This window comes from Lithobates pipiens, unplaced genomic scaffold (assembly GCF_037356315.1).
Source record: "Lithobates pipiens isolate NorthernLeopardFrog02 unplaced genomic scaffold, aLitPip1_a1.2 Scaffold_19, whole genome shotgun sequence".
Classification (NCBI taxonomy): Eukaryota; Metazoa; Chordata; class Amphibia; order Anura; family Ranidae; genus Lithobates; species Lithobates pipiens.
Window position 1 is genome coordinate 398,496,284 of NW_027507764.1, and position 72,089 is coordinate 398,568,372.

Here is a 72,089-nt window from a genome sequence, read left to right on the forward strand (position 1 = left end):
CTGCAAAGTGCATCGCAAATAATGAATCCCATCGAAAATAAAAATAAAAAGGGTTTTTCTTTGTTTCTGTTTTGCAAATAAAAAATCTTTCTCCATAAATTTTTGCCAAAATAAAATTTTTGGGTGAAAATAACCCACATCAGCGTATATTATTAGTCTCAGTCTGTAAGAAAGTTATGGAGTACGCAGACTGTGGTATACAGTATACTGTATATATAGATACGAAAATCGATCAATCCTGATGTACTGATGGCTCTCTTATTTCTTGAGGCCGGAAAATGTCAGGATGTCTTTTTGGAAAGTAGACAGCCCAACTTAATTTAATAAGAGATATGGCAAGTTTTTTGAAGATATAATTTTTGAACAATTTTTGGGAAAATTAAGAAATATTTTTTTTAATGTTTCATTTTTTTTTACATGCTGTCGCCAGTACACTACAGCATCATCATATAACTGGTGTGATGGTGATCAGGGACACTGGCTGGTGACAATATGTAAAAAAATAGACTTTTTTTATTACATTCTGTTCTTTTTTCAAAAAATTTTTATAGTGACCAGGGCAATACAGTGTTACCATAGTAACACTGTACCACTCAGGGGAGGTGATCAGGATTTTGTTTTTACACAATATGATTGCTTATACATAAATTAATTTAGTTATAAGCAACCCTTTTTTTCTGAATGAAAACTTTCATTCAGTGTTTACTATTGTGATTAGGGATGGGCCAACGGTTCAGCCCAAGCATAAGTTTGGGCTGAACTTTCGGTGATCGGACATTCAACAAACAGCCAGACAAACGGGTCGTTCAACCATTTGTTTGGCCCCCGAAACAAACCACAATGCATTGCGGTGCTGAACAGTGCATTGCAAGCCCTGATTGGCTGAAGCAGTGAAAGCTTCAGCCAATCAGGCCACATACTACTGTCAGAGTCATGACTGGACACTGTCATCATGACTTTATCCAATCATGGTTCATTCCTGCCCCACAGTATAAAAGTATTCTTTCGATGGCAGCCATTTTCAGTGTGATTTTGGCGTGGAGAGAGATAGAACAGGGCTCTGTTTGGTGCTATTAGTTAGTTAGTGTGCTATACTGTGCTATTTTGCTTCAACTGTCAGTGTAGAATATTAGTTTAGTGTCAGTCTAGGGATAGTGTGAGTGTAGTGAGGAGGACCATCATTCAGCTTTGCATAATGTGCTGCTAGAGTAGAGGCAGCTCAGATTTCTGCCAGATAGTTACTGCCAGTTTAACCCCATATAGTTCTGTGTGCGTTACTGCCAGTTTAACGTCATATAGTTCTGTGTGCATTAATGCCAGTTTAATGCCATATAGTTCTGTGTGCATTACAGTAGGTGCCGCCGATATTGTGTTTCGACAGGCTTCTCTAACCAGCACGATATCCCATTGCGCTGGTTCTTGCACTGGCTGCAATAGGGAAATGTCATTTTCCTATAGTAGCGAGAGCGAGAGAGCGGCGATAATGTCGCCTCACTCATGAAGCCTGCATGCCTTCTCTGGGGCATACCAGGCCCTTAGGTCCGGTAGGGATTTTAAGGGGAATCCCCTACGCCCAAAAAAACGGTGTGCCCCCCCCCCCCAAAATCCATACCAGACCCCTATCCGAGCACACAGCCCGGCCGGTCAGGAAAGGGGGTGGGGAAAAGTGAGCGCCCCCCCCCCTCCTGAGCCGTACCAGGCCATGTGCCCTCAATAATGGGGGGTGCCTTGGGGAAGGGGGGCCACGCGGCCCCCCCACCCCAAAGCACCTTGTCCCCATGTTGATGAGGATAAGGGCCTCTTCCCAACAACCCTGGCCATTGGTTGTCGGGGTCTGCGGGCGGGGGGCTTATCAGAATCCGGGAGCCCCCTTTAATAAGGGGGCTCCCGGATAGCGGCCCCCCACCCTATGTGAATGAGTATGGGGTACAATGTACCCCTACCCATTCACCTGTGAAAAAAAAGTACAAAAAAACACAACACACAAGGGTTAAAATAGTTTATTGCACAGCTACGGGGGTCTTCCGTCTTCGGGGGTTTTCTCGCTGGACTCCTCCACTATCTTCTGCTAGCTCTTTTACTAGCGGAGGAGCCCGGCTTTCTTCTTCGTCGCCGCCCTCTTCTTCAGACTTCGGGGGTCTTGTCCCCCTATTCGGTTCTTCTTGCCGGGCCACCGCTTCTTCTTCCAGCTCTTTTACTAGTGGTGGCCCGGTCTTCTGTCGCCGCCATCTCCGCCGCCGCCGCCTTCCGTTCTTCTTAACATAAAAAGGTAAGTAGGACCAAAAAAGTTTATTTCTTCCTTTTTTTTTTTTTTTTTTTTTTTTTTTAGAATGTTTGATGATTTTACATTAATTTGCAGAGCTGCAGGATCATGAAAATTTTTGTGAAACTTATGCTTTTTTCACAATGATTCTCCTTCCATTGCCACCTTCTGGCTTCCTAAATCCATAATTTGCTTATACTGTACATGCATATTTCTGGGATTTCTAATACAATATTTACCAGTTACTCTGGTCCCAAGGATTGCATATGGGTTATGGAGCCGGGAGTATGCACAACCAGGAAGTGGATTGGTTTGAGATGTTTGATTTGGGAGATGCTTCAGTTGGCAGCACTGTAAGGGTATACAGGCACAATGTCAGCTTCCAGTTGTAGGTCCTAATTAAAGGAGCCTTAACTTGTTCTTTTGTAATTTACCTCAATTCATTTTTAGAAAGCACTTTTTAGGTCAGTGTCAACAAAACCCCAAAATAGTGAAGTAAAAATATAGAATAAACTAAGATAATTTTTTTGTTTCAAAATCCTTATGCTAGGTTTACATGCATCACTAAAATATGAGATTTCTCTCTTTCGTTTTTTAAATACTTTTAATATTTTTTATTGTGTTTTGCAAAAAACAAGGCATGAAACAATTGATGGAGATGGAGCGGAAAGCTTCCATATCAAATTTTTCCAGGTATAGGAGGGCTCTCAGCTCATTGTTAACATCTGAAATGCTTGGTCTGTCCTGCAAAGGAGGTCCATTTTTGGAGTATGGCACGGTGGACAACTAGTAAGCAGCTATGTATTCATTGTGAAAAACAAAGACTTGGGGGGCACACCCTAACTATGCATCACAAATAAAGATGGTGCTGATATAAGACTATACAAACAGAACAAAAGATTATAGCGCACACATACAAAAATGGTATTTAAATTCTACATGTATATTTAACCCCTCCCTGACCAACCACCGCAGTTGTACTTTGGCAGGTTGGCTCCCCTGGGCAAAACTACATTACCTTACGTCCCTTTGCCTTTTGGCCACTAGGGGGGTGATGACTGCCGGGCACCTGTGATCTCTCGTGAGAAAGCGAGAAACGGAATCTGTGTGTGAAAACACACAGATCCTGGTTTACTCAGGGGAGAGGAGACAGATTGTGTGTTCATACTATGTATGAACACCGATCTCTATCTCCTCCTAGTCCGTCCCACTCCCCTCCCACAGTTAGAACACACACTAGGGAACACAATTAACCCCTTGATCTAGTGTTAACCCCTTTCCTGCCAGTGACATTTATACAGTAATCAGTGCATGTTTATAGCACCGATCGCTATAAAATTGTCACTGGTCCCAAAAATGTGTCAAAAAATGTGTCAAAAAAGTGTTCGATGTGTCTGCCACAATATTGCAGTCCCGATAAAAGACTGATCACCACCATTACTAGTAAAAAAAAATAATAGTAATAAAAATGCCATAAATCTATCCCCTATTTTGTAGACACTATAACTTTTATGCAAACCAATCAATATACGCTTATTGCCAAAAATATGTAGCAGAATACATATCGGCCTAAACTGAGGCAAATATTTTTTTCTAAATTTGGGATATTTATTATAGCAAAAAGTAAAAGATATTGTGTTTTTTTCAAAATTGACGGTCTTCTTTTGTTTATAGTGCAAAAAAAACAAAAAACACAGAGGTGATCAAATACCACCCAAAGAAATCTGTATTTGTGGGAAAAAGGACGTAAATTTTGTTTGGGTACAATGTTGCATGACCGCGCAATTGTCAGTTATTGTCCGTATTGCAAAAAAAAAATGGCCTGGTCATTGAGCAGCCAAATCTTCTGGGGCTAAAGTGGTTAAAGCACCTGAACATAATAAGCTAATGAGAAAATATGGGGATTTGGTCACACCATATGGCCATACAGTGCTTAAGCCCACAACTGCGTCAAAGTACTAAATTTTCAGTGGGTCCTATACTATTCATAGAATGAAAGATCCCACTTTTCAACCATGGGAGAAATACACTCCTTTTTATGGGAGAACTAAAAGGACTCCTCCTATACTGTAACTCAGGTGGACACTGATTGGAAGTACTGGAGGGGGGATGATGTGGTGCTCTATCCCAAGGGGTCTGGTCAGGACCCATATAACAGACAAACAAAGATTTGGGGGCCACACCCTAACTATCATCACATTAAAGATGGCGCTGCTATAAGACCATACAAACAGAACAAAAGATTATAGCACACACATACAAAAATGTAATTCAAAACCTACAAGGCCATTTAAAGCACCTGAACATAATAACCAAATAAGCAAATATGGTCATACAGTGCTTAACCACTTCAGCCCCGGACCAATTGTCAGCCTATGGACCAGAGGTCTTTTTACAATTTCGCACTGCACTGCTTTAACTGGTAATTGCGCGGTCATGCAATGTTGTACCCAAACAAAATTTGCGTCCTTTTCTTTCCACAAATAGAGCTTTCTTTTGATGGTATTTGATTGCCTCTGCGATTTTTATTTTTTGCGATATAAATGGAAAAAGATATTTTCTACTTTTTGTTATAAGAAAAATCGAATAAACTAAATTTTAGTCATACATTTAGGGTAAAATGTATTCAGCCACATGTCTTTAGTAAAAAAAATGTCAATAAGCGTATATTTATTGGTTTACGCAAAAGTTATAGAGTCTACAAACTAGAGTACATTTTCTGGAATTTACACAGCTTTTAACCACTTTCAGACCGGACCATTTTGCTGGTAAATGACCAGAGGTCTTTTTACACTTTGGCACTGCGCTGCTTTAACTGGTAATTGCGCGGTCATGCAATGTTGTACCCAAACGAAATTTGCGTCCTTTTCTTCCCACAAATAGAGCTTTCTTTTAAAGGTATTTGACTGACTCTGCGATTTTTATTTTTTGCGATATAAACGTAAAAAGACCGCAAATTTTGAAAAAAAATGATATTTTCTACTTTTTGTTATTAGAAAAATCCAATAAACTCAATTTTAGTCATACATTTAGGCCAAAATGTATTCAGCCACATGTCTTTGGTAAAAAAAAAGTCAATAATTGTATATTTATTGGTTTGTGCAAAAGTTGTCACATCTACAAACTAAGGTACATTTTCTGGAATTTACGCAGCTTTTAGTTTATGACTGCCTATCTCATTTCTTGAGGTGCTAAAATGGCAGGGCAGTACAAAACCCCCCCAAATGACCCCATTTTGGAAAGTAGACACCCTAAGGAAATTGATAAGAGGCATGTTGAGCCCATTGAATATTTAATTTTTTTGCCGCAAGCGATTGAATAATGACAAAAAAATTTTTTTTTTTTTTTTTTACACAAAGTTGTCACTAAATTATATATTGCTCACACATGCCATGGTTATATGTGGAATTGTACCCCAAAATACATTCTACTGCTTCTCCTGAGTACGGGGATACCACATGTGGTCGACTTTTTGGAAGCCTAGCCGCGTACGGGGCCCCGAAAGCCAAGCACCGCCTTCAGGATTTCTAAGGGCATACATATGTCATTTTACTCCTCACTACCTATCACAGTTTTGAAGGCCATAAAATGTCAAGATGGCACAAAACCCCCACAAATGACCCCATTTTAGAAAGTAGACACCCCAAGCTATTTGCTGAGAGGCATGTTGAGTCCATGGAATATTTTATATTTTGCCACAAGTTGCGGGAAAATTACAAACTTTATAAATTTTTCACAAAGTTGTCACTAAATGATATATTGCTCACACATGCTATGGGCATATGTGAAATTACACCCCAAAATAAATTCTGCTGCTTCTCCTGAGTACAGGGATACCACATGTGTGGAATTTTTTGGGAGCCTAGCCGCTTACGGGGCCCCGAAAACCAAGCACCGCCTTCAGGCTTTCTAAGGGCGTAAATTTTTCATTTCACGCCTCACTACCTATTACAGTTTTGAAGGCCATAAAATGCCAAGATGGCACAAAACCCCCCCAAATGACCCCATTTTAGAAAGTAGACACCCCAAGCTATTTGCTGAGAGGCATGTTGGGCCATGGAATATTTTATATTTTGCCACAAGTTGCGGGAAAATTACAAACTTTTTTTTTTTTTTTTTTTTTTTTCACAAAGTTGTCACTAAATGATATATTGCTCACGCATGCCATGGGCATATGTAAAATGACACCCCAAAATAAATTCTGCTGCTTCTTCTGAGTACGGGGATACCACATGTGTGGGATTTTTTTGGAGCCTAGCTGCGTACGGGGCCCCGAAAGCCAAGAACCGCCTTCAGGCTTTCTAAGGGCGTAAATTTTTGATTTCACGCCTCACTACCTATTACAGTTTTGAAGGCCATAAAATGCCAAGATGGCACAAAACCCCCACAAATGACCCCATTTTAGAAAGTAGACACCCCAAGCTATTTGCTGAGAGGCATGTTGAGTCCATGGAATATTTTATATTTTGCCGCAAGTTGCGGGAAAATTACAAACTTTTGTTTTTTTATTTATTTTTTCACAAAGTTGTCACTAAATGATATATTGCTCACGCATGCCATGGGCATATGTAAAATGACACCCCAAAATAAATTCTGCTGCTTCTCCTGAGTACGGGGATACCACATGTGTGGGATTTTTTGGGAGCCTAGCTGCGTACGGGGCCCCGAAAGCCAAGAACCGCCTTCAGGCTTTCTAAGGGCGTACATTTTTGATTTCACGCCTCACTACCTATTACAGTTTTGAAGGCCATAAAATGCCAAGATGGCACAAAACCCCCACAAATGACCCCATTTTAGAAAGTAGACACCCCAAGCTATTTGCTGAGAGGCATGTTGAGTCCATGGAATATTTTATATTTTGCCACAAGTTGCGGGAAAATGACAAACTTTTTTTTTTTTTTTTTTTTTTTTTCACAAAGTTGTCACTAAATGATATATTGCTCACACATGCCAGGGGCATATGTGAAATGACACCCCAAAATAAATTCTGCTGCTTCTCCTGAGTATGGGGATATCACATGTGTGGGACTTTTTGGGAGCCTAGTCGCGTACAGGGCCCCGAAATCCAAGAACCGCCTTCAGGATTTCTAAGGGTGTAAATTTTTGATTTCACACCTCACTACCTATCACAGTTTTGAAGGCCATAAAATGCCAAAATAGCACAAAACCCCCCAAAATGACCCCATTTTGGAAAGTAGACACCCCAAGCTATTTGCCGAGAGGCATGGTGAGTATTTTGCCGCTCTCATTTGTTTTTGAAAATGAAGAAAAAAAAATAATGTATATTTTTTTTCTTTTTTTCAATTTTCAAAACTTTGTGACAAAAATGAAGGTCTGCAAAATACTAACCATACCTCTCGGCAAATAGCTTGGGGTGTCTCCTTTCCAAAATGGGGTCACTTGGGGGGATTTTGTGCTATCTGGGCATTCCATGGCCTCCGAAACTGTGATAGGCAGTGAGGAATGAAATCAAAAATTTACACCCTTAGAAATCCTGAAGGTGGTGCTTGGATTTTGGGGTACCGTACGCGGTTAGGCTCCCAAAAGGTCTCACACTTGTGGTATCCCCGTACTCAGGAGAAGCAACAGAATGTATTTTGGGGTGTAATTTTACATATAACCATGGCATGTTTGAGCAATATATCATTTAATGACAACTTTGTGCAAAATAAATAAATAAATAATAATAATGTATTTTTTCCACAACTTTTGTCAAAATATAAAATATTCCATGGACTCGACATGCCTCTCAGCAAATAGCTTGGGGTGTCTACTTTCTAAAATGGGGTCATTTGGGGAGGTTTTGAACTGTCCTGGCATTTTATGCACAACATTTAGAAGCTTATGTCACACATCACCCACTCTTCTAACCACTTGAAGAAAAAGCCCTTTCTGACACTTTTTGTTTACATGAAAAAATATTTTTTTTTGCAAGAAAATTACTTTGAACCCCCAAACATGAAGTGTTTTTTTAAAGCAAAAGCCCTACCGATTAAAATGGGGGGTGTTTCATTTTTTTTTTCACACGGTATTTGCGCAGCGATTTTTCAAACGCATTTTTTGGGGAAAAAACACACTTTTTTTTATTTTAATGCACTAAAAATCACTATATTGCCCAAATGTTTGATGAAATAAAAAATATGATCTTAGGCCGAGTACATGGATACCAAACATGACATGCTTTAAAATTGCGCAGAAACGTGCAGCGGCGACAAACTACGTACATTTTTAAAAGCTTTTAAATGCCTTTACAGGTGACCACTTTAGATTTACGGAGGAGGTCTACTTCTAAAATTAGTACCCTCGATCTGACCTTCGTGGTGATACCTCACATGCATGGTGCAATTGCTGTTTACATATGACACCAGACCAACGCTTGCGTTCCACGTTGCGCCTTAGCAGGGGGGGACAGGGGTGTTTTTTTTTATTTTATTTTTTTTTATTATTTATTTTGCTTTTTTATTTTATTTTTAAACTGTTCCTTTCATTTATATATATTTTTTTATGATTTTTATTGTTATCTCAGGGAATGTAAATATCCCCTATGATTGCAATAGGTAGTGACAGGTACTCTTTTTAAAAAAAATTAGGGTCTATCAGACCCTAGATCTCTCCTCTGTCCTCAAAGCATCTGACCACACCAAGATCGGTGTGATAAAATGCTTTCCCAATTTCCCAATGGCGCTGTTTACATCCCGCAAAATCTAAGTCATGAAATGCTCGTAGCTTCCGGTGTCTTAGGCCATAGAGATGATTGGAGCCATTCTGGTCTCTGATCAGCTCTATGGTCAGCTGGCGGAACCACCGGCTGCATTCTCAGGTTCCCTGTTGGGACAGGAGAGCCTGAGAAAACCATGGAAGATGGTGCGGGGGGGGGGACATTCCCTCCCACTGCTTGTAAAAGTAGTCTAGAGGCTAATTAGCCACTAGGATTGCTTTTACATAAAAGCCGACCGCTGGCTGAAAAGAATGATACCAAGATGATACCTAAACCTGCAGGCATCATTCTGGTATAAGCACTTAAAGTCCCGCAACATACCAGTATGTTGCTGGAACTGGTTGGGCATATATTGTAATTTTTTTTTCATGCAGCCTGTGGGCTGAACGAAAAAAAAATATTGATCGGTGGGTATGCCCACCATTAGATACCACCCTTCATCCACCCACTTTTAATGGTGGGCATACATGCACCATTTATATATGCCGAAGCATGGGGGCAACCTCCCGCAAAAGGTAGGAGCAGATCGCTCCTCCACCCCGTATGCCCCCATGCTTCGGCATATATGCTCTTTTTTAACTGTGGTGGTGAAATCACCCCCGACAGTGCTGGAGTCGCGGCTTTATGTATCATGGGAGCAAACGCTGTTGCTGTCAAGATAAATAAATCCGTGCTGCAACTGAATGGCGTACCTGCTAAGCAAATGATGGTTAACAATAAAACAAAGTAACATTACAGTATAACAGTAAGACGTACCATACCTGCAAAGCAAATACAAAAAAAAAAATAGCAAAAAATAACACATTTAACACAATCTGTGCCTAAAATATATATATGCCGAAGCATGGGGGCATCCTCCCGCAAAAAAGTTATGCCGCGTACATACATTCAAACTTTTCCACGGGCAAGCCCTCCGTCGGAATTTTGACTGTATGTACGCGGCATTAGGAGCAAAATCGCTCCTCCACCCCTTATGCCCCCATGCTTCGGCATATATGCTCTTTTTTAACTGTGGTGGTGAAATCACCTCCGACAGCGCTGGAGTCGTGGCTTTACATATCGTGGGAGCAAACGCTGTTGCTGTCAAGATAAATAAATCCACGCTACAGCTGAATGGCGTACCTGAAAACAAAAAATGGTTAACAATAAAACATTGCAGAATAGAATACAGTACAAAGGAGCAGAACAATAGAGAGAGAATAGAGAGAGAGAGAGAACAATAAAACGACAACTATTTTTGTTTTTTTTATTTTATATTTTTTTTGGTTTTTTTACTTTTTTTTTTTTTTTAAACACTTTTTTATGTAACTTTAACACTTCTGTTGTAACGGTTCCAGCGGTTTGGGTCTCTCAAAATGCGATGGCATCTTGGGAGACCCTGTGAACGTGTGCCTAGCCTGTGCAATGCTGTACCCTACGCTAATACTCAACTAGTGTGTGGTAGCGTTCAAAACACTCACCCTGACAAAGACCAGGATTGCCAGGACAGCGTGGACAATAAGAACGGGTGTCACGCCTATATCCGCGCTTTCTGCAGACACGACATTTTCTTTGGGGGGCTCGTTGGGTAGGGGTACTCGGGAGGACATAAGAATAATGCCTCTCATGCAGCCGGCTTACTGCATCTGGTAGGGGAAGGTGAGGTGGAGCACCGTCTGGATACAGAAGGGCTCTGACGATATCCTCCTGGAATTTGAGGAAGGATCCAGTCCGTCCTGAAGCTTTGTGTAGTACATAAGCATTCAGTATAGCCAATTGGAATAAATAAACAGACACTTTTTTGTACCAGCGTCTGGCCTTACGGGCAACTAGATACGGCGCCAACAACTGGTCATTGAGGTCCACCCCTCCCATGTTAAGGTTATATTTGTGGACACAGAGGGGTTTCTCCACAATACCAGTCGCCGTAGGAATTTGGACCGTCGTGTCTGCATGAAGGGAGGTAAGAACGAAAACATTCTTATTATCCCTCCACTTCATAGCGAGCAAATTATTACTGCGCAAGCAGGCTCTCTCCCCCAGCCTAAGACGGGACTCTACAAGCCGCTGGGGAAAGCCCCGGCGATTAGGTCGCACGGTGCCACATGCTCCAATCTGCTGATCAAACAAGTGACTAAACAGTGGCACGCTTGTGTAATAATTGTCCACGTACAAGTGGTACCCCTTTCCGAATAAGGGTGACACCATGTCCCACACTATCTTGCCAGCGCTTCCTATGTAGTCAGGGCAGTTCTCCGGCTCTACGTGGCTATCTTTACCCTCATAAACCATGAAACTACGTGTATAGCCTGTGGCCCTGTCACAGAGCTTATACATCTTGACCCCGTATCTGGAACGCTTGTTGGGGACGTATTGTTTGAATGACAAGCGACCAGAAAACTTAATCAGGGACTCATCAACGCAGATAACTTGATCGGGAGTAAACAAGTCTGCAAAACGTTGGTTGAAGTGGTTTATGAGGGGCCGAATTTTGTAGAGCCGATCGTATTCAGGGTCTCCACGAGGACGACAGAGTTAATTGTCGCTGAAGTGCATGAACCGCAAAATCATCTCGTATCGTGCCCTGGACATGGAAGCAGAGAACACGCGCATATGGTGAATTGGGTCAGTGGACCAATATGACCGCAACTCACTCTTTTTGGTTATGCCCATGTTGAGGGAGAGGCCCAGAAAGATTTTAAATTTGGAAACCGTAACTGGTTTCCATTGTCTGGCAAGGGCGGACTGGGGAATAGTGGCGATGTGTTGACCAGCGTACAAATTGGTTTGGTCCACAATAGATCTATAGAGATCTTCGGTGAAAAACAGTGAGTAAAAGTCAAGTGTCGTAAAATCAACTGTTTCCACGTTAATGCCAGGTTGGCCAGTGAATGGGGGAAGTACGGGTTCTGCAGAAGATGTGGGCACCCAAATAGGATTGGCGAATTCTGCAGGAAGGGCACTATGGGTACGACGGGCCTGTCTTTGTCTTCTTCTTGGTGGCAGCGGGACACTACTTGTGCTTGCCACCTCGCCAGCTTGAACTGCACTCATGGGACTCGCCACGTCACCACGTGTTACTGCAGTGCTGGATGTAGGTCCAGGGTGTACTAGGCCACTGGTGCTTGCCAGTTCACCAGAAGGATGAGCGGCTCTAGTACGTCTCTGCTCCATACGAGTGACCTGCGGTTCCTGCACCTGAACAACAGAATACATTCGGGATTGGGCACACCTGTTCTTAACAGCGGCCTCATCTCCGTCGTCAGAGCTATCTGTCATGGAGCCACTGTCATCTACAGGATCGTATTCTGAGCCTGAATCTGACAGATGAGTGACGTCCTCTTCACTATCTGTCATGCTCAGAAACGTGTAGGCCTCTTCACTAGTGTACCTTTGCTTTGCCATTTTGGGCTCTAAATTTAGGGGTACACTAGTGAGGCCGCGTACACACGCGCGGACTGTTCGCCCAACCTTGTTCGGCAAACAGTTTGTCAAACAGTCCGCTCAAAATTTGCATGAGCGGACTTGCCCACACACGAGCGGACTGTTTGACGAACAAGGTTGGGCAAACAGTTCGCTCAACTTTTGAAATGAACGGACTCGCCCACGTAAGGAGGAGGCAAATCCGCCCATTTCGAGCGCGTGTACAGGTAGGCGGGGCCCGCGAAGGAGACGTCGCGGGCTCCGCCGCCTGGAATGGGCTTAAAGGGGAACCCCAACGCTGAAAAAAATCGGCGTGGGGGTTCCCCCCAAGTCCACACCAGACCCTTGTCCGAGCACGCTACCCGGCCGGCCAGGAAAGGGGGGCGAGCGAGCGCGCCCCCCCTCCTGAGCCGTACCAGGCCGCGTGCCCTCAACATGGGGGGGGTGCCTTGGGGAAGGGGGGGCCGCGCGGCCCCCCCACCCCAAAGCACCTTGTCCCCATGTTGATGAGGACAAGGGCCTCTTCCCGACAACCCTGGCCGTTGGTTGTCGGGGTCTGCGGGCGGGGGGCTTATCGGAATCCGGGAGCCCCCTTTAAGAAGGGGGCCCCCGGATACCGGCCCCCCACCCTATGTGAATGAGTATGGGGTACAATGTACCCCTACCCATTCACCAGTGAAATAAAGTAAATAAAAACACAACACAGGGGAAAAAAATATTTTATTGCACAGCCGGGGGTCTTCCGTCTTCGGGGGTCTTCTCGCCGGACTCCTCCGCTATGTGTGTGTAGCTCTTTTGCCAGCGGAGGAGTCCGGCTTTCTTCCTCCCCGCCGCCGGCCTCTTCTCCCGACTTCGGGGGTCTTGTCCCCCTCTTCGGTTCTTCTGCCGGGCCACCGCGCCTGGTCCGGTGGCCCGGTCTTCTGTCGCCGTCTTCCGTTCTTCGGTCGCCGCCTTCGGTTCTTCTGCCGGGCCACCGCGCCTTCTTGTAGCTCTTTTACAGGCGGTGGCCCGGTCTTCTGTCGCCGCTGTCGCCGCTGGTGGCCCGGTCTTCCGTTCGTGTTCTTCTTCTTGTTCTTCTCCAGGAGATGTTGACACGTCGCTCCCTCCGGCCGGAATGCCAGAGCCGCCCTGCGCTGTCACTTTTATAGTGACAATGGGGCGGTGTCACATGGTATATGTCACATGGGTTGGTCACATGGGTTGATGTCACATGGGGACTATGACATCGTAAGGGGCGGGGTCACCATGTGACCAACCCATGTGACATATACCATGTGACCCCGCCCCATTGTCACTATAAAAGTGACAGCGCAGCGCGGCTCTGGCATTCCGGCCGGAGGGAGCGACGTGTCAACATCTCCTGGAGAAGAACAAGAAGAAGAACACGAACGGAAGACCGGGCCACCAGCGGCGACAGCGGCGACAGAAGACCGGGCCACCGCCTGTAAAAGAGCTACAAGAAGGCGCGGTGGCCCGGCAGAAGAACCGAAGGCGGCGACCGAAGAACGGAAGACGGCGACAGAAGACCGGGCCACCGGACCAGGCGCGGTGGCCCGGCAGAAGAACCGAAGAGGGGGACAAGACCCCCGAAGTCGGGAGAAGAGGCCGGCGGCGGGGAGGAAGAAAGCCGGACTCCTCCGCTGGCAAAAGAGCTACACACACATAGCGGAGGAGTCCGGCGAGAAGACCCCCGAAGACGGAAGACCCCCGGCTGTGCAATAAAATATTTTTTTCCCCTGTGTTGTGTTTTTATTTACTTTATTTCACAGGTGAATGGGTAGGGGTACATTGTACCCCATACTCATTCACATAGGGTGGGGGGCCGGTATCCGGGGGCCCCCTTCTTAAAGGGGGCTCCCGGATTCCGATAAGCCCCCCGCCCGCAGACCCCGACAACCAACGGCCAGGGTTGTCGGGAAGAGGCCCTTGTCCTCATCAACATGGGGACAAGGTGCTTTGGGGTGGGGGGGCCGCGCGGCCCCCCCTTCCCCAAGGCACCCCCCATGTTGAGGGCACGCGGCCTGGTACGGCTCAGGAGGGGGGGCGCGCTCGCACGCCCCCCTTTCCTGGCCGGCCGGGTAGCGTGCTCGGACAAGGGTCTGGTGTGGACTTGGGGGGAACCCCCACGCCGATTTTTTCCGGCGTTGGGATTCCCCTTTAAGCCCATTCCAGGCGGCGGAGCCCGCGACGTCTCCTTCGCGGGCCCCGCCTACCTGTACACGCGCTCGAAATGGGCGGGCTTTCCGAGCGGGAACAGTCTGCTCATTTCGAAAGTACAGCGGACAGGCCCACACACGGGCGGACTGTTCGCTCAAACACAGTTTCAGCGGACAGTTTTTCGGAATTTCCGAAAGACTTTGTCCGTCCAACTGTCCGCTGAAACTGTCCGCTGAAAGCCCACACACGAGCGGACTGTCCGCCCAAACACTGTTCAGCGGACAAGGTTGGGCGAACAGTCCGCCCGTGTGTACGCGGCCTGAGACTCACAGGTAAAAAAGCACCTAGCCTGTCAGCGACTGTTTCAAAACGCTACAAAAAAAACTGTTAGCGATCGCAGGGATCAAGCCTGACTCTGCGAACGCTGCAGTTATGTGTGTTGTGTTTTGTAAGTGACAGTGATCGATCGATACTGCACTTGGGTGGGCTGGGCTGGGCTTGGCGGAGGGGCTAAACGCAGGTGCTAGCAGGTATCTGGGCTGATCCCGCTAACAATGCGTTTTGGGAAACCTAAAATGCTGGCAACGCTAATATAGATCTGATCAGATACTATATTACTAAGGGAGGTGTATGCTTTGCGCGTGGGTGTTAGCGGTACTGGCACTAACCTGACGCTGGGGCGACGCAGACCTTATCTGACCCTCAAACTTATATCACCCGCCGGGTGATCAGGGGGTTAAACCTTTATTAGGTGATAAATGGCGGGTGCCCTGAAACAAAAAAAAAAAACTAACCAATCAGCGTCACCTGTAACAGTTATATGGTGATCACTGGTGAAAGGGTTAACTGGGGGGCAATCAGGGGGCTATGCGGTAGTATATGGGGGTCCCTGACGCTATAAAAAGCTGCGGCGAACCTAAATACTTACCTGCCTAACTAGCGTCACCTGTGACACTAATACAGCGATCAGAAAAACGATCGCTTATTAGTGACACTGGCGACGGGGGGTGATCACGGGGTTAAACCTTTATTGGGGGGGTTAGGGGGGCACCCTAGAGCTAAAGGGGGCTAACCCTAACTGCCCTAACAGTTATTACAGTCACAAATGACACCAATGCAAAAAAAAAAATGCTATTGGTGTTACTGTGACTGGGGGGGGCAGGGGTGATTGGGGGGTGATTGGGGGGTGATCAGGGGGGTGAAAAGTGTGCCTGGCGTGTTCTACTGTAAGTGTAGTGTTGGGTGCAACTCACGATCCTCTCTCCTCGGTGCCGGAACGAAAAAGACCGACACGAGGAGAGATTACTTCACTTCCTCTGCCTGTGTTTACATTACAGGAGAGGAAGTGATGTCACCGAGCATTTCTATTCGTCGGGAGTGATCGCGAGGGGGTGGCCATGAATGAATGGCCGCCCCCTCATCCGGGATCGCTCCCGAACGAATACCGACCGCCGCAGGCACCGGGCGGGGGCCCGATCGGGCCCCCGACCCGCGGGCAGGCAAGGACGTACATGTAAGCCCTTATGCCTGCCCGTGCCATTCTGTCGACGTACATCGTCGTGCGGCGGTCGGGAAGTGGTTAATTTATGACTGCCTATCTCATTTCTTGAGGTGCTAAAATGGCAGGGCAGTACAAACCCCCCCCCCCCCAAATGACCCCATTTTGGAAAGTAGACACCCCAAGGAAATTGCTGAGGGGCATGTTGAGCCCATTGAATTTTTTTTTGTCCCAAGTGATTGAATAATGACAAAAAAAAAAGTTTACAAAAATTTGTCACTAAATGATATATTGCTCACACATGCCATAGTTATATGTGGAATTGCACCCCAAAATATATTCTGCCTCTTCTCATGAGTACAGGGATACTACATATGTGGGACTTTTTGGGAGTCTAGCCGCGTTCGGGACACCGAAAACCAATTGCTGCCTTCAGGATTTCTAAGGGTGCAAATTTTTGATTTCACTACCTATCACAGTTTCGAAGGCCATAAAATGCCAAAATAGCACAACCCCCCCCCCAATGACCCCATTTTGGAAAGTAGACACCCCAAGCTATATACTGAGAGGCATGTTGAGTCCATGAAATATTTTATATTTTGCCACAAGTTGCAAGAATATAAAAATTTTTTTTTTTTTGCACAAAGTTGTCACTAAATGATATATTGCTCACACATGCTATGAACATAAGTGAAATTACACCCCAAAATAAATTCTGCTGCTTCTCCCGAGTACGGGGATACCACATGTGGGGGACTTTTTGGGAGCCTAGCCACGTACGGGACCCCCAAAAACCAAGCACTGCCTTCAGGATTTATGTATAAAACGCTACCAAAAAAACTGTTAGCGATCGCAGGGATCAGGCCTGAATCTGCGAACGCTGCAGTTATGTGTTTAGTGTTTTGTAAGTGACAGTGATCGATCGATACTGCACTTGGGTGGGCTGGGCGGAGGGGCAAAACGCAGGTGCCAGCAGGTATCTGGGCTGATCCCGCTAACAATGCGTTTTTTTGGAACCCTAAACTGCTGGGGACTCTAGTATAGATCTGATCAGATCAGATATTGATCTGTTCAGATTCTATACCACTACGAGAGGTTTATGCTTTGCGCGTGGGTGTTAGCGGTACTGGCACTAACCTAGCACTGCCTGGGGCGACGCATACCCTGACCCTAAAACCTAATTGATATCACCCGCCGGGTGATCAGGGGGTTAAAACTTTATTGGGTAATAAATGGTGGGTGCCCTGATGCTATAAAAAGAAAACTAACTAACCAGAGTCACCCGTAACACTTATACGGTGATCACTGGTGAAAGGGTTAACTAGGGGCAATCAGGGGTTAAAATCTTTATTAGGTAGTATATGGGGGTCCCTGGCGCTATATAAAAACCTGACGGGGAACCTAAATAACTAACTGGCTAACCAGAGTCACCAGTGGCACTTATACAGTGATTGCTGGTGAAAGGGTTAACTAGGGGCAATCAGGGGGTTAAAACCATTATTGGGTAGTATATGGGGGTACCTAGCGCTATAAAAACCTGGCGGTGAACCTAAAAAAATAACTAGCTACCTAGCGGCACCAGTGACACTAATGCAGCGATCAGAAAAACGATCGCTTAGTGACACTGGCAAAAGGGGGTGAAAGGGTTAACTCTAGGGGCAATCAGGGGGTTAAACCTTTATGGGGGGGTAGGGGGCTACCCTGGACCTAACACTAACTGCCCTGACAGTTTTTACTGTCACAACTGACACTAAATGCAGTGATCAGTAAATAAATGATCACTGCAATCAGTGACACTGTGACTGGGAGGGGGGGCGGGGGGCGATTGGGGGGGCATTGGGGTGGGATTTGTGTGCCTATGTGTACCTGCATGTCAGTGTAGTGTTTGGTGCACTTACTTTCTGTGTTCTCCTCGCAGTCCGGTCAAAAAGACAGCCCTGAGGAGAATGACATCACTTCCTCCCTGCCTGTGTTTACAATACACAGCGGGGGAAGCTTCTCATTCGTCAGGAGCGATCGAGAGGGGATGGCCAGAAACCAAGGGCCATCCCCTCATCCCGGATCGCTCCTGAAGCGAAATGGACTGCCGCATCTAGCGGGAGGGGGTCCGATCGGACCCCCCACCCGCTGGAAGGCAAGCACGTACATGTACGTGCTTGTGCCTGTCGGTGCCATTGTGCCGACGTACATTGCCATGCGGCGGTCCTTAAGTGGTTAAGCCCACTACTGTGTCAAAGTACTCTGTTTTCAGTGGGTCCTACAATATTCATAGAATGAAAAATCCCACTTCTCAACCATTAATGAATGTATTTAATGTGGACTACCAGTAGGTCTGTCCAGTTGAGACATAGTGTTCTGACTTGCCAGGAAACCATATATTACAAAATTAGAAAAGGGTCTTTGGGAATGCTGCATTGCGTGACATTGTGTGGCCCTGTGAATGAAACTAGCTACTTGGTCTCAGTATACAGAATTGTGCAGCAAGACCAAAGACGGTGCTTGAGTGAAGGTTATCTTGGATGAGAGAAACAGAATGTAAGTTCAATGGATAATCTTGATTTCAGTCTCTCCCCATGTCTCAGTTACCAGATTCAGGATCCTGTTATAGCCACTCAGCAATTTTACGGTGAGCATACGATCTTTGAAAGCTTTGCCCCATTAAAATTTAAGTAACACGTGGATCATTTTGGAAAGTTATGGGATGGATAAATGTCTAAGATAGAATAGGCTTGATTCTGAATCAGGAGGTCTATCGGGTAGGTCTGGAATTTCTTACTTTTTCCATGGAGCAAGATTGTATATAGCTCACACACTGTAGGTAGTAGAAGATATGGTGATTAGGCTCAGTAGAGGTGGAGAGCTCTTCAAAGGCGTTCAGGTTACCAGAAAAAAAAATCTGAAGAGAACTGTAATAGGCCACTGTCTTTCCAGATTGTAAAGGGCTCGTATTGCATGCTTTGTTTTCACATTACAGGTTAGCAGGAATAAATAATGAAGAGAACTGTAATAGGTCACTGTCTTTCCAGATTGCAAAGGGCTTGTATTGCATGCTTTGGTGTAACACTGGTTGCCATGAATGGGTAGGGATTTGGCTATAAAGGGGAAGAGTCACAGCTTCTTTTGGATTTCCCTCTATGCAATTACTGTGTCCTTAAGTAGGAAGTTGTGCTGAAGATCAGAAGGTAGAAGCCTAAGTTTGCTATACACAAGGGCCTCCATGGAATATGGGCTTACCATTTCTGATTCTATTAATAAGTTGGAGTAACATGAAGATTGGAATACCCAGTCCAGTCCAATGCACAGCAAACAAGGCAAATTATACATCCTGATGTTGGGAAAGTTCACCCCACTTCGCTTCTGGGAAGATATAGCTTTGTTAGAATGATGCATGATTTTTTGTTTCACCATAGGAATGAGGAGATTGCTTTTTTAAATATTTGTAAATCTTTATATTTCAGAGAGGAATGATCTGAAGTGGGTACAATAGACTGACAAAACTTACCATCTTGAACAGAAGCGAGATGGGAAGGTTTATCTGCACTTCAAGCTCACCCACAATTTTTGAGATTACAGGAGGATAGTGTAAGGAGTTGTTTTCTTTGCTGTTTTGAGACCTAGATATAGGATGTTGTTTCTGGCCACAGAGAAATGGTAGGCTGTAGTCCATTGGAAGAATTTGGTGGTGCTTATGGCTTTCACTTTTATTGACATCTATTTGGAGACCTGAGCACGAGCAGAAGTCTTTAAAAATGTGTTTAATAGTGTGTTAGTCAGAGCTAGGTTGATTAAGTACATTGAGAGAAGTTCTAGAGCCAGATTAAAGAGGAGGTGTGAGAGCAGACAGCCCTGACTGGTTCCCCTGAACAGCTTCATGGCATTGGATAAATGGCCTGTGACCACCAACCTGGCAGATGGCAAAGCATACAAAGCAAACATGCTCTCTATGAAGTATAAAAATGATCAGAGAAGCCCAGCTTGCAGAGGGCTAGAGAGAGCCTGTCATAATCTTTGGAGGGTTTGATTTCAAATATTCTAGAAGCACCAGGACCTTCTGTATGTTGGTGGAGGCGGTCCTGCCTTTGACAAAACCTGATTGTTGTGGGGTAGATCAGTGTTGACACAATGTTAATGAGATGGAAGGTAATAATTTTAAAGAGATTTTGCCGTCAAGGTTTAGGAATGAGATGGGTTGATAGGCTTCTGGTTTTGTGGGGCCTTTGATTTTTCTGTCTAGAAGTTTAACCACTTCCCGACCAGCGCACGACGATGTACGTCGACAGAATGGCACGGGCAGGCATATTGGCGTACAGGTACGTCCAATATTCGATGCCGCCCTGCCATCGGGAGCACGCCGGCGGCGGCGCGCTCCCGCGCTGGTCGGGACCCCCGTGAGTCCGGTCGCGGGACCCGTGGACTCGATCGCCGCGGGCATCCCCGCGATCGTCTCACGGAGCGGCCGAATGGAGGAAATGCTGTGTAAACAACATTTTTCCATTCTGCCTAGCAACTAGTGACGCTGATCTCTGCTCCATGTGATTGGAGCAGAGATCAGTGTACACTAAATGAAAGCCCAACCCCCCCACAGTTAGTAACACACCCCTAGGAACACTTAACCCCTACACTGCCACCCACTGGTTAACCCTTTCACTGCCAGTGTCATTTACACAGGAATCACTGCATTTATATAGCAGTGATTACTGTATAAATGACAATGGTCCCAAAAATGTGTCAAAAATGTCCGATGGGTCCCCCACAATGTCGCAGTCACAATAAAAATCGCAGATCGCCGCCATTACTAGTAAAAAAAAAAAATAATAAAAAATTATTAATAAAAATGCTATAAAACTATCCCTATTTTGTAAACGCTATAACTTTTGCGCAAACCAATCAATAATCGCTTATTGCGATTTTTTTACCAAAAATATGTAGAAGAATACATATCGGCCTAAACTGAGGGAAAAAAATGTTTTTTTATATATTTTTGGGGGATATTTATTATAACAAAAAGTAAAAAATAATGCGTTTTTTTCAAAATTGTCGCTCTATTTTTGTTTATAGCGCAAAAAATAAAAACCGCAGGGGTGATCAAATACCACCAAAAGAAAGCTCTATTTGTGGGAAAAAAAGGACGTCAATTTTGTTTGGAAGCCACGTCGCACGACCGCGCAATTGTCAATTAAAGCGACGCAGTGCCGAATCGCAAAAAGTGGTCTGGTCTTTGACCAGCAAATTGGTCCGGTCTGAAAGTGGTTAAGATAACCCTTCCCATGGGTAAATAGGGATTGCCAGACCGCAGGTCATTATACAGCTTTAACAAAGTTGTTTGGAGTTATTCGTTCAACATTTTAATAAATTCAGAGGAGTACCCATCAGGGAAAGGGGCTTTGTTGTTTGCTAACTTTCAAATCACCTGGGAATTGTTGTCTTGTGATATGGGTGCATTTAAGGCCTTAGTGCCGGTTCACACTAGTGCGATTCCAGACATAGCATGTAATTCTCAGCGCACTGCTTGTGTGTTCACGTCCAAACTGTCAGTTCGCAGTGCGATATGCAAGCAGAAATGGGGGTGTCGTTAACATATAATGACACTCCCCCGCAGTTCGCATATGGCAGTGTGAACTGCCGTGCTTGTCGAGTGCGATGCGGGAACCCGCAGTTGATTCGCAGGGTTCTCGCATCGCACTAGTGTGAACCTGCACTCAGGTTGGAATAGTAAGATTGCATAGAGGTAAATTGTTCCTAAAATTTTTGATGCTCACTATGGGGTCTTGGTGCATAATGAGGTGTAGAAGGATTCCATTATTCTATTGATTTCTTTAGTGCCAGACCTAGAGATGCAATTCTTTGCATGCAATACTAGAGATGCAATTCTTTGCTCAGTCCAGCTTGTAATTTCCTGGCTTTGTTGCCATATTTGTGTAGTAATAAATCCAAGTATGAGTTTTTAAAGTACTCGAGTTGATCTGTGTAAAGAACAGAGTCATGCTAGTAATAGTGCTTAAACATACTAGATAATTAAAATGAAAACATTAAAATACACATAAAGTCCGAAGAACTATTGAATAAATGAGATTTCCGAATGGGTGATATAACAGAAAAACAAAGTTAAGCTCAAAGGCACTATGCTGCTCGTGATTCCCAATCAAGATATTGTGCAGTATACATATATCCCCATGTGCAGCTGACCAGAGACACCGCTACCTTAAATGAAAAAAAAACTGCCTGCTTACCAGCAGTACTGGACCTCTTTTTTACAAAAGGCCAGTAACACTCTTGGCTGATTATCCTGCCAGGGCATTTAAGTGATGTAGACTCTCATTGGGCCATAAGAGGAATCATCCAACTGGAGTGTCCATGCAGTCAAGCTCAAACATAAGGATGAGCCAAACACCCCCCTGTTCGGTTCGCACCAGAACCTGCGAACAGATCTAAACTTCGTGTGAACTTTAGAACCCTATTAAAGTCTATGGGACTCCAACGTTCACAATCTAAAGTGCTAATTTTAAAGGCTAATATGCAAGTTACTGTCCTAAAAAGTGTTTGGGGACCCGGGTCCTGCCCCAGGGGACATGGATCAATGCAAAAAAAAGTTTTAAAAACGGCCGTTTTTTCAGGAGCAGTGATTTTAATAATGATTAAAGTGAAACAATAAAAGTGTAATATTCCTTTAAATTTCGTACCTGGGGGGTGTCTATCGTATGCCTGTGAAGGGGCGCATGTTTCCCGTGCTTAGAACTGTCCCTGCTCAAAGTGTCATTTCGCAAGGAAAAAAAAGTCTTTTAAAATCACTTTCCATTGTCGGCTCCCATAATACAGAGAACACTGAATGAGAGTTCTCTGTATTAGCCGACAATTCATTCATTGATAAAAAAAAAAAAAGCGTGGGGGTTACCCTAAATTCAATTACCAGGCCCTTCAGGTCTGGTATGGATATTAAGGGGAACCCCGTGTCAAATAAAAAAAAATTGTTGTGGGGGTCCCCCTAAAAATCCATACCAGACCCTTTATCCGAGCACGCAACCTGGCAGGCCGCAAGAAAAGAGGGGGAGACATTGGGAGGATGCTTTGGGGGTCTGTGACCCCTCAAAGCACTATGTGGACAAGGGCCTCATCCCCACAACCCTGGCCTGTGGTTGTGGGGGTCTGCGGGCGGGGGGCTTATCAGAATCTTGAAGCCCCCTTTAACAAGGGGACCCCCAGATCCCGACCCCCCCTGTTTGAAATGGTAAGGGGGTACAAAAGTACCCTTACCATTTCACAAAGAAAGTGTAAAAATGGTTAAATAAGATAAACACACTTTTGAAAAAAAAATGTAAAAAAGATTCCAGCAGTGGTAATTCACTCTTGCTATACAGCGACGGATGATCATCTCTCCGGCGTCCAGCGATAGCTGATCTGATCCAGCAACGGGTGATTTTCAGTCCAGCGCTGTCCATACATGCATCCGTCTTCTGTCTCCACTGCGGAGACACTGCAGGGATCCCAGCGCTTATGTTTCTTATATTAGGAGGACGGGGCCACCCGTCACCTGACCCCGCCCCCTCTGACGCTGGTGAGGGAAGCCATGGGGTTTCCCAGTGATGTATGGATGACCCCGCCCCCTTGCGTTACATCAACACTGGGGTCAACACTGTCGTGAGCTAGGTGAGTGCGCTTATCGGTCACGGTCCCCCCTGCTGCTCTGAACGTCCTTTCGGACAGGACACTTGACGAGGGGCAAGCCAACAATTCCATTGCAAATTGGGCAAGCTCTGGCCAGAGGTCAAGCCTGCCCACCCATTAGTCCAGGGGTTCATTACTCCTCAGAGCGTCCACATCGGCCGTTAACCCGATGTAGTCAGATAGTCAGACACCTGTCGGTCTAGGCGTTCCCTGATGCTGGATCCGGATGAGACCTGTCGATGGGTCGGCTGAAAGAATGACCTCATATCAGAAGTCATCAACACATCTTTAAACCGCCCTCTTCTTGCAGGTGCTGTTGGATTGGTACCCGCAACTCTTTCTCTGGGAGTGGGAATTCCTCCTCTGCCAGTGCACGCAAAAGCAGAATACAGCATTTCTCGAAGCAAGGCCTGGAAGTGCTCCATTCTGACAGCCCTATGTGACAGTGGTAACATTTCCACCATTTTGTGATTGTACCGGGGGTCTAAGTACGTTGCCACCCAGTACTGGTCCTTGACCCTTATGCTTTTTATACGGGGGTCCCTGTTAAAACATCTGAGCATGAAGGCCCTCATTTGTACTAAAGTGGAAGCGGTGTGGTGGACTGGCTCCTGTTCATCATCCAGGATAATGTCGTCCTCCTCGTTCTCCTCTCCCCATCCACGCACAACAACAGGGTTCCCAGGAAGGTATAAAGCATACTCTTCTTGCTCCTCCTCATCCGCCCCGGCACCATCCTCCTCTGACTCCTCTTCAGACTCCTGTTGTTGACATGTCTCAGATAGAGTTGGGAATTCATCCAGCATTGCGACTTCCTCATCTTCCTGCTCCTGCTCCTCCATGGCTTGATCAATGACACGATGCAATGCCCGCTCCATAAAGAAGGCATAAGGTACCATGTCACTGATGGCGCCATGGCTGCAACTGACCAGTTTGGTGATCTCATCAAGTGGCCGCAGAAGTCTGCATGTGTCGCGCATGAGCAGCCACTAGAGCGGTGAAAAAAAAACCAAGCTCCCCAGAACCTGTTCTGCCGCAGAGTTCGTACAGGTAGTCATTAACTGCACATTTATGCTGGAGCAGCCTATCAAGCATATAGAAGGTTGAGTTCCATCGTGTCAGGCAATCGCAAATAAGACGTCTGACCGGCAGATTGTTTTGCCACTGAATGTCAGCAAGGTGAGCCATGTTTAAGATGTGTGCCATGCATGGGACATGTGGAATTTTGCCCTGTTTCAATGCGCTAAGCAGATTGGCACCATTGTCACACACCACATTACCAACTGTCAAATTGAGAGGTGTTAGCCACTAATCTGCCTGTGAACACAAAGCTGAAAGTAGTACAGGGCCAGTGTGGCTCTTGGCTTCCAGGCACAACAGACGCAGCACAGCATGGCAACGTCTCACCTGGCATGTCGAATAGGTTCTGAGGATCTTGGGTGGCGCAGCGGAAGAGACGCTAGCAGCAGAAAAGGAGGAGTCAGCCGAGGAAAAGAGGGAGGAGAATGGAGTAGGAGGAGAAGAAGAAGAGGCAGGCCTGCATGCAATCCGTGGTGGTAAAACCAAATCTACACGGGTGCCACGGGTTACATGCTTGACGGCCGTCAGAAGGTTCACCCAGTGGGCAGTAAAAGTTATATACCTTCCCTGCCCGTATTTGTTAGACCACGTGTCTGTTGTCATATGTATCTTGGCACCGACACTGTGTGCCAGAGATACATTCACTTGCCGCTGAACATGGCCATATAGCTCTGGGATGCCCTTCTGTGAAAAATACTTCCTTCCTGGGACCTTCCATTGTGGTGTTCCAATGGCCACACATTTTCGAAAGGCCTCCGAGTCCACCAGTTTATATGGCAGTAGTTGATGGGCTATCAGTTCTGACAAGCCAGCGGTCAATAGTTGGGCAAGAGGGTTATCCGGTGTCATCATTTTTTTACACTCGAACATTTGGCCCAGGGATGTCTGCCTTTTTGCAGAAAAACATGAGAATGGCATGATGGAAGGTGGAGTGGAGGACAATTGTGAGGAGAGAGGAGAAGGAGAAGTAGAAGACGAGGCAGGACGGTGAGAGCCTGGACTGTGGCTTTGTGAGTTCTGTTGCTCTCACTGGGCTCGGTGATGGCAGCTAATGTGCCTTCTTAAGGCAGTCATCCCCAGGTGAGTGTTGGGATTACCGCGACGTATGAGTTGACTGCAAAGATTGCAGATGGCAACACTATTGTCAGCAGCGGACACGTTAAAAAAAGCCCACACTGCAGAGCCATGTGCCAGCATCCTAGAAGTACCAGATGTGACCGTACATGGTTGATGCCTCGCTCCTGATACATTAGCAGTCTGCTTTGTCCCTCCTGGGCAATCTAAATTCCGCCTGCTTCTCCTCCCTATCTGCTGGTCCATATCTCCCTCTTAACTCCCCTCCTCTTCCTCTCTTGTGGGCACCCACGTGACATCATTAGACACGTCATCATCGATGTCACCTTCCCCACCGATATAATTAGAGATCACGGAGTAGGCCATAACAGCAGGGACCAACCTCCTTGGGCTGATCTGGGTACTATCGTCAGACTGCTGAGTGGCAGTTGTTGCTACCTCCTCTTCCTGATCCAATGCCAATAATGGCTGCGCATCGGAAATGTCTTGTGATGGATCTGATAATAATTCCTGTGACTCAAGCGGAAGGTATATGGTGGTGGTGGTGTTGGTGGTAGTGTCTTTGGGGGTGCACACAGCAGAGAGTGAAGAGGGTGCAGATCGAGAGGATGAGGAGGGTACAGAAGAGTAAGGCCGCGTACACACGGGCGGATTGTCTGCCCAACTAAGTTTGTCAGACAATCCGACAGACAGTCCGTTCAAATTTTGAATGAACGGACTTGACCACACACGATGAACAGACAGTCCGCTGAAAACTTGCGCGATGACGTGTACAGCACGTACGACGGGACTAGAAAAACGACATCCAATACACTGCAATGCAACCTTCGGCCGTGTAAATCCTTTCTGAGCATGCGCCATACTTAGTCCGTCCAACTTGCCTACACACGAGCGGACTGTCCGCTGAAACCAAGTTTGGACGGACAAAACCAAGTTTCAGCGGACAAAATTACGGAAATTCCGAAAGACAAAGTCCGTCAGACTGTCCGCTGAAAAAGTCCGCTGAAGCCCACACACGAGCGGATTGTCCGCTGAAACACGGTTCAGCAGACTAAGTTGGGCAGACAATCCGCCCGTGTGTACGCAGCCTAAGGCTGAGCGAGCCACTCAACCAAGTCTGGTGCGTCCTTTGACGTAATCGCACTCACCTTCTGAAATTTGCCACTTTGGCTCAAGTCTGTTGCTCCTGCTCTACCCCTACCACCCCTGCAGAAGGACCTGCCTCTTCCTCTGCCTGTCATTTTTTAAATGACCCTGTGACAAAAGTCTCTAGAGAAGTGCAGTATGTATGTGGAAGAAGGTATATAACACCCCGCTTCAATCTGTCGTTTTTGGGGGCCACTGGTCTATCACACCAGTTATAATACTTTTTTTTTAATTGCGTTTGTCACTCTTTGTAGTATCACTGCAGAACCGCTCAGCAGTCACAATGCTGCACAGTGGAAATGCACTATACTATGCTTTCTATATGTGCAAGTATTTTATACGTGTATTACACCCCTATATACTGCACACCAAATAGTACACCTATACCAGTCCTTAAAAAGACCTTTGTAGACCTAGTAGCTAGTGATTTGCAGACTGTCCCTCAGTCCCTATACTGATAAAAGACAGCTGCAGAATCGGTCAGCAGTCAAGTATAATAGGCTTTCTATATTTGAAAGAAAGTATATTATACATGTAGAACCCTATATACTGTACACCTATACCAGTCCTTAAAAGGACCTTTGTGGACCTAGTAGCTAGTGATTTGCAGACTGTCCCTCAGTCCCTACACTGATCAAAGACAGCTGCAGAGTCGGTCAGCAGTCAAGTTGAAAGAAAGTATATTATACGTGTTGAACCCTATATACTCTACACATATACCAGTCCTTAAAAGGACCTTTGTGGACCTAGTAACTAGTGATTTGCAGACTGTCCCTCAGTCCCTACACTGATAAAAGACAGATGCAGAATCGGTCAGCAGTCAAGTATAATAGGCTTTCTATATTTGAAAGAAAGTATATTATACGTGTACAACCCTATATACTGTACACCTATACCAATCCTTAAAAGGATCTTTGTGGACCTAATATTAATAGCTAGTGATTAAACTGGCTGTCCCTGCTCCACACAGAGTCCTGTCCCTACACTGACAAAAGACAGCTGCAGAATCAGTCAGCAGTGCACTCAGCAATCAGCAGCACAGCAGTCAGCAGTAGTGCACCAGAACCCTATATACTGTACACATATACCAGTCCTTAAAAGGACTTTTGTGGACCTAATAGCTAGTGATTCGTGTCACTAGAGTCTGTCCCTGCTCCACAGAGAAACCTCTCCCTACACTGACAAAAGACAGAATGTATAATGGCCGCCAGATCAGGTCTATTTATAAGGTAGGGGGAATGTCCAATTGTCCATGTGCTGAAATGTCTCAATTGGCTGTCCTGCACCCCATGATGGATGTGTCATCATGGGTCAAAGTTCTTTCACAATGTAAACGCATATGTCCACCGCGCGAAGAGCGCCAGAAGTCCGCCGGTTTGGCGAATCGCGAACATGCAAAATTTGCCGCGAACCGACCGCCAGGCGAACCGCAAGGCCATCCCTAATCAGTATGTCTACATATTATATATCTCTTATAACACATTATTCAGGCATGTAAAGCTATAGCAGTAAGTCCTATTATAGATATAAGAAGTCCACAAAACCATTGTCCCTAGCAACTACACAGGAAAAACACCACGAGTGGTGAAGATAAATGCCATAATCCAAATTCTACAGGACAAGTGCTTAAGGGCAATAGATTAAATTGTGATACCTTGGTGGATTGTAAAAGGAACACAATAACCCAAATTATTCCACTATAAGACCAAATTTATCTTGTTAAAACAGTTCAGTTTATTGTAAATTAGGAAAACATTATCGGTAAATGGTCTTCAGTATAAATAAATCAAATCATTCATCTGAGGGGGGAATTGATAACAAAGTTTAGAGATGTCATGGTAGCATGCCATGAGTGCTGTTAAAAAGCAGCCACTGTTGGGATGATTAAACTCCACAAGATATTGAGGTGGGGAATCGAGCACCCAGGCTGTACTAAGATACCTTTCATTTTTCCGGGTCCATCCTGTGAGTCGGCTTGTCACCTGAAGTGAAGTGCCGGATGTTATGTCATTAACCTTCAGAAGGAATTCTCCTGCCCAGAACAGGGCAGAGGTGTAAAGCAGGCTGAACAACAAACAGGATATGGGGTTATGCTGTCCCCATGACAATGCGTTTTGGGAGTGCCTTTTTTCAAGTCACGGGGCCGAGACAGCACTAAGGAAATAACTAGGGGGTCGGCTGGGACATATTGTTTTCTTAAAGGCACTTGTGGGCAAAAAAATGGCAGTATGCAGTTAAGAAGTCCCAGGTGGCCCTCTATTTTCTTTCTTAGTGCTGTCTGAAAAATGCCCGAAATGCATTATAATGGAGACAGCCTAACACCCCATCCTGCTTGCGGTTCAGCCTGCATTAGACCTCTGCCCTGTTCTGGCCAGTGAAATTCTTCCCAAAAGTTGATGACATCATGTCTGGCACATCACTCCCGGTGATGAGCCAACAGAGTGGACCCATAAAAACTAGTGATATCTAAGCACAGCTTGGGCGCTGATACGCTACCGTGACATCTTTGGGTTATGTAAGCAGATCCCTCTCAGGATATATATATATATATATATATATATATATATATATATATATATATATATATATATATATATTGTATTATGTTTTTACCAAACTTTATTGATATCCAGCTTAGACGGATGGTTTAGTTTTTTTATGCTGAAGACCATTGCGGATAGTGTTTTATTAATTTACAATAAACTGAACTGTTTTAACAAGATACAGCTGAATTAAATCTATTGCCCTAAAGTGCTTGTCATTTGGATTTTTGGAATATGAGACACAACATATCCCCCTGCATTCATTTAATTATCATTAAAACAACGTATTTTATCTCTACTTACCAAAGTAGAAATATATTATTAATTCCTGGAAATATTTCATGCGGTACTAATGTTTTGATATATATATATATATATATATATATATATATATATATATATATATATATATATATATATATATATATATATATATATATATATATATATATATACAGTATCTCACAAAAGTCAGTACACCCCTCACACTTTTGTAAATAAATATTTTATTATATATTTGCATGTGACAACACTGAAAAATTGACCCTTTGCTACAATGAAAAAAATTTCTGTCCCCTCAAAATAACTCAACACAACAGCCATTAATGTCTAATCCACTGGCAACAAAAGTGAATACATCCCTAAGTGAAAATGTCCAAAATGGGCCCAAAGTGTCAATATTTTGTGTGGTCACCATTATTTTCCAGCACTGCCTTAACCCTCTTGGGCATGGAGTTCATCAGAGCTTTGTAAGTTGCCACTGGAGTCATCTTCCACTCCTCCATGATGACATCACAGAGCTGGTGGATGTTAGAGACCTTGCGCTCCTCCACCTGCCATTTGAGAATGCCTCACAGATGCTCAATAGGGTTTAGGTCTGGAGACATGCTTGGCCAGTCCATCGCCTTTACCCTTAGCTTCTTTAACAAGGGTCATCTTGGAGGTGTGTTTGGGGTCATTATCATGTTGGAATACTGCCTTGTTGCCCAGTCTCCAAAGGGAGGGGATCATGCTCTGCTTCAGCATGTCACAGTACATGTTGCCAATTCATGGTCCCCTCAATGAACTGTACCTTACTGAATTCCCCATTGCCAGCAGCACTCATGCAGCCCCAGACCATGACACTCCCACCACCATGCTTGACTGTAGGCAAGACACACCTGTCTTTGTACTCCTCACCTGGTTGCCACCACACACGCTTGACACCATCTGAACCAAATAAGTTTATCTTGGTCTCATCAGACCAGAAGACATGGTTCCAGTAATCCATGTCCTTAGTCTGCTTGTTTTCAGTAAACTGTTTGTGGGCTTTCTCGTGCATCATTTTTAGAAGAGGCTTCCTTCTGGGATAACAGCCATGCAGACCAATTTGATGCAGTGTGCGTCATATGGTCTCAGAACTGACAGGCTTACCCCCCACCCCTTCAACCTCTGCAGTAATGCTGGCAGCACTCATATGTCTATTTCCCAAAGACAACCTCTGGATATGGTGCTGAGCACGTGCACTCAGCTTCTTTGGTCGACCATGACAAGGCCTGTTCTGAGTGAAACCTGTCCTGTTAAACTGCTGTATGGTCTTGGCCATCGTACTGCAGCTCAGTTTCAGGGTCTTGGCAATCTTCTTATAGCCTAGGCCAACTTTATGTAGAGCAAAAATTCTTTTTTTCAGATCCTCAGAGAGTTCTTTGCCATGAGGTGCAATGTTGAACTTCCAGTGACCAGTAAGAGAGAGTGAGATCGATAACATCAAATTTAACACACCTGCTCTCCATTCACACCTTGTAACACTAATGAGTCACCGTCATGTGGAGGGAAAATGGCTAATTGGGCCCAATTTGGACATTTTCACTTAGGGTTGTACTCACGTTTTTTTTTTTTGCCAGCGGTTTAGGTATTAATGGCTGTGTTAAGTTATTTTGCGGGGACAGCAAATTTATACTATTATACAAGCTGTACACTCACTACTTTACATTGTAGCAAAGTGTCATTCATTTCTTCAGTGTTGTCACATGAAAAGATAGAATAAAATATTTACAAAAATGTGAGGCATGTAATCACCTTTGTGAGATACTTTATATATATATATATATATATATATATATATATCTTCTATATATACACTCACCAGCCACTTTATTTTATTAGGTACGCCTGTTCAATTGCTTGGTAACACAAATTGCTAATCAGCCAACCACATGGCAGCAGCTCAATGCATTTAGGCACCTAGACAGCTTGCTGAAGTTTAAACTGAGCATCAGAATGAGAAAGAAGGGGGATTTAAGTGACATTGAACGTGGCATGGTTGTTGGTGCCAGATGGGCTGGTCTGAGTATTTCACAAACTGCTGATCTTCTGATATTTTCACTCACAACCATCTCTAGGGTTTACAGAGAATGGGCCGAAAAATAGAAAATATCCAGTGAGCAGCAGTTGGGTGGATGAAAATGCCTCGTTGACGTCAGAGATTAGAGGAGAATGGGGGGACTGGTTTGAGATGATAGAAAGGCAATAGTAACTCAAATAAGCATTTGTTACAATCAAGGTATGCAGAATACCATCTCTGAATGCACAACACATAAAACCTTGAAGCAGATGGGCTAGGGAAAATGGTCTCTTGATTGCTACAGATCTCAGAGCTGTAAATTTGGCCATGAGGTCATCTCTGCCAGACAATGCTCCACCAGCTCCAGCAGATAACCTCTTGCCTACTGTTACACAAATCTACAACTACCACCAATTTACCCTATAAAAATAACAGCATAGGTGGCAAGTAAACCATACACATGATTCTGCCTTGGATATATATATATATATATATATATATATATATATATATATATATATATATATATACATAATTTAATATATTACATGTGCATTGTAAACAATAAGGAATGTCAAATGTCAGTCACATATGTGTTGATGTTGGGGCAGTGGAATATGCTTTTGCTGATAAAAAATATGTTGCTTTCACCAAGTAATATTCCTCTCAATGAAGTGTGCTACCATTATAGTCCAGCCTTAGAATACCCATGATTATCCAAGTAAAAAAGAGCAGGAAAAAGCAGAAAACAACAGCATAATTAATGAGTTAAATCAATCTGAAATAAGAAAGAGGTGATTGAATTATCAGCAAGGCAAAATGACCTTGCTATAACCTAGGTAAAAATTCTGTCAGTAAAGAAAACGTGATTTGTTTGTATTTCTGTTCTTTTTCTACAGATCATTAGAAGGACTCACCTAAGTGCCATAATTTGAAGGGTCTAAATATAAGGTTATAGCATTTTATAAAACTATAAGTACCAATGTATACATTATTGCTCATCTGATTGATATTTCCAAGAAAACTCTTAAACCTGAGCTGAGTTTCCATTAGATTTATCAAAATAATGAACAGTTAAGATTTTTTATGTATAAACAAGATAGGCAGCATTATATGTGTAAGCATATTGTATACTGTACCCAGCGCTCCGTATAATTAAGGAAGAGGTTTGGGTTTATCATTATCATTTTTTGAGGAAAATCCTGTGAGTTTAAAATTTGTCTATCTCCCAGCTCTGAGAACTTGTCAAAAGTTATCAGACTGAAGATAGCAGGACAAAGCTACAGTACACAGTGCTTTGAAGAAAGATAACAAAACACTGCATATATATATATATATATATATATATATATATATATATATGTCCAGCTCAAATTTCATGAATTGGTTTTACATCCACTTTAACTTATTCCCCCCCCCCAACCTATCCCAGATTGAGTTTAAACAATTTCATCAGGTGACCACGGCTGTCAAACAAACCATAGCAAAAGCTTGGAAGACTAACTCCCTTAAAGTGGTTGTAAACTCTCCCCCACAACTTTGTCCCATGTAAATCAGCATAAAAACCCTAATGAACACTGCTTTAGATATCGCCTTACTTGCTTAGTATTGTTGTAATCCTTTTTGTTCTTTAGAATGACATCACTGAGCATGCCCAGATCTCCCCTGATTTACGGCACACTCTCTATGTGCTTGTCTAACTGTTATCAGGACTTCCTACGGCACACCCCTGATATCCCAGGAGGCTGCAGAATCATTCAGAGCTCCTACACACCATGTGACCATGTGACATGACATACAATGTAAACCTGGCAATTACTGCAGTCTTATCAGCTGAAGCTGATAAGACTGACAAAGGGAAACATTAGACATTGGCACAAGTAAATACTATGAAATAAAACAAATCAGCTATGAACAGGGAAGCAGGGTTGCCATAGAAACGTTGGATTGAGAAGGAGGCTTGGTTAACAGTACAGGAAGTACTCAATGTAAGGGTGGAAATGCATTACACTGTGGACTCAGAAAACAATACTTAAGATGGCGCTGCCTAACCCCTGGAAACAAGTTTTTTAAAGTTTCTTTAAACAGTAAGTAATATGTGATTTGGGCAAAAATATGTAGAAGAATACATATTGGCCTAAACTGAGAAAGAAATTATTTATTTTTAATTTTTTTGGGATATTTATTATAGCAAAAAGTAAAAAATTTTTATTTTTTTTCAAAATGTTCCCTCTTTTTTTGTTTATAGCACAAAAAATAAAAACTGCAGAGGTGATCAAATACCACCAAAAGAAAGCTCTATTTGTGGGGAAAAAAAGGACAATTTTATTAGGGTACAATGTCACACGACTGCACAATTGTTAGTTAAAGCGACACAGTGCCATATCACAAAAAAAGGGCTTGGTCAGGAAGGGAGTAAATCCTTTCGGGACTAAAGTGGTTAATGTCAAAATTTATGCAACGCTCCAAGATAGGGTTGAACACTATACAAATTCTTCTTCTGTAATATGTCCGCTTTCTCATAACCCTTCCCTTATCCCCTCAGTTTGCCCCCAGGTTCTTCACCCCCCCACCCTCCCCCCTGGTGTTTCCCCCTCTCTTATTGCTCTTTGCATAACACATAATTTTTTTTTTTATTTAAAGGTTGTATGACCACCTCCGCCTTTTCCTTGCTCTCCTTACATAGCTGCCTTGACTGTACACTAATATTTTACCAATTCAGAAGCCTGTTCTCTATTAACCAACCGACCATACATTTGGTATTGCCCTGTTATATACTTGTTTTGTATACTGAGATTTTCTTATCATTGTTATTTGTACCATGAGTACCTTGTCTCACAACGTGTTAAAACAATATAAATATTGAACAAGAAAATAAAAAATGGCAACTGCTGTGTGAATATAGCAGCTCTAGCACTTGCTGCTTTCAAAAAGGCCATCTAAAACAGTGATTATTGAAATTGTTTAGATGTAAAATGGAGAAATATCAGTTAGCATTATTACTTTGTATCTACACTGTTTTATTCATTTGCAGATCAAAGGGATTCATTTTAATCTGAAGATGAAATGCTTTTGTAAACAAGGCATTTCCCCGTTCTGACTAGTGACATGACAGAGATCACTGCTCCCTGTCATCAGGAGCAGTGATCGCTTTCATGTGAGTAGTAGCCCACCCCCCCCCCCCCCACAGTTAGACTCACTCCCTAGGACACACTTAACCCCTTGATCACCCCCTAGTGTTTAACCCCCTCCCTGCCAGTGTCATTTACACAGTAATCAGTGCATTTTTATAGCACTGATCGCTCTATAAATGCCAGTGGTCCACAAATAGTGGTGTCAAAAGTGTCCGATGTGTCCGCCATAATGTTGCAGTAAAAATCGCAGATCACTGCCATTACTAATAAAAAAATAATAAAAATGCCATAAAACTATCCTCTATTTTGTAGACGCTATAACTTTTGCGCAAACCTATCACTATACCAATCAATTGTCACTTTTTTTGTTTATAGCAAAAAAAAATGCAGAGGTGATAAAATACCACCAAAAGAAAGCTCTATTTATGGGGAAAAATGGACGTCAATTTTGTTTGGGTGCAACATTGTGTGACCGTGCCATTGTCAGTTAAAGCGGCACAGTGCCGAATCACAAAAAGTGCTCTGGTCAGGAAGGGGTCAAAAAGACCACAGATCTCATATTTACACAAAAATGCAATAAAAAAAATCTTTTTTTTTTGCAACAAAAAAAATTTCTCCTTTAAGACCGGAGGGCAGAAGTGACATGTTATGTCACTTCCACCCTCCAATGTTATGGAGCAGAGCAGGGGCCATCTTTCCCTCACTCGGCATCCAGCCTTTGAGGGAAAAGGACCCGATCATCTCTGCTGCTACCAATGCCTCCAGTAAGCGGAGGAGATGACTGGAGGGCACCTCTCCCACCCCAATAAAAGTAATATAACTGTGAATCTGCTGCTGAGACCACTTATATCTGAAAGAGGACCGTCCACTCTCGAAGAGGATACTGGGGTTATGGCAGATAGCTGCTGCTATAACAACAGTATTCCTCTTCAAGCAGCCAAACCTTTTCTATGTTGTTACAAATTGTTACAGTGGGCGGGTTATCCTCTTCCTGCACCCAACGTCTCAATTCAAAAACAGTGTGACTGTGCTGGGCTCCGCCCACATGGCTGCATCATTCATTCATTCACAGTTTGCTGTGAATGAAAGAACTACAAGTACCATCTGTGATTGCAGAAGACAGCTCATAGTTCTCAATGAACTGCAAGCAAGGGCACTGACGAGTGCTCTAATAGTTCATTGATTCTTCCTGCAGTGCAGTAACTGTTTGCCCTTACAGTAGATACAGGCAGACAGCTATTCTGAGAGTCTGCAGGATACTGGCATTGCACTCATGATCTGCTAATCGTAGGCGCATGGCTTTACAGGCTGCAGGGTAAAAAATAATAAATGCACATTTTACCTGCAAAAATATTTGCATTTATTTGTTTATTTATTTTATTTTTTTATAAAAGTTTAATTTACCCTTAGATATTTAGCTTATGCCATCCATTTCAAGGGAGTTATGAGTCAGTGGTGGTTTCCCAGCATGTAAAACCAAAGAGCCTCTAATGCCCCGTACACACGAGCGGACTTTTCGACATCCAAAGTCCGACGGGCTGAGTCCGTCAGACTATCCGATCGTGTGTGGGCTGCAACGGACTTTAGCGAAGCTAAAGTCTGACGGACTTTAGAAATGAAGCATGCTTTAAATTTTCCCGACGGAACTCCGCCGGACCCGGTCCCCTTCGAAAAATCCGCTCGTGTGTGTGCTACTCCGACGGACTAAAACCGACGCTAGGGCAGCTATTGGCTACTGTCTAGGAACTTCCTACGTCGAATCCAGTCGTACGTCATCACGTTCGACTCCGTCGGAGTTTGGTGTGATGGTGTGTGGTCAAGTCCGTTCGGTCGAAAAGTCCGCCAGAACTCCGGCGGAACTCCGCTAGAACTCCGTCGGAAGTCTGTCAGACTTAATCCCTCTCGTGTGTACGGGGCATAAGGCCCACTTAAGGGTCAAACAATTAAGCTCCACAATACTGTAATTCTTTTCTGCAGGGGTCAGTGTTCGACTCAAATAGATCACTGGGTGTTCTTCTTTACCTATCACTTTGTTGAAGTCTGGGGATACCAGCACTGGTTGTCTACATAGAGCCCGCTTTAGACTCTGAAAAGCTTCTTAAGTCTTGGGATTTCTGTTAATCATTACAGAGGAGCTCTTGCCCTTGGTCGTGTCAGTTAAGGGTTTTACCATCATGGCAATGTTTGAGATAAACCTAAACTATGGCTAAGAAGGTTCTCACTTGTTCCTTGTATACAAACACCCCAAGTGCTTTTTTACAGTTTTACTTGTTTACTATTGGCAGGAATGGGCCAACTAGGTCCTGCCCAATGGAGTATCTTAGGTACCAGGCCTCTTTCAGCCCTATGGCACACTTTGGGTTTGGTGTTAAGCCTGCTCTTCTAATGGGATTTAGGGCGGCCTGCACTTTAGGTAGGTGACTTTCCCAGTCTGTGCTCCAAATAACCACATCATCTAGATAGGCTACTTAATAGCTGTGATGTGGGCTGAGAATTTCATCCATCATCTGCTGGAATGTAGTGGGAGCCTCATTAAGCCCAAAGGGCATCTAGACATACTGCCACAATCTCTCTGGATTCGCAAAGGCTGTCTTTTCTTTTGTTTTGTCTGTCAGGGGGACCTGCTAATATCTCCTAATGAGATCAAGGGTGGTAATATACCTGGCAGGACCCAACCTATTAACTAGTTTATCAACCCGGGGCATGGTGTAAGTGTCAAACGTTGATGCTTTATTCACTTTCCAAAAGCTCCATTACAAGACCTTAAGAAACCATCTTGTTTGGAAACTAAAACTATAGGACTACACCATTCATAAACTTTTCTATAACCACAAAGTCTAACAACCTCTGTACTTCTTCAGTTACTACTTGCCTGAGTGCCTCTGGAATACAATAAGGCTTAAGCTGCACTTGGACTTTGGGGTCAGTGACAATATCATGTTTTATTATATTTGTACAGCCTAGCAACTCTAAAAGAAAAAAAATATATATATTGTTATAGAAACTCTCTCACCTCATGTTATGATGCAGTCATGGACTCAGGTATCTGAACCTTGCTTATGCATTCCTCTTTCCTCAGGGGCTTATTTCCCAGGGATAGGAGGGTTACCCTACCTTTCCAGGCTTTGATTGAATTTACATAATAGATCTGTTCCTTCTTCCACTTGTCTAATTGGTACACCTTATAGTTTATCTCTCCAATCTTTTTCAGTATTTCATTTCTTGCTTTCCATCGTGGGGACTAAAGCAAGTATACAATTTCCCCAGTAGAATGTTCAAGCCTTCGCTGATCTATTGTACACTTGACTCTGTGCTCCCTGTGCTTGCTGCATGTGTTCTTGGACCATGGGCATTACCAAGCTAATTCAGGGCTTCAGGGCTGAAATATGCTCTATGACAGCTGGCATGGAGTAAATTCAGTCTCCCAGGTTTCTTTCACAATATCTTCCAACCCTTGAGATGTCTCCCATACAGAAGCTCAATGACTGAAACCCCTGTGTCAGACTAAGGTACCTTCCTAATGGCAAACAACAAATAAAGCAGAAGACAATTCCAGTCTCTCCCATCACTATCCATCACCTTTTTTTAGCATACTGTTGAGGGTTTTGTTAAACTGTTCTATCAAACCATCATTCTGAGGGTGGTAAACAGAAGTATGCAAGTGCTCAATATCCCACAATTTGCACAGCTCTTTTATTACCTTTGAAGTGTGGTTTTCAGAGAAAAATTGTGTGAAGGACATTTGAATTGTTTGTGTAGAATCTGTGAAAGTGAGAAGAGAATCACCACGAAAAAACATTTTTGGGGGTGTGATAGTGTAGGGGCTTAAAGAGGAAGTAAACCCTGATGGGTTTACTTCCTCTTTGATTCCCTGCAAAGGTAAAGCATAATGGACTACTATGCATCGCATAGTAGTCCATTATGTGTCACTTACCTGACACAGGAGCCAGCAAAGTCACCGCTGTCCCCTGTAGTTTCGAGCGTCCATCTTCTTGGTGGGTCTTCGTGGGTCTCGCTGCTCCGGCGCTGTGATTCGCCGAAGCAGCGATGACGTCACTCCCGCACATGCGCACGTAAGCCGACACTCGCGGCATATCGCCGCGATCTGCGGCTTACCCAGTGCACCTGCATGCCGCTGTCTTACGGCGCATGCGCCGTAGACAGCGGTGGCTGTTTTCAGGTAAATATGTCCTAAACTGTATAGGTTTAAGAGATATTTCTTTCCTAGATTAAGGCTTACCTGTAGGTGAAAGTGGTTTGTAAGGGTTTACAACCACTTTAATGTAGATTATAAGAGGTAATCCCATGCAACAGTACATTTAAAAAAATGCATGAAGACACCTCAAAATCTGTACCAGATTTTTATCTGAGCATGCAGTTTGGCTAGACAAGTAAAGGTGGGGCATGCATTCTTTCTCCCCTCACTTAACAATACCAGAAGAGTATCTTGCCAAAGGAGACCCCCCAAAATATCTTGTCTTCATGTTGATGAGGACAAGGGACACTTTCATGTTAATTAAAGTTAGGCACCTCCAGATATCGCCCCCCCCCCACATGACAACAGGAACATTGTCCGCCCTCACCTACTACTGCACATTAATGACAGATTCCTGAGCTATCATCTAGAATGTAAGCAAAGGGATGGGGATGGTGGATGAAATCATTAACTAAATGTGCCCATTACTATAATTGGTCAGTTTCATTGAGGAAGAAGAAGCTGTAAAAAAAATTCTACACTAGACCTTTATCCTAGATAGGGGTTAGGTATGGATTTTAAGAAGTAACCCCTTGCAAAAAATGAGGGAAAAATGCACCACACTCAAAACACATACTAGATCCTAATCTGAGCATGCAGCCTGGCATGGTCAGGAAAAGGAAGGGGGGGGGGGTGTGAGCATACACTACCCGAACCATAATAGGCCACATGTTCTTAACATGGTAAGGGTACCTTGCCAGGGGGTATGCCCCTAGTAAAGCGCCTTTTACCCATGTTGGTGAGGACAAAGTTCCCCACCTATTTCCCCGCAACCCTGGTTCGGTGGTTGTGGGGGTCTGCAAGGGGGGACTTATCATAATTTAGAAGTCCCCTTTCATCATAAATCACATCATCCAGCATTGTACATCCACATAAATCAGGAAGAACAGTGCCGCTGTTATGGTTCTAACAAAATTTCCATGGTGAGCTCCCAGTTCCCAGCTGATGTCACTGACCAAATATTAATTGACCCTGACTGATGACATCATTGGGGACTCCCTGACAATTTGTTTACAATCAGCTGTAGGGCCAGGCAATTTAGGGTCCATCAATTAAAAAAAAATCTTTGTAAATGTCACTTTTGCTATAGTACATCCTAAAGATGCACCACATCACAGACAGGATTAAGGCATTCCCCCAAGTATGTTATTTAACCACATGCTGACCAGTGCACAAAGATATACGTCAGCACAATGGCACAGCTGGGCAAATGGACGTACAGGTATGTCCCCTTTAAATCACGGCATTGTGGGCGCGTTCACGCAACCGGCGGGGCAAGATGGGGGACTTTGTAAACAAGGCATTTCCCTGTTCTGCCTAGCAACATGACAAAGATCTACTGTTCACTGTCATCAGGAGCAGTGATCTCTGTCATGTTCTAGTGAGAAAATCCCCCCCACAGTTTGAATCACTACCTACCAGTGTAATTTACACAATAATCAGTGCATTTTTATAGCACTGTATAAATGACAATGGTCCCAAAATAGTGTCAAAAGTGTCCAATGTGTCCACCATAATGTTGTAGTCACAATAAAACTTGCAGATCACTTAAAAAAAAAAAAAATTCATAAATCTATCCCCTATTTTGTAGATGCTATAACTTTTGCGCAAACCAATCAATATACGCTTATTGCCATTTTTTACCAAAAATATGTAGAAGAATAAATATCAGCTTAAACTGAGAAAGATTTTATATATATATATATATATATATATATATATATATATATATATATTTTTTTTTTTTTTTTTTTTTTAGGGGGGTATTTATTATAGCAAAAAGTTAAAAATATTGCTTTTTTTCAAAATGATCGCTCTTTTTTTGTTTATAGCGCAAAAAATGAAAACCACAGAGGTGATCAAATACCACCAAAAGAAAGCTCTATTTGTGGGGAAAAAAAAGGATGTCAATTTTGTTTTGGTGCAACATTGCACGACCGCACAATTGTCATTTAAAGTGACACGTATCGCAAAAAGTACTCTGGTCAGGAAAGGGATAAATCCTTCCGTGGCTGAAATGGTTAAAGGAGGTATGCATTTTAGTAATGTTTCTCTTTAACCCTTATTAAAAGGAGCTGGTAACTGCCAACAGATTCACTCATCACTACTAATCACATATAGAGAAAATTAAAGTATTTAAATTAGTTTCAGTTCCTGAAGGATATTTCAGTCTAATGCATTTTTCACTGTCAAACACAAAACCACATGAAAAATATATATTTTTGCATACGAACCTTTGGTATGAACCAATCCTCAGGCCATATCATTTGAAAAGACACATTGTTTAGATCTATCTATCTATCTATCTATCTATCTATCTATCTATCTATCTATCTATCTATCTATCTATCTATCTATCTATCTATCTTTGTATCCCTATTGATTATCTGTCAGAAATGTCATAAATACTAAATATTCACTGAACACACTTCACTAAACAGGTTGCATCTGATGTTTTCTGTATGTAGAATGTGTCACTATACATTTAAAAAAGTACAAATCTGGTGTCTCTTATTTTGGCATACATAAAATATTTTTGCTAGATGAGTTTTAAAATCAGCCAACAATATGTTCTAAATTTTAATTTCAGATCTGTTTTTGAGTTCCACTTGTGTTGAACCCCTGGGGATGTTTAATTTACACTTCAAGCACTTTCAGCTCATCTTAGGGGTGTTTTCTAAAGCTGTGATTTATACTCAACACAATAGATTCACCCTTGCAAGATCTTTTTTCTTAAAAAACTGTCTTTTATTAGAATATAGTACACAAATAATTTTAGTAATGGTGCTCACTTTCGCATTTTTTGCCTATTTGTATTTAAAGATAATCAACATACTGTACATGATTGTTACAACGTTCTGTTATATTTACATTGGAAAACACGTACTGTATGTCTATGGGCATATTGCAGTCTCTACAAATTTAGCTGAAACCATAACCTGAAACCATGTTTATGTTTATGGATATATATTTTGTACCACCATATCTGTGGCTAGCCTAAATCAAAGCAGATACAGTGCCTTGAAAATGTATTCATACCCCTTAACATTTTGTCATATTACAATCAAAAATGTTATTGTATCTTATTGGGATTTTATGTTATAGACCAACACAAAGTGGCACATAATTGTGAAGTGGAAGGAAAATGATTTCCTAATTTTTTTTTTTACAAACAAATAGCTGAAAAGTGTGGCATGCATTTGTATTCAGCCTCCCTGAGTCAATAATTTGTAGAACCCCCTTTCGCTGCAATTACAGCTGCAAGTCTTTTTGGGGATGTCTCTACCAGCTTGGCACATCAAGAGGGAAATCATTGCCCAATATTCTTTGCAAAATAGCTCAAGCTCTGTCAAATCAGATAGAGAGCATCTGTGAACAGCAATTTTCAAGTCTTGCCATAGATTCTCAATTGGATTTAGGTCTGGACTTTGACTGGGACATTCTAACACATGAATATGCTTTGATCTAAACCATTCCATTGTAGATCTGGCTGTATGTTTAGGGTTGTTGTCCTACTGGAAGGTGAACCTCTGCCCAAGTCTTTTGCAGACTCTAAAAGTTTTTCTTCTAATGCCGCCTACACACGACCGGACCTTCTGGCAGTAAAGGTCTCACGGTCTTCCTGACGGACTTTTGATATACTTCCGAACGAACTGACTTTCCCACACGAACGGACTAAAATCCATTCGAAAGTCTGTTCGTTTTGAATGTGATGATGTATGATGGGACTAAAAAAGGAAGTTCAATAGCCAGTAGCCAATAGCTGCCCTTGTGTCATATTTGGTCTGTCGGACCCGCATACGGACTAATGGTTTTCCCGATAGGAATTGAGTCCGTCTGACAGATTTGAAGCATGTTCTATTTCTAGGTCCGTCTGAATTTTTTAAAGAAAAATGATCGAACTATCCCACACACGATCGGACTATCCAATGGAATGATTTCATCTGACCTATTCTTCCAGAAAGTCTGGTCGTGTGTACGTGGCATAAGAATGCCCTGTATTTGGCTCTATCCATTTTCCTATCAACTCTGACCAGCTTCCCTGTGCCTGCTGAAAAAAAGCATCCCTACAACATGATGCTGCCACCATCATGTTTCATGGTGTGGATAGTGTGTTCAGGGTGATGTGCAGTGTTAGTTTTCCACCACACATAGCATCTTGCTTTTAGGTCAAAAAGTTAAATTTTGGTCTCATCTGACCAGAGCACCTTCTTCCACATTTTTCTGTGTCCCCAACATGGCTTCTCGCAAACTGCAAATGATACTTCTTAAGGCTTTCTTTCTACAATGGGTTTCTTCTTGACACTTTTCCATAAAGGCCAGATTTGTAGAGTGTACGACTAATAGTTGTCCTGTGGACAGATTCTCCCACCTGAGCTGTGGCTCTCTGCAGCTCCTACAGAGTTACCATTTTTCTGTTTTGGTAGGTTTGCAGTTGTACCATACTCTTTACATTTCAGATGATGGATTAAACAATGCTCCATGAGATGTTCAAAACTTGGGATTTTTTTTATGATCTAACCCTGCTTTAAACTTCTCCACAACTTTATCCCTGACCTGTCTGATGTGTCCCTTGGCCTTCTTGATGCTGTTCTGTGAAGTCCCAAGAGGTTTGATGCAAACTTCTCGGGATTTCACAGAACAGTTGTATTTATACTAAGATTAAATTACACACAGGTGGAGCCTATTTACTAATTAGGTGACTTCTGAAGGCAATTGGTTCCACTAGATTTTAGTTAGGGATATCAGAGTAAAGGGGGCTAAATACAAATACCACACTTTTCACATATTTATTTGTAAAAAATGTTGAAAACTACTTATTGTTTCCCTTCCACTTCACATTTATGTGGCCCTTTGTGTTGGTCTATCACATAAAATTCCAATAAAATGCTTTTATGTTTTTGGTTGTAACATGACAAAATGTGTAAAATTTCAAGGGGTATGAATACGTTTTCAAGGCACTGTAGGTAAAACATATTAACAAAGTGATATATTAAATAGATAGCTAAAAAAATGTTAAAGAAAATAATTATTACCACAACTTAAAAAAAATGCTTAATCACCCAGGGGGTTAAGTCCATGTAACACTTCCTGTCCAGATCTATGCAGCTGTAGCTCCACTCCAGACTGCAGTCCAGTTTATGGGCATTTCTATAGGAAACTACCACACAGTACTGCCAAAAAATAGGAGAGTTGGCAGCTTTGGTGCATGAAGAGAAGTATAATTTAATTGGTATTGCTGAATCTTGGCTTCGTTCTTCACATGACTGGGCTATTAATATTCCTGGATATGCTTTCTTTTGGAGAGAGAGGATAAAACATAAAGGTGGCAATGTCTGTGTGAGAAGTGATCCCAAGGTGAGTGTGAATGATGATCTATTCGATAGAGAGTGTGATGAGGCTGAAACATTGATGGTGGAACTGCATATGGATGTGTGCAGTTCAAAGTAAATCATTGGAGTTTTTTTTTTTTTTTTTACAGACCACCCAGTGTTAATGAGGTGGTGGAGACTCAGCTCCTTGCACAAATGAAAAGTACTAAAAGGGCTGGAACAGTGATAATAATGGGGAATTTTAACTAGCCTGATATTGATTGGAGTAATGGCACTGCTGGGTAAAAATGTATAAATCTATTACAAGACAATTTTATGATACAGTTCATAGTGGCTCCAACTACAAATAATGCTCTGCTGGACCTGGTAATATTAAACCATGCAGAGATGATTACTAATGTTCATATAAAGAACATCTGTGTAGCAATGACCATAACATAATTTAATTTAATGTAAGCTGTAAGCAACAAAATCTGAACTTAAACCATTTTTAAGGCCTGCACTCCGGCATCTATGCCCCCCATTTTGTGTGTTCCACTGAGAGTGCTGGTCAGGCTAGTAGTCTGCCTGGATTTGCTCCTTCTAATCCACAGAACAAATATAGAAAAATCTCAGCCACCGCACACCATACAAGCCCAGCGTTTAATACATGATGAATGACATTTTCCAAAGGTAAGAGCTGCTCAGCAAGACTTATGCCTCGTACACACAATTGTTGTTTCCGCCAACAAAACAATGAAATTCTGTCCGATGGTTGTTGGCTCAAACTTTCTTGCATACACACGGTCACACAAATATTGGCCAACAATTACGAACGTAGTGACATACTAGACATATTACGTGTTTTTTCAGCTCTTTAGCACCACCCTTTGGGCTCCTTATGCTAATTTTGTGTTAGTAGAAGTTTGGTGAGTGTTTATTCGCGCTTTTCTTTTCATGTTTGTCATTTTGTGCTTTTCAGTTCATTTCTGAACAACGTTCTTCAACCAGACATGTTGCAGAATCGGAGCACATAAAGTGTTATTTATTACTGGCCTTGGAGTTATTGCTTTGACTTTTTTTTTTTGGTTGAATAATTATTTTATTTGTTATATTTTCTATAATTTTGGATGCATAGAATGCATTTTTTGGTTAAGTTCTATTGGCAGATAGCATGTCTAATTTTTTTTTTTTTTATGCACAATAAAAAATTGTGGAAAATAATATTTGTCTATGTGTTTTACTTCAAATTACAGTTTGGGAGTAGGCAGTTACATTAAAAAAATACAATGTAAAATTGGGACACCAACATACGTATCTTTGATCTTATAAACTAGGGGTTAATGGTGTTGTGGTAACTCGCACAAATAAAAACTAAACAAAAACATAATAATATTATTCTTGATATCATCAAAAAAAAAAGCCTTTGACAATTTGTTTGCAATAACTCCATTAGCAGCTTCATTATTATCCCATTAAAAAAGAAGAGAATTGTGCACCGCATTTGGAGATTTTAGAATTTGCCACGTCACAAATGTTAATTCTCAACGTGAATGTTAATTACGAATGCTAGTTTACAAGACTGACCACTTCTGCTTCCGAGCATGCGTGCTTGTACTTTGGAATTTTGTCAGACGGACTTGTGTACACACAATCGGAAAATCCGACACATTTGTTGGTGAAAAATTTTTTTTTTTTTACTCAATAGATTTTTATTGAAGATTTTCATTACAAACAAAAGGTGAACATAGATGATTGTCTCATAGCACATATAACACAAACAGTTCCATTGTTCAAATATCAAGTATCAAGAAAAATAAAAATAGAAAAGAAATAACGTCAAACAGTAGGTGATCAAGAAACAGATACCATGGCTCATATGCAATGTTGCCGTTACCTGGGTCTAATGGTGTTACCCTAGGAAGTGCAAAAAAAAGAAAAAAAAAAAGGTGACTACCGCCTGTTTGTAACCCTTCATGTGTCAAAGAGCTTAGTAAGTACGTGATGTGGTTCAAGATTTGCAGTGAAGCTCAGCACAGACTCCCATTACGTGTTGGAGGTTGTATTATGGGAGAAGTGCAGGAGGAACACCCCACCTGGACACCCCGCATAGGGATCACTTCTGTGTCCCTGAAGGGTGGTCCCCCCCCCCTCGCTCCGTTAAGGAATCTAGAGATCTCTAGTTGGTGAAAAATTTGAAGACATGCTAGCCAACATTTGTTGGTAGAAAGTCTGACAACAATTGTCCAATGGACCATACACACGGTCGGATTTTCTGCCAATAGCCTGACATCCAACATTTCCCATCAGAAAATCCAATCATGTGTACAGGGCTTTAGACTTGGAGGGAATATTGGCATTGATGAACACAGAAATGGAAATTCTTCAAAAAGACTGTACGTGAACTCACTGCAAAGTATATTCCCATGGTTAATAATGTGGTTCACATCCAAAGTTAAAAAAGCCATAAATAATAAGAAAAAAAATATAAAAGTAAAGGAACACTACCATTGTTTAAATGTTACAAAGAAAATAACAGAATATATAAAAAGGAAATCAAGACCATAAATATTCAAAATGAACGACAGTTTGCAAAAGACAGTGAGATAAACTCCCAACAATTCTTCAAATATATTAATAGTAAAAAGGTCAGGTCTCAGCATGTAGGCCATTTACAAAATAATCTTGAGTGGGTGACTGGGGACAAAGAAAAGGCAAATGTATTAAATACCTCCTTCAGCTCTGTGTATACAAAGGAACATGGGGAAGCTTGAGTCCATAATGAGGGCAATATTGCCATAGCCCAAATTAACCATTATTGCTCAAAATTGATATGGTCCAGAAATATTTAGACAGAATAATGAATAAAGCACCTGGACCAGATAGCATACACCCATGGATCCTAAAATAATTGAGCTCTATCAATTCAAAGCCATTGTTTCTAATTTTTTGGAACTCTTTAACCATTTAAGGACTGGAAGGATTTGCCCCCTTAATGACTAAGCCTTTTTTTTGCGATATGGCACTGCATTGCTTTAACTGACAATTGTGTGGCAGTGCCACACTGTACCCAAACAAAATTGATGTCCTTTTTTCCCACAAATAGAGCTTTCTTATGGTGGTATTTTTATTTTTTGTGCTATAAACAAACAAAGAGTGACAATTTTGAAAAAAAAAAACTTTTTTTTTTTTACTTTTTGCTATAATACATATCCAAAAAATAATTCAATAGGCATATATTGATTAGTTTGTGCAAAAGTTATCGTGTCTACAAACTATGGGATAGATTTATGGACTTTTTTTTTGTTATTGTTTTTACTAGTAATGGCAGTGATCTGTGTTATTTAGTGGGATTGTAGCCTTGTGGTAGACAAATCTGACCCCAAATTACACTTTTTGGGGACCAGTGACATTATTACATTGATCAGTGCTATAAGAATGCACTGATCAATGTAAAAATGACAATGGCAGGGAAGGGGTTAACTCTGGGGGGCAATCAAAGGGTTAAGTGTGTTCCCTAGGTGTGTTCTAATTATTGGGAGGATGGGCTCACTGGGACATGACAGAGATCACTGTTCCCAATCATAGTCTGAATGGTTTAAAGTTTTTGGTGGTGTACCCCAAGGTTCAGTGTTGGGACCGTTACTTTTTAATACATTTATAAATCATATGGGGTCTGGTATAGAAAATTACCATTTCAGTCTTTGCAGATGACACCAAGCTATGCAGTGGAATAACATCCTTTCAGGATGTCTCCATCTTAAAACCAATCACAATGCACTATTTAACCACTTGGCCTCTGAAAGAGTTACCCCCTTCATGACCAGGCCATATTTTGTGATACAGCACTGCGTTATGTTAAAGCGGACCTCCACCCTGAAGTGGAAGTTCCGCTCATCTGATCCCTCCCCCCCTCCGGTGCCACAATTGGCACCTTTCAGGGGGGAGGGGGGTGCAGATACCTGGATAATCCAGGTATCTGCACCCACTTCCGGGACAAGCTAGCCGCAGCTAGCCGCAGATGCCCCGCCCCCCGTTGTGTTCTGGGAAACACACAGTTCCCAGGACACAGCGGGGACCACTGGAGATGTGGAACGCTACTCGCGCATGCGCAGTAGGGAACCAGGCAGTGAAGCCGCAGCGCTTCACTTCCCGATTCCCTGACAGAGGATGGTGGCGGAGGCAGCAGAGGGACGAGCGATTGCTTGTCATCTGCCGCCAACATCGCTGGACCCTGGGACAGGTAAGTGTCAATTTATTAAAAGTCAGCAGCTGCAATATTTGTAGCTGCTGGCTTTTAAATTTTTTTTTAAAGGTGCAGCTCCTCTTTAACTGACAATCGTGATGTCATGCAACACTGTACCCAAATACAATTTATGTATTTGTTTCCACACAAATAGAGCTTTCTTTTGGTGGCATTTGATCCCCACTGCACTTTTTTTGTGCTATAAACAAAAAAATACTGACAATTTTGGAAAAAAAATTTTTTTTTACTTTCTGTTATAAAATGTAGCCAATAAAAAAAAAAAAAAAAAAAAAAAAAAAATATATATATATATATATATATATATATATATATATATATATACACATAATTCTGCACAGGGCAGCCTCCCTGTAGCAGTATCTCTTATGGGGCGGTCAAGAAGTGGCTAAATGGGAACTGTGTGGCAAATTAGGTTTAATGTTGATAAATGTAAAGGCATACACTTGGGGGCTTAAAACATGCATGCATCTTACAGGAGGAGAACAGCTGGGAGAGTCAATGGTGGAGAAGAATCTGGGTGTTCTGCTTGATCGTTGGCTTAATGGTTGCATGCAATTGCAAGCTGCGTTTCCAAAGTGAGCAAAATTCTTTATTGAATTAAGAGAGGTATAGACTCCAGGAAGAGAGAGATCTTTTTGCCCCTGTACAAATCATTAATAATACCTCATGTAAAATATGCAGCTCAGTTTTGGGCACTAGTTCACAAAAAAGGTATTGGGGACCTGGATAAAGTGCAGAGAAGGGCAACCAAACTCATTAGAGGCATGGAGGAGCTCAGCTATGAGGAAAGAATAGCTGCACTGAATGTATTCTTTCATAAGTGGTCCATATAGTGAAGTTGGTGTTGAGTAATTCGCTTTGGGGTCATCACAGAGGACGAGGGGGCACTCTTTTCACCTGGAGGAAAAGAGATTTAACCACTTCAGCTCCGAAAGATTTTAACCCCTTCCTGACTAGAGCACTTTTTACAATTTGGCACTACGTCGTTTTAACTGACAATTGTGCGGTCGTGTGACGTTGTACCCAAAAATGTATGTCCTTTTTCCCCACAAATAGAGCTTTCTTTTGGTGGTATTTGATCACCTCTGCGTTTTTTATTTTTTGCGCTAAAATCAAAACAATTTAAAAAAAAAAACAATATTCTTTATTTTTTTGCTATAATAAATATCCCCCAAAAAGTTTTAAAAAAAACTATTTTTTTAATCAGTTTAGGCCAATATATATTCTTTTACATAATTTTGGTAATAAAAATTGCAATAAGCGTATATTGATTGGTTTGCGCAAAAGTTATAGCGTCTACAAACTATGCCATTCACATTTATACAGCGATGAGGGGGCAATCAAGGGGGTAAATGTGTGTTCCCTGGGTGTGTTCTAACTGTATGGGGATAGGACCGACTGGGGAGGAGACCTATTGTTGTTCCTACTTAGTAGTAATCCGTGACAGAACAGGGATTTGTTTGTTTACACATACAAATCCCCACGCTGGCTCTCGTGCCTGCGATTGCATGTGGCTAGTGGAAATCGCACCCACCAGCCACGTGCATCAAGTCCCCTGCCATGCAGGGTGAATGGGGCACAACATACCCATCAAAAAAATCAGTTCAGTTCTTTCTGTCTCTTCAAAATCACTCCATGATTAGTTCTCTCAAATAATATAAATGGTGATCCACTTCAAAATCACAGCAATTTGCTGCTCACACTGTACTCTTTATGCTCTCACCTTGGTGGTGGACCTATATAAGTATAGGTCTAAATAGCACTGTCCCATTTAAAGGGTTAAACCATCACTTTTTCACTTAAGACTTGGATCTCCACTTATACTGCAAGAATAAGATATTCCTCCTTCCTCCTTCTTCGTTTCAATAGTGACTCAAAATAAACATATGGGAATCAAAATTCTTTCCATAATAAACTCTTTATTAAAAAAGGTAAAAAAAATAACAGTCGCATTTATCAGTGCCCAAATCCAGTGCACATTGGTAAAGTGTTCCCTTAAAAATTCCAAGTATTCCATGGTCAGCGCTGCTCTCTCTGGTGCCTGATCACTTCCAGGTGTGTGCACTGATGTCACTGGCTCCGCCCTTACGCATTAAATCACAAATCACATGACTTCATTGGAGGATCGAACGCCAGTGACTGAAGCCAACTCTTAATTTTTAAAACTTGCTTGCATGTTATCATGGAGATTTACAACATTGTTTATTACTATAAAACACTAAAACCTCCTAAAATGATGTTTAAACATTCCCATTACCAATCTTCTTATGTAAGTGTTGGAGTCCTGTTTGTTTGCAACCTCTTCCTAGTAGATTCTTTTCTCCTCTATGAGGTTGAAGGGCACTACCGATTGCTTAAAAAGTGTACAGAAGGCAAAGTAAACACCAACAAATAAGAAGTTGGAGACACCAGAGGATGGATATAAGGATAAGGAAGATTCCCGAAATACGGGAAGATGTAGGGAAAGAAATGGAAATGTACTTCCAGATAAATGACGCCCAGGGGAGTGATCCGGGCATGATATGGGAGGCACATAAGGCGGTAATGAGAGGAGTGCTGATTAAACATGGCTCTCGATTAAAGAAAATAAGAGAAGAACAGATGGTAAAATTAGCAGATGAAATTCAGAAGTTGGAGACTCTCCACAAGAATATACAAATTACATCTATAGGAAATGAGTTGGCACATCTGAGGAGACAGTTGACCGATCTCCTCCGATGTAAAGCGAAGGCGGCAATACAGTTTGGTAGGAAAATTACGTATGAACTAGGGGATAAGTGCAGCAAAGCATTAGCAGGGAAACTTAAAGAAAAGGGGAAGATGGTTTATGTCCCTCATATTAAAGGGGAAAATGGACGTCTGATCTCCCGTCCCAGTGAGATAGCTGAAAGATTTGGAGAATACTATTCTGGGCTATACAATTTATCACTACCCCGAGTACCCCAGGCTAAAATGGAGGAGTATCTATCAGCAGCAGGCCTATGTAGGCTCTCTTCCATGGAACGTAGTAGACTGGAAGCCCCTATAACGACAGAGGAGTTAAATGCAGTAATGAAAACAGTTAAACAAGGGAAAGCACCGGGGCCCGATGGATTTTCAATCCAGTACTACAAGAGTTTCCTCCCAATCTTAGGTTCGCATATGCTAAAGGCCCTTAATGCAATTGGCCAAGCTGCGGCCCTCCCACAGGATGCACTTAGAGCACATATCTCGGTAATCCCAAAGGAAGGGAAGGACCCTGCGGACTGTGGGAGTTACCGACCTATCTCATTGTTAAACTGTGATCTGAAGCTTTTCACCAAACTGTTGTCTTCTCGCCTCCAACCATTATTAAATCAACTGGTACATCGAGACCAAGTAGGGTTTATCCCTACTAGGGAGGCGAGAGACAACACTGTTAAGGTACTCAACCTGGTCCACTATGCCAATCAAACTAGAACGCCCTCTATTTTTTTAAGTACAGACGCTGAAAAAGCATTTGATAGGGTGAACTGGAGGTTTATGTTCGAAGTATTGAGGCATATGGGACTAGGTGAGCATATGATAAGGTGGATATCTGGAATATACTCCTCTCCGCAGGCCGTGGTTAAAGTCAATGGGGTACTCTCAGAACCGATTAAAATCTCAAATGGGACACGGCAGGGGTGCCCACTTTCCCCTATGCTGTTCGCTCTCTCGATAGAACCGTTATTGAATAAAATTAGGCTAAACGCAGATATTAAAGGTCTACAAGTTGGAGATAGGAGCTATAAAATCTCTGCTTATGCAGATGATCTGCTGTTCTCTCTGGTTAGTCCACATATCTCACTGCCAAATTTAATGAAGGAAATAGATGAGTATGGTGCATTGGCAAATTTTAAAATCAATTATTCAAAGTCAGAGGCAATGGGGGTAGCCCTCTCCTGGGAAAAACAACAAATGTTACAACCCAACTTTAAATTTAAATGGGTAGGGACAGCCCTGAAATACCTGGGCACACAGATCCCAGTAAAAATAGAAGAGACATTTAAGTTGAATTTCCCCCCGCTTCTTAAGGCAGTTAAAATATTGTTAGAGAAATGGCAACAGGGACGTCATTCATGGTTTGGCCGCTGCAACTCTATTAAAATGAGTATTCTGCCAAAATTTTTATATCTACTACAGGCCCTACCAATAGAAATCCCATCTGCTTTTTTTCGTGAAATAGACACAGTGTTTACGAAATTTATTTGGGCAGGTAAACGACCGAGGATCAGTAGAAGCCGGATGACTATGCTAAAAAGAGATGGAGGCTTAGCAGTACCAGATTTACTTAAATACTATAAGGCAGTGCATATTGGGAGGATTATCGACTGGTGCCGAAATACAGAATTTAAGATTTGGATAGAACTAGAACAAGAAATGTGTATAGTACCTCTCCGAAGAGCGATTTGGTGCTATACAAATCTACCAGACTCTATGAAAAAGCATCCGCTTATAGGCCCAACATTACAAATAGGATTTAGAATTAGTCAGAACCCTAAATTCTCGTCAGCGCATTCCCCATTAGTTCCGGTGCTAGGTAACCCCAGTTTTAAACCAGGAATGGAGAGGAGAGACTTTAAGAACCTGCGGGAAAAGGGGTATATGCAGGTATCACATTTTCTACAATCTAATGCCTGGCCAACAGTGACTACTTTGACTCAACAAGGGGGCCAATTTGAAGTGAAGGTGTGGCAGGCAATGCAGCTCCGGCACTTTTTTGAGTCATTAGGTCCAGCAATAAACTATAAACAAGATCTAACTAGATTTGAAATATACTGTGAAGAGAAGGAACCTCTGTCTCGAACGATATCAAAGATATATACATTGCTTATAGCCCCCCCAGATAATTATGAGATGCCATGCTTTGTAAAGTGGGAAAGGGACTTGGATAGGACATTCTCATTAGATCAACGTCAGAGGATGATATACCTCTCGTTAAACACATCAATCTGTACTGGAATTCAGGAATTGAATTACAAACTGTTGACGAGGTGGTATTATACCCCATCGAAGCTCCAGAGGTTTTCCCCTGGAGCATCAGATCAATGTTGGAGGTGCAACGGGGGACGGGGGACTTTACTACATATTTTCTGGACATGTCCCAGGATCAAACAGTATTGGAAAGACGTGCAAAAAATTATGCAAAAATTTACAGAATATCCAATAACGGAGGACCCGGCTTTTTTCTTGTTGCACCTCTCACATATCCCAATAAGAAAATATAAGGGCTCGGTATTGTGTCACATGGTTAATGAGGCTAAGGGTTGCATTGCTCGTTCCTGGAAAGACTCTAAACCACCAACAATAACAATGTGGTTAAATAAAGTGAGGAAGGTGGGGGCTGTGGAAGATTTAATATACTCGGCCCAAGACAGAAGCGAGCAATATGCTAGGATATGGGCGGGATGGAATATTTTCCTCTCTTCAGAAGAGGGAAAGAAACTGCTGGGGAATAGGGAAAGATAAGGAGATCACCATGTAGTGGGAATAAGTAAATCATATGGGCTGGAAGCAGAAGGGGTGTTTTTTTTTTTTTTTTTTTTTTTTCCGGAGGGTGGGAGGGAAGGGGGGGAAAAAAAGGGACTAAAATAAAAGGAGGGAAAGTGGAATACGTAAAAACAGTAGAGATAAATAAGAAATGGGCGCTCAGTTTTGTAAACCAGGGAAATTGTATTTTTGGTAGAGATTAAAAGGGACTGAGCACCGACGAATGTTTGTATGTATTTATGAAAATGTATGTAACTGGACTATGTAACCTCCTTGAAGTTTAAATAAAGAATATTTTAAAAAAAAAGGAAGAGGTGATGTGACCACTTTATGGGACCAGTTTCACTGCTTGGTGGTTTTCCAGGCCAGACGTGGTATTTATTGTAAGCTTCCACATCTATCAGACTTTACTATCTTCAGGGAGTTGTGGAGGCAGGTTGCCAGATGCTGCATTGCTTTGTCATCTGTGATCAAACACTCAATGGATCAAGGAATAAACATTTCCCCGGTATGGTTTAATGAGTGGACATTACCAATAAAAACAGTATGTTGCAACAAAAAAGGGCCTTTTTGCACTCTCAACCTCTGTCTGTGGCTGTTAGATGTTGCGGAGAAGCTCTGTGGTTTTTGTACAAGTAGAAAAGTATCCCCTTCCATTTACACATAAAGAGGTGTTTAAATGAGCACTCTGGGAGAAGCATTTTGAAGATCTTATAAATATTCAGAATCATGCACTTGCTGGAGGGGCCTAATAGGCACATTTGCTTAATTAGGGTCAATTTAGAGAATTATAACGTGCTAGGAATTGTCTGGGCAAAATGGCAGACCTGCTAGCATCAATTGGTAAATCAAAATGATCTTGAAGTTTTCAGGATGAAAGAAATATTCTAATTCTGTCATTCACCAAGTGTCCGCAGTGAAATAATGCACTTATCATTCAAGGGTAAATCACTTATGAGGTCAAGCTGCCAAGGATGAAAGAACTGGATAGGAAAGAATTCACAATGGATACAATCTGACATCAGGGATTAGTATTGTGTAGTGTGTCGCCATACATTTGAAAAGTCTCTATTACTATATTTCTTCTCCTCCGCAGGGAGTTAGGATGCACAGGCTGCTTTACCCTAGTCAGAGGTTAAAGAGTAGATCAGGTAAGGGGCATTTGGGACTGATGTGGGGATCCCGTAGTGTGTATAACTCCAAATTAAGTTTAGGAGTTTTTTTTTTTTATGGGAGGAGTAGGAATGGGGATCAGCTATGTCGCAAAGAGTTTTATAAAAAGTCTGCTGTGCTAATCAAGTTTAAATATCTAAATATACAAATAGTCCTTCAAGCAGCCAGCACAACAAATCGATGAACATTAATAGAAAAGAAATATAAAAAAGGTGCAGCATTTAAACATCTAGTCCTCAAGGCGCTGAATCCTCAAATAAAACTCAAGATGTATCACATATCATGGTGAGAAACACACTTGATCAGGAAAGAAGGAGAGCTACCACGGTCACCCAAACACACTACCTCTTACGCTCATCTGTGGACCCTTATTACAGGGGTTAGATCAGCCAGAGATATCAGCCAGAGGTAAAATCAAGCCAGATAAAATAGACATAGGTAACCAGATCTCCACAGTTCATTCTCAATGTTCATAACAGTGTTGCAGCACCAGCGTACATCCCAAGGAAACAGAAAATGAACAGTTCTCATGGTGCAGTAATCATAATTGTGACCACGTCTGGTCACAAGCTCCTGCCTACGACATTAGTTCATGATGAATGCATAGGGAGGAGCTTGTGACCAGACGTGGAGCTCGTTTAGGCTGGGACACGGCGGCCATCTTGTTGGAGGTTCTCATGTTATGAGACCATAACTTAAGCGATTTTTAATCATCTAATATGTGAGTGCAATTCTTATTATTATCTACAATAAATTGTTATTAAGATTACTGCACCATGAGGCCTGTTCTTTTATGTTTCCTTGGGATGTACGCTGGTGCTGCAATGTTGTTATGAACATTGAGAATTACCTGTGGCGATCTGGTTACCTATGTCTACTTTACCTGGCTTGATTTTACCTGGTGTGCTGTGATAAAGGATGCCATTTATATCTCTGGCTGATCTGAGCGGGTCCACAGAGGAGGGTAAAAGGCAATGTGTTCAGGTGACGGTGGAAGAGCTCTTTTTTCAATGTCTCAAAGAGATATAATAGTTTTGGTAAATTGTCATTTTAATGGTTGCTATTTGACTAAAAAAGAAGATACAAGTCCTCCAAGTGGAAAGCAGATTTCTAATATTGTTTACAGTAAGAGGACATTTTCCTTAGAAAGGTGAATCATAGGTGGGGTGAATTTTACACCCAAATACCTAAGAGTGTTAGATTTCCAGGAATGCAGAAATTGTGTAGATAGATGTTGAATAGTTTGTTGAGGCATGTTGAGTGGAAGAGATTTTAATCTTGAATTCATTTTATGGCCCAAAAACAATATGTAGAGGTCCAGTGCTTTAAGGAAGGTAGGAGCAGGAATGAGCTGAAAATGCCTGGGTTCAGTTCGAGAAGGATTTGCAGAACACGACTAAAGTTTGGGTGCCAAATTTGACCTTGATTGAGATCAATGAGAGCGGAGTGATGAAAAACAGTAATGGATATTTGCTAAACTTAAGCCTAGTACACATGGTCCAAAGCTTGCCAAGCTCCTGCAAGCAAAGCAAACAGAATATTGGATTGCATTAAAAAGGGGATTCATTTCAGAGACTAATCAATAATTCTCCCACTCTACAAGACTCTGGTTTGGCCCCACCTGGAGTATGCCGTCCAGTTCTGGGCACCAGTCTTTAGGAAGGATGTACTGGAAATGGAGCGAGTACAGAGAAAGGCAACAAAACTAGTAAAGGGAATAGAGGACCGTAAGTTATAAGGAAAGGTTACGAGCACTGAACTTGTTCTCTCTGGAGAAGAGACGTTTGAGACGGGATATGATTTCAATGTACAAATACCGTACTGGTGCCCCCACAATAGGGATAAAACATTTCAGTGAAAGGGAACTTAATAAGACACGCGGCAATTCACTAAACTTAGAAGAAAAGCAGTTTTTACCTTAAACTGCATAGAGGGTTCTTTACAGTAAGAGCAGTGAGGATGTGGAATTCTCTTCTACAAGCAGTGATTTCAGCGGGGAGCATTGATAATTTCAAAAAACAATTAGATAAGCACCTGAACAACCACAACATACAGGCATATACAATGTAATACTGACATAAAATCACACACATAGGTCAGACTTGATGTGTCTTTTTTTCAGCCTCGCCTACTATGTAGCTATGTAAATGTCTGGTGACATCAGCCGGTTCAATAAAAACCAGCTGACATTCAGACCTTGTGTATGGCAGCCGGTCTGACAGAAGTCGGCCGTCTGACCAGCTTCTAGCGGATGTGCATGCTAGAAAACCAGCAGCTGACTGTCTCCCGATCAGCGCTCTCAGCCAATGGGTTGAACGAAAAAAAAAAAAAAACTCATGGTGTGTACGTCATAATGTCGCAGTCACGATAAAAATCGCTAGGTGAAGTCATTGACCAAATATGGACATGAAGATATTTAGTATAATAGTTTAATTTACTTTTTTGTGTCTTTTTTTACACAATCCCTGCTCTCTGTTGACATTGTGCTGTTAGCTGGGAATCCCTGGCTGACAGCTGAATGGGTCAAGTGGGAACAAGTCATGGTGGCTAGGACACTGCCAGCTGCCAGTTTCCTAAAAAAGAACCTGAGAGAGAGAGCTGTTACATTTAGCAGTGGTAGTAATACCATTGTTAAATGTATCACTTCCTGCTGCAGGTGGGGATTCAACCTGACTGATCATGAATTTAGTTCTGCCGTTTTTCTGAATCTTTGAATATGAAACATTGGCAGCCCATTCCCAGATAGGGAAATGTGGGTCTGGGTTAGGGTCAAGAGTTTATCATTCACAAATATATAAATCTTTCTGACCAGGATCCCAAGAATTTATGAAGATTTATGTCTATTGTAGGGCCACTAAAGGCTCTAAATATAAATGGCTCTTTTACCATTTTTGATGTGAAAGGCTTGGGGAGTCTTGATGAGGGCCATTTGAGGGGCATATAAGTGGGTAGTGGCCTGTAGAAAGCGGTCTTGAGGCCAACGCAAAGGAGGGTGAAGAAGAGCATAGGCCAGCAGCCACATCCTTTTTCTGCCTCAAAGCTTAGAAAGAGGGGTTCTCTTCTATGTATTAGCAATGTCCATAAGGTTGATTGCCTTATGGGTGTTATCCCCAGCCTGTCCAAGTGGGTGCTATCCTCAGCCTGCCCAAATGGAATGAGATTGTCTTAGTCCACAAATGACATGTCATTGACAGCTTCTTTAAAAAAAAATAGTCTCTTAAAAAAAAAAAACACATAAAAAACCCCCAAGGGTCTTCCATGTATTTTATACAGCAAAAAGAAGTATAGAGTTAGGACCACAGTATGCAGAGGATCCTCAACGTAGGCACTGTGTCCTCCACATATATTTTCAAATGTGTACAACAAAAACCTCTGTTTTTAACTTGAAATGTTAGACAGAATTAATAAATGTTTTTTTTTTTTTTGCAGGCTAGCTGGAAAGGGTGTCGGGACATTTTTGTTTGTGTGATAGGTACTTATTCACGAAAAAAAAGAATTGTAACCTAAAAAAAAAGAAAAAAGAAAGACCTGGCATACACACCAGATCAAAATGGTACACAAAGCACAATGACAGCTCCATGAGTTGTTATCAGCTATATAAGGGAAGTGGAAGGATGGCATTGACGTCATTGACCCCTTTGCTTATGTGGTGAGGGTTCCCATTGATATCAGTGGTTCCTAGGGAAATGGAAGGTGCAAGCATCAATGGCTTCCTTAGGAAGCTGTGGCAGCAGGAAGCTGTCATGCATAGAACTGCTACAGATACCACATCTATGTATGACTTTTTCCTCTCGCCGAACAGAAGGCCCAAAAGGCAAAAGGTTAGACAATTGTCCAAATGCCCGAACAGCCAAAATTCAGTCAAAACCTAGATTTGGACTGAACCATCAGCTCATCTCTTGTGTAACGTCCTTGGGAGGTAGATTGTAAGGTATTTGAAAATTTTAGCTATTTGACCAGGGTGAGAATGGGGAGTTCCTGTTTTATCCTTAATTCCTTATGACATGGTATTATATGTTTTTTTTTTCTCAAAATTTTATCATATTTTATACTTTTTTCCCAGAGAAAGTTCCTTAATGTTAGCTCTGATTTTGAGTAGCATTACAGAAGAAGACACTTGTCTTTTTAGATCAGTGGTTCTCAACCAACTAGTTCCTTGACCACTTGATAAAATTTCTGAAGTTGTGGGGACCCCAAACAGTAAAATTATTTTCATAGCGTGAGTTGTCAGCACGCAAGGCAAGACAAGTAATTTGCACCCCTAACCCATGGACATTTAGTACTCCCTGAGTCCATTCCACTTGTACAGTATTAAAACCCCTTATGCCGCGTACACACGACCAGACTTTACATCAAAACAATTCCGGCAGACTATTCGATCGTGTGTGGGCTGCAGCGGACTTTTGATTCGCAAAAGTCTGACAGACTTTAGAAATGGAACATGTTTCAAATTTTTCCGCCAGAACTCCGCCGGACCCAGTTCCTACCGAGAAATCCGCTCGTGTGTATGCTAGTCCGACAGACAAAAACTGACGCTAGGGCAGCGATTGGCTACTGGCTATGAACTTCCTTATTCTAGTCTAGTCATACGTCATCACGTTCGAATCCGTCGGACTTTGGTGTGATTGTGTGTGGCCAAGTCCGTTCATTCGAAAATTCCGTCAGAACTCTGTCAGAACTCCGTCAGAACTCCATCGAAAGTCTGTCGGGCCTAAGTCCGGTCGTGTGTACGCGGCATTATGGTAAATTTTTAGGATGTACCACTCTTTCTATTTGTTCTCCTTTCTTTACCTTTTATGTCTCGCTAATTTCTTGTTTTTATTCCCCATCCCTCTCTCTGGCCGTCTTTCTTGTTCTTTTTCTCATTCATTCTCTCCCTTTTTCTTTGTTCCTCCCCCTCTTTTCCTCTCCCTTCTATGTATTCTATGTTTTTATTCCTTCTCTTACTCCTTGGTGGGGGGAATGGGATGAGTGGCAGTGCTGGGGAGAGTTCTGATCAGCCAACTTAGGTCAAGGTCATCTGCTGATCTGAGAAGTGTAGTGGGACTTTTAATGGCAACTATAATCGAAGGTAGTGTTACTCACTGTGTCTCAGACTTTGTGGTGTCTCGTAGCAGTGACACTTATGCCAAAATCAGGAGATGGGGTCTCCTCCAGCCTCTCCGACTTCATGTTCCAGTTGACCTCTAGTCTCTGCTCCCCATTCATGCCGTTAACTAAGTTGAGAAGAAGCTGAGTGGGTGACTGCAGGCTCCAGGAACAGACCAGCTGGGTGCCTGTGAAAAGGCTGGGAGAGCAGCGTGGGCTTCAGGAACAGCCCAGGATTCAGTGACCCCTGACAAATCGTCATTGGACCCCCAAGGGGGTCCTGACCCCCAGGTTGAGAACCACTGTTTTAGATGATTCAGTTTGCTCTCAATTAAGTGTTTTGTGGCATTTTCTTTCTTTTTAAGAGCAGTCGATAAGGATATGCATTGCCCCTAAAAAGCAGGGTTGTGAGATTCCCACCATGTGAAATAGTAGATGTCTGAGGAAGTAGTTTACTGAAAGTAGTTTTGCAGGTTTGAGACAAGTTACAGCTTGGAGTGTGTGTATTTAAGAAGAAGTGTGTTCAGCTGTTGATGACACATTTTAAAAGTTTGAGAATGTGAGAGAGATAGGGGAATAGTTGGTCTAAAAGAATGCAGGAATTTTTGTATGCTTGTAAAGTGAGGCTATTAACAAAACAGTCTGTACAGGTATGTGTTTGGTGAGGGTGAAGGTGAGAGTAGAATACGTGTTGAAACAAAAGGGATTGCTTTTCAAATTCTTTTTGTCTAAACTGCAAAGTTAGATAAAATCACCTTAATGACTATAAATCTGTAGTCAACTCCAAAAGGGTTTGTAAATATTTTTCATGAAGGGGATTTGGTTGGCATTGCGTGTGTAGAAATTGAAAAGCAAAGGGCCTGTGCCTCTCTAGATTTCTCTAAGGATTATGTGGTGACCCTTTTTGTCAACAATAGGGCTTTTAGAGATTTGGTGAATTTGAAGCCAAGTTTTTTTTATTACAGTAGTATCTAGAAGCAAATGTCATTGTGCCCGTCTTGTCAAGGTGAGTAGAACAAATATAATATAAGTCCCTGACCATCTGAACTAGAAACTAGAGTTAGGTTGCTACATTGTTAGAGCAGGGGACATTTTATGTTGGGTGCAGGAATGAAAAGCTACTGGATTGAATCAGGGGTCTCCTGGCCCTTTGGAAGACATGGGCCTTTGAAAGATGGGACTCTTGGGGGAGGGTAAGAATTTCCCCTCTTCCACTGCATTGGAGCAAGTGAGCTGAGCTCTCAAATCAGCATTATGAGTTTTGGGAAGGGTACTCGTGACTCTGGTAATTTTGCATCTCTATGGGCATAGAGGGCCCTGGCCATAAATGATCTGGTCTCCTCTTTCTTTGTACAGGACTTGGCAGAAAGAATCACAATGGGAGAGCATAGAGCATGATGCTCCCATTTAGGAGGTGAGTGCCAGGACTTGTCTGTGGCCACTGACAAATCTCTCTGAACCACAACTGCAGCTACTGCTAGTGGGTCCCATGAGACCTGCTCCAAAGGGGAGGAAGGTGAGAGGAAACAGCTGAAGTAAGAAGCCATGGAAGAGGCAGCTGGTGTCATCTTTGCAGAAGCAGGACCCATAAAACCTCTCTACCCAAAGTAATCTATTGTGGATGGGGAATTCCAAGGTGATAGGCAGGTTTACTGGGAGGTGGTTTAAGCATCCTTGGATTTCTTTTACTTCCCCATTTTTGATCCTTTGCGAGACTCTGGCAGTATTTTAATGGTAGGCCAAGAGAGATTCAAATTGGCCACATCCAGATAGCAAGCAATCGGGCTACAAGTTTGAAAATGACCTGCTAAGTTATTGCTAACTTGCCAGGCTTTACACATTTTTTGCACAATTGCAGCAAGTCCACATTGCATGATTTCAGATCAAGTATTTTTGCAAGTCTGCTGCAGTTAGGTTGTGCAATAATCATCCCACCCCAGGGGTCACTGTGGGTGAATTTGTTTATGCTGTAGACTTGCAGAGATCTTGCTGTAGACACACCACTGCGACTTTGCTCTTGCTATAGCCTTGCCACGCAAATCTGCTACAAATTGGAAAAGTGCCCACTAGAACTTGTGCTTCAAGTGCTTTGCAAGTGTACAACTTGTCAGTGAAAATGTGCAGCAAGTTAACAAACTTACAATTCATTCAACACTGTCACAAATTTTTTGGAAGTTATCCTTGCTATCTGGGTGTGTTTCTTTGAGGCCATCCAAGCCACACACCCCTATTCCCGATTTCAATACTCTATAACATCCTCTATCTCTGCTATCTGTATCATCAATCAGATTCTAACTTCCAGGGAAAGTCCAAATTTGATTTGTGGCTGTGAAAATGTACTTTTATACCTAAGAATGATTAGGTTGTCTGTAGTAAATATGTTTATGAATTCCTTTCCCACACCAGAAACATTGGTTCTTGGATCCTTAGATACTAGCACAGTAGAATAGTATGGACTGGTTCAGTACAGTGAAGTGATGCATGAATGACAAATTGGTGCAATGAAAAGGTATGTTGTTTTCCTTGCATCTCTTGGTTTATTTTTTTGTTTTGTCTGCTATGTACTGTCCCAGATAGCAAGTAATTGAGCCGCAAGTTAAATTACTTGCTAAGCTATTGTTAGCCCACGTACACACGGTCGGAGATTTTGCCAACCAAATCCATCGGATTTTGTCCGTTGGATTTAGTCTGACGGATTGTGTCCGAAACTGTCGGGCCAAGTTGTCTGATTTAGTGGTTGCCAAGAATGAGGTGACGTAAGCCGTGTACAGCGGGACTAGAAAAGGGAAGTTCAGCACCACGTCCGGCACCCTTTGGACTCCTTCTGCTGATGTCGTGTTTTAGTAGAAGTTTGGTGAGAGACGATTCGCGCTTTTCAGATTAGTGATTCAGATCGCTACCGCTCTTCAGTTTGTGCTTGTCTTTGCGTATCTGATAATCAGTGAGTGCAGTCATTAAGTATTTGCTTCTCATTGTGGACTATATCTTGTTATAGTACGCTTTGAAAGGTATTTTTTATTGTCTGCTTGCTTCTGCTATTCAGGTCGTCCTTTCAGGCCTTGCTGTTTATCGGTGCTTTCTGGTGTCCGTTCTGACCAGCCGACCGTTTTCCAAACATGTTTCGTCTACGTACTCATCGTACAGTTTGTGCTGTGCAGGGGCTTCGTGTTGGGGTTCTTACTTTGACTTTGACACCAGCCCGGTCCATGAACAGGGAGGGGAGGCGTTTGTGGACCAAGAATTGGTTGCGCCAGCGTCACCAATTCTCCCACATGCCTTTGCTCCGTGAGATCCGCAAGAATAATCCTGATCATTTCTGGATATTTCTCAGGATGACGGACCCCGTTTTTCACCGTCTGCTAGCTTTGCTGACCCCTTATATCACCAGGCAGGATACCTGCATGCGGCAAGCCATCACTCCGGAGCAGAGGCTCATCGCCACGTTGCGCCACTTGGCGACAGGGAGAAGCCTTCCGGACCTCAAGTTCTCTACAGGCATCTCCCCCCAGACTCTGGGGATCATTATTCCAGAGACCTGTTCTGCCATCATTCAGCTCCTGCAGAAGGACTATATTATGCTAAGTTTTATCCTTAACCCTTTCATGACTAAGCCTATTTTTGGAATTTGGTGTTTACAAGTTAAAATCCATATTTTCTACTAGAAAATTACTTGGAACCCCCAAACATTATATATATTTTTTTTAACAGAGACTCTAGAGAATAAAACGGCGATTGTTGCAATATTTTATGTCACACGGTATTTGCGCAGCGGTGTTTTAAATGCAACTTTTTGGGAAAAGGGACACTTTCATGAATTAAAAAAACAAAAACAGTAAAATTATCCCATTTTTTTTGCATAATGTGAAAGATAATGTTACGCCGAGTAAATAGATACCAAACATGTCACACTTTATAATTGCACGCACTTGTGGATTGACGACAAAGTACGGTACCTAAAAATCTCAATAGGCGACGCTTTAAACATTTTTTACGGTTACCAGGTTAGCGTTATAGAGGAGGTCTAGTGCTAGAATTATTGCTCTCACTCTGACGATCGCGGCAATACCTCACATGTGTGATTTGAACACCGTTTACATACGCGGGTGCGACTTCCGTATGCGTTTTCTTTGCTTTGCGAGCTCGCGGGGACGGCGGGCGCTTTAAAAATTTTTTTTAATTTTTTTATTTATTTTATTTATTTTAAAATGACTAAATTGTTTAAAAAAAAAAAAAAAATGATCACTTTTATTGCTGTCACAAGGAATGTAAACATCCCTTGTGACAGTAATAGGTGGTAACAGGTACTCTTTATGGAGGGATCGGGGGTCTAAAAGACCTCCCACCCCTCCTTTATACTTCAGTGTATTCAGATCGCCGAAAACGGGAAGTGACGTCATGACGTCGCTTCCATGTTTACTATGAGGAGACTGGAACAAAGCCGATTACGGCTTCGTTCCAGTTCCTCCCCAGCGGCCGGAGGCATCGCAGCAGGAATCGGTGCTCCCGATCGAGCGGGAGCACCGGTAACAGCGGCGGGAGGCAGCGGGAGGGGGGACGTCCTCTCCCGCCCCTCCGGCATAACAGCCGAGCGGCTTTTAGCCGCATCGGTTGTTATGGCTGGAAAGCCAATCGCCCGCTGAACAAAACGGTACCGGGATGATGCCTGCAGGTGCGGGCATCATCCCGGTATACCCCCCGGAAGCCGAGTACGCACATCTGCGTACGCTCGGCGGGAAAGGGTTAAACATCACATTCTATGTATTTCATGATTACTAATGTCTTGCATTTCTTTCCTCATTCCCTAATTACCATCATTGCAATATGCTCTAATTCATATGCTCTGCCCCTTTGTCCTCATGCATATTTGCCTCACTAACTTCCCCACCATGCTCTTCTTGGCCCCTAAAACTATAGTCTAGTCACTTAACAATGTCTTTTGGCAGCTCCATAGTATTGCTTTCCCCTAAACACCCCCTAAAATGTCTACAAATGTGATGTGTGTGCTTCAATTCATGCAAAGTGACCTTTTTTTGTTTTTTGGAGTTGTGCCAAACTCATTAGGAACCCCCCTCTCCCCAACTGCTACCTCAGCTGATAGCAATCTTCTATCTGATGACTTGACCCAACCCAATACACACTCTAAATACCTTTTTCATGATCACATTTATGGACAAATTCACCAAAGCATGTAGTGTAAGAGCCTGCCTCAATACTTTCAAATGCTATTTTTATTTTTTTAACACATACATTTTGCTATGTAATAGCAGAATGTCAAAATGTCCTTCCATTTTGTTATTATGACACTTCTTACCTGTCCGATGGGCTGCCAATAGTGTAACTAAGGAGGGGCTTCCCAAAGTATCACACATTATTTAGGCATTCAGCTCTCAATCAAGTAGAGAGCGTTACCTGTCCTAAACATCCCCCCTCATTTTTTAGCAAGGGCCCATCAGATGGGCGGGGATATGACTCTCATAAGGGGACCTTATACTTTAGGCTTTAAATACTCAGTTAAAAAAATGTTATACTAATTTTGTCAAAAAATGTGGGTGTCTAATCTGCATGCAATGTTGATTTGTCAAATTACTAGTTTTTGTTCTTGTGTCACTACACAGTGTCCTTCAACGCCACAGGAATGGCAGACTGTGGCCTCCCACTTTGCCATTTTTATTAAAGTTGTGCCTTTTTCACCAACAGTGCAAACCCAAGTTCAGAGCGAGATGAGGGGACAGTCTCTTCTTCAGATAATCTTATTATGTTGTGGGTCTGCTACACACACCCCTTCTTTTTGTTAACTAATGTATGTAGTGCATTACTGATCAAAATCATGCTCATTTTCAGCAACATGGCAGGAAAATGGCATGATTATCCAAATTTACACATCACTGTGGGTGCTTTTTACTAAAGGCACATCCACTATGCACTACAAGTGCACTGCAAAAGTACACCTGAAACTGCACTTGGAGTGCAAAGTGGAGTTGCCTTTAGTAAATCGCACTCCTTCTCCGCACAAACTCAAATTTGACTACAAATACATTTTAAGCCCAATGAAAAAGGAAGCCACACATTGTTGAGAATTCAACTTTTTAATACAAGCACATTCATATGTGCGTTTATTAAAGGTTTTTACAACAAACCAAGAGATTTTGTGTATCCAAAACAGAGTTTAATCAGATTTTTTTTTACTTGTTTTTCTTTGTGTGAACAGGCATGTACCAAACCGTAAAATACAGAACACAGGAACTTACAAAGTTCAACTTGGAAAAGTGAAGACAATATCAGACCTGAGTATGTACAAACTGGGCTGATATTGCCTTCATCACATGGGGTGTGACCCCTGAAAAATCCAAATTTGGAAGATGCACACAGTGTGTCAACATGTGCTATCTCCCATCATGGGGGAGCAATGTACATGCTTTGGGGCTGCAACCCCTTCATCTCAGGACTTTCCACAAAACATGTACATTGATCCCCCATGATGGGAGATAGCGCATGTTTACACACTCTGTGCATCTGCCACATTTTTAATTACGCAAAATACAACATTTTTATGTTAAAAAAGCAAAAATAAAACCCTATCTAGTTTTTTAGTTTTCACACTCTCCCCAAAACATCAATGATGTTCTTCATTTTATTTTTAACATCATTGATGTTTTGTTGTACAATTTCCAAATCCCTATTGCAACGCATTATCTCCCCAATCAAGATCTGGGCACTTTCACTGGTAAAACGGGAATCTTCCTCCACATCACCTAGAAAACAAAGCAAACAAACACACCATGTAATCCAAATATGGTGATATACATTGATGAGCTTACCGGAAGCTGTGTTCTCCGACACTCAACTGTTGTGGTGACATTTTGTCCAACCTCCATGATCTCTCCTTCCTCCCCCTCCTGCTCCTGCTCCTCTGTTTCTGCTTTTGGAAGTTGCCCTTCTTTGGGAGGGGTGTGGTCCCTGGTGTCCTCATGGTCCCTGGTGTCCTCATACTTGCCGAGTCTTCTCTCCCCTATGAGAATGTAAACAAAGATTAATTAGCACACAGAGGGCAGAAATAGGAATCTGAAACATTGCTTGGAAGTGTTGTACAATTGTGTTTTTGGCCCGAGTTACAAGGTGAGAACATTATTGGGGACACTGTTAAGCTGGAATACTTCCCTGCAGAACAATGTTTCATACGAACGAACGAAACCATGACCTTGAAAGTGGCCATTTTAAAATGCACAACAAGAAATCAAAGCACATGGAGCATGTATGCAAGCAAGAATAATCATATGAACACACGACAACTACTTACTTTTTTTAAGAACACGCTTGATCCTTAGGTACTGCTTGTGCTCCCTCAGTTTCAGGTCTGACCAGCGTTTTCTCAGTTGATCCTTGGATCGGTGTACCCCAAAATTCTTCAGAAGACTCTTCACAACTTTATTCATGATCTTGGCCTTTCTGATATTTGGGTTTGGGTAAGGTCCATACTTCCCATCTTAGTCGGTCCTGTTCAATATGTCGACCATCTCTCCAAAGACATATTTGAGCCCTTAAATCTTGTCTTCCTGGATCGGGACGTTTCAGGCCCCGGGCTTTCCTCACCCTCCTCCTCGTTAGTGGAACTATTAGTATTCTCTCCCCACTGCGCGGGAAGCGAAGGGGCGGGGAATAGTCTGGAAAGAACGTCAGGGGTGGGTGGAGTTTCACGCATGCACACTGTATATAAAACGCAACACATGTGTATCGTCCATACGATCTGGGAGGAGAGTGTGAGACACGGCGAACGTGGAAACGAAGGTAACATTTTTAACTTGGTGCTTCACTAGACTAGACTGCTTGTATCTAGGCCGATGTTGGGACAAGATTAGGAGGGATTTTAATTGCATTATTAGTATTTGAGGGTTTGTCTTGTGTTGTGTCTTGCAGACAAAATTGATCCATTCACCAATGCCAACTTTATGGGGCTATTCATAGAACTGTACATGGAGATTCCCTGCCTGTGGCAGTTCCACAGCAAGTTTTATAATGACAGATCAAAGAGGAACGCAGCACTGGAGAAACTGCTTGCTTTGTTGCAGATCATGGTCCCCACGGCAGACATGACCTATCTGAATCGCAAAATTGTGGCCATGAAGCTTACATATTTCAGGGAGAGAAAGAAGCACCTGGAGTCCTTGAGAGCAGGAGATACAGATGCTGTTTATTACCCCAGGATGGTGCACTTTGACAGGCTGCATTTTCTGATAGACCAAGGGGTACCCAGGCCACCACTCAGGCCACCACTCCAGGCTTCCTCCAAGGCATCCTTCACCCCCAGCTGAGGCTTCTGATGTCCAACCTGGGCCTTCCAGGCAGCATCGTGTGGTGGGGCCCAGCTTGAGACAGGTATTGCATTGTCCCCTTTTCATACACAGGGTGACCTCAGTCGGGGGGAGGCTGTGGCAAGTGGCAGTCAGGAGGTTGACCAACGCCCTCCTCCTCCTGCCCCAGCTACAGGAGCCCAGCCACAGCCTGGAAGGGTGCCTGGTGGGAAGTCCCAAAGGAAGACCAGAGAGTGATGGCCTGGGTTGAGTCTGGTGTGCCAGAAGATGCAGCCTCTTGAAGATCCACATCCTGGGGACAGAAATGGCATCTGAATTTCCTGCTCTCTAGGACTTCGGGACCAGACTTCTCTCCCTGAGATATCTACTCCTCAGGCCACCAATTAGCGAACAAAATACATTTTTTTTTCTTTGATTAAATACTTGTGTAATGTGTTTTCCTTCAAAAACTACAGTTTATTTGTGAGCAGGCAGGTACATTTCCAAAATACAAAGTGAAATAAATAACAAGGGGTACCACAACCTCCTGTAGATTAAAAAAGAAAAAGAAAATATAAAAAATACAATAATGTTGTTGTTGTAAGTTTACACACAAAAAATAAATAAAAATAAATAAGGAGAAATGAGCAAAGTGTCTTTAAAGGAGATTTTTAAAATTGTGTAGATGTGACGCAAACTAAAATTGTATTGCAGAAATGGTTAAAAAAGAGTAATGAAATCCGTTCGGGAGAAGTGTGTGTGACTATGAGCATCAAAAGAAGTCCGTTCTTGCAGCATTGTTAAAGAACAAGAGAATGCGCTTGATGAATGAATTTTTAACATTGCAGCGTGACGAATGTGCTATATCGCTTACGAGCAGTAGTTTTACCTGAACGAGCACTTCCGTGTCGGAATTTGAATGTAAGCATGCGTGGCACTTGGTCCGATCAAAATGCTCTACACATAATCGGATTAGGTACGACCGGCCCAGTTGGTCGGGAAATATTTCCAACATGTTGGAAAATTGGGTCAGACGGAGATTCGGACGGAATCAGTCCGATGCATACCACACACAGTCAGATTATCTGACGACACAGCCCGATAGGACACATTCCGACAGATTCTCCGACCGTGTGTATAAGGCATTAGACTTGCTAGGCTTCACAAGTTTGTTGCACAATTGCAGCAAGTCCACATTGCATGACTCAAGATCAACTTTCTTTGAAAGCATTCTGCAAGTTTGCTGCAAGTTCTGATTCAGTTATGTTGCGCAAATAGTCATCCCACTTCAGGGCTCTTGCTGTAGATGCACCACTGTAACTTTGCTCTTGCTAGAGACTTGCCATGCAAATTTGCTACAAATTGAAAAAAGTGTCAACTAGAGCTTTACTTCAAATGCTTTGCAAGTGTACAACATGCCAGTGAAAATGTACAGCAAGTTAACTAAACTTACAATTTAACACTGCTACAAATTTGTGGCAAGTTTTCCTTGCTATCTGATGCATCTTTAACCACTTCAGGATTTTAAATGTGGGAGGTATATCTTAAAAAATGTCAACATTGTTTCCATAATGTATTTCCTACATCCTGATTCTCTTCCCCTGCCATTGCTCTCCCCACCGCTATTGCTGTCCATTAACAGCTGTCAAATGAACACTATGAATGTAATTCATAGCAGAGATGGCAGTCAAAATGCAGCTGCACCTGTGTAAAATGTGGAAATTTAAGTGTCTGAGTAATTCAGAGTAACAATGTATTGTAGTACTTATTCATTAATATGTAAGTTGAAGGTGTGACCTTTGCTCTGCATATGACATCAGTAAAAGAAAACTTACTAGTAAAAAAATGAAAAATAATAATAAAATATATTCATGCTTATTTCATTATTAACCTTTAATTAACCCAAATCAGCCCTAAATAAAGTGATTGTAAAGTCTCTTTTTTCTATAAAAATAACAAACATGTTATACTTACTTGCTCTGTTGCAGTGGATTTGCACAGAGCAGCCTGGATCCTCCTCTCCTTGGGTCCCTCTTCAGTGCTCCTGGCCCCTCCCTCCTGTTGAGTGCCCCCACAGCAAGCAGCATGCTATGGGGGCACCCAAGCCAAGCTGCAGCTCCGTGTATCTATACACAGAGCTGTGGTGCGGCCCACCCCATCTCTCTCCTGGTTGGCTAACTGACTTTGACAGCAGAGGAGGCCAATGGCGCCACTGCTGTGTCTCAGACAATCAAGAGGGAAAGTCCTGGATGGCCAAGACACCCATGGACAGTGCTGTACATAGATGGGCTCAGTGTTAGGGGGGGCTGAGGGGGGCTGCTGCACACAGAAGGATTTTTATCTTAATGCATAGAATGTATTAAGATAAAAAAAAACTTCTGACATTGCAACCACTCCTGCCCCATCTTCCTTCCTTAGCTATATTTATTGTTCTATGACCTTTTAATATGTATTTTGTAGTCTGCCTTTTGAGGTTCCATGTGTTTTTTAAAGGCATAGAGCTGCGATTCTAAATGTAGGGAAATAATTATCCATCATGCCATCTGGGAGGCTTGTGATTAGCCTCAAATTTATTTTGGAGCAGGACAATGACCCCAAACATACAGCCAATGTCATTACAAAGCAGCCTGGAAAGTGATGGTTTGGCCCCCACAGAGTTCTGACCATGGTGCCTGTCTGGGATTACATGAAGTGACAGAAGGATTTGAGGCAGCCTGCATCCCCAGAAGATCTTTGGTTAGTTCTTCAAGATGTTCGTGACAACCTATCTGCCAAGTTCCTGTGTGTACAAGCGCTGAGTATACCTACAAGAATTAATGCTGGTTTGAAGCCAAATGGTAGTCACACAAAATATTGTTTTAGTTTTGGGAGCTGTTCTCTCCCTTTGCATTTTGTAAATTGATAAAAATAAACTATATATATATATATATATATATATATATATATATATACATATGTATATATGTGTATATATATATATATATATATATATATATATATATATATATATATATATATATATATAGCGCTGGTTCCTGACAACACAGTCTAGCTGAGTGTATTGAATGCCACTGTTCTTTCGGAACCAGTCCAGTAGGCGCATTCCCCTGCTGTGCATTCTGGGAGGTGGTATTTAAGGTACTGACATCACGTGCTTCGGGGGTTCTGTTCTGGTCTGTCGAGAGAATATTGTCTGTCGGTTTGGTTCTGGTCCTC